Source organism: Helianthus annuus, chromosome 14 (genome assembly GCF_002127325.2).
Source record: "Helianthus annuus cultivar XRQ/B chromosome 14, HanXRQr2.0-SUNRISE, whole genome shotgun sequence".
Lineage (NCBI taxonomy): Eukaryota > Viridiplantae > Streptophyta > Magnoliopsida > Asterales > Asteraceae > Helianthus > Helianthus annuus.
The window spans coordinates 76,399,602-76,471,690 of NC_035446.2; the positions used below are offsets into that span (position 1 = coordinate 76,399,602).

General features: G+C 37.8%; 1 protein-coding gene and 1 long non-coding RNA gene across 2 annotated transcripts; both read right to left on the minus strand.

The window, feature by feature from the left end:
* Nucleotides 1-32,339: 32,339 nt before the first annotated feature.
* LOC110908497 (3-isopropylmalate dehydratase large subunit, chloroplastic) lies at nucleotides 32,340-37,985 on the minus strand. The gene is made up of 14 exons (XM_022153447.2): nucleotides 37,801-37,985; nucleotides 37,443-37,613; nucleotides 36,661-36,813; nucleotides 36,510-36,578; nucleotides 35,740-35,856; nucleotides 35,567-35,641; nucleotides 34,907-34,984; nucleotides 34,697-34,792; nucleotides 34,568-34,617; nucleotides 34,039-34,093; nucleotides 33,824-33,955; nucleotides 32,971-33,018; nucleotides 32,721-32,879; nucleotides 32,340-32,639 (listed from the first exon to the last, which is right to left on the minus strand). Exons 1-14 carry the CDS (start codon nucleotides 37,945-37,947, stop codon nucleotides 32,499-32,501), a joined length of 1,491 nt encoding a protein of 496 aa, XP_022009139.1. The 5' UTR covers nucleotides 37,948-37,985; the 3' UTR covers nucleotides 32,340-32,498.
* A 4,690-nt stretch (nucleotides 37,986-42,675) lies between these two features.
* Nucleotides 42,676-42,913, minus strand: LOC110905501. Its single transcript, XR_002573178.1, has 2 exons — nucleotides 42,853-42,913; nucleotides 42,676-42,744 (listed from the first exon to the last, which is right to left on the minus strand). It is a non-coding gene; the product is annotated as an uncharacterized LOC110905501 (long non-coding RNA).
* Between the last annotated feature and the right edge of the window lie 29,176 nt (nucleotides 42,914-72,089).

Consider the following 72,089-nt stretch of genomic DNA (forward strand, 5'->3'; position numbering starts at 1 on the left):
TCAGCAGCGGATGGAGCAGATGTTGCAGCAGTGGGTGTAGCCTTTTGAGCTTGTAACAACTGTTGCAGCATAGTTTTGATTTCTGCAACAGATGTGTCAAGTTTATCAACCCTCTCCGTCAATTCTTTGTATTTTAAACCATCACCCAAGTTAATGGGATCATCTGATTTCCCACCAGTGGTGATTGTATCAGTGGTTGACTTAGGAAAAGTTTCTCAAAAATCATCCACTGATACCCCTTGTTCTCGGTACTAGGGACTTCTTTCTTCAGCAGAGCTTACCATTTTAAGGTCACCAGTGTATAATGGAAACACACCAGTGGACACTATGGTTCCCAAAGAAGAAATTACCTTCAAGGGAGTCTCACTAATGAAACTACTGTCCAGGTGTAAACCAGTGGGTTCAACACCTCTAGTAGCTGCTCCACTTGAACTACTGACAGGAATTACTTGTAATTCCTGCAGTGTAGCCTCCTCAACTGTTGGTGGGTTAGCAGAGATAGAGACACCAGACTCAGTCACTTGTTGTGGTATATTCTCATTGACAGGTGATTGAGAAGAACTGATTTTTATCTAGGCTATATCAAGTGCATCCAACAGAGGTATCATTGATAGTGGGAGTTGTGCAGTGAAGATAGGGGTAGAAAGAGAATTTGCTCCGAGAGCTGGGCTGTTGTCACACCCCGACCACGAAGAACATACAAAACGTGGCGGAAACGTCGGGGAGTGTTGTAACCGCATTAATGGTTTCAAATCCATGGCAATTGAAGTTTCGTTTTATTAATCAAACATGAAAGTTTACATTGTTTTAAACAAGAACCAAAGAGTACATAGCATAATTTAACTAGTTCTTGTCCCGTTTTAAGTCACTAAGGCACAGGTCCGCCTAAGTATGTCTTGATAAGTCCTATGCATCATCTCCTGAAAACACATGTGAAAATAGGTACGTCAGCATAAAAATGCCTGTGAGATACATAGGTTTTGTGAAAACAGAATTCATGACTTATGTTTGAGAAAATGTTTAGTCATGAACCTTGTAATTTGCTTTGTCTTGTAAATCATTTGAAAAACGATAAGATCAGATGATATGTTTAGATAAGAGAATAATGTATGGTTAAATGAATAACCATGAAAAAATGAGTTTGTATAAGATAAGTTGTTTGTAAATCAATGTCTTGTGAAAAGTGTGCTATTTGTTTATATGTCTCAAATTGAAATGATTCAAATAACGCTCCGATATGTAATACCATACAAACACTTATATATAGGAAGTACCAGCGGCATATCCACCATGCTTGTATCATATTACACACGCCTCGTTACTTAAATCACTTACTCAAACCAAACCATCAAGATGTAATGTTTAACAATTGTAGAAATGTTTATGTATTATCAATGTCTATTGTCAAATGTAAATCATGTCAACAGATACAACTGGTTCACACAGTTCAATGGTTACGAACGGTTCATTTAATCAAAGGGTTAAGACGGTTCACATAGTCAAATGGTTACAACGGTTCAAAATGTAGTATAATGTGTTCATATGCTGGATGAGCATATGCAACAGAATTGCAATGTAAAACAATGTACTAAGTATGCACACAATGGGCGTACGTAACATGAAATGTATTGTAAAGTGATGTACTAAGTATGCACACAATGGGCGTACGTAGCATGAAATGTATTGTAAATTGATTGTACTAAGTATGCACACAATGGGCGTACGTTGCATGAAATGTATTGTAAAGTGATGTACTAAGTATGCACACAATGGGCGTACGTAGCATGAAATGTATTGTAAATCGATTGTACTAAGTATGCACACAATGGACATACATAGCATAAAAACAATGAAATCATGTACTATATATGTACTAACGAACATAATAAGCATATGGTATGAAAACATTGAAAGCATAAAAGTAACAAGTAGGCACATGTGTCCACCCCAAAACAGTTTGGAAAACAGTAAAAGAGGGGTCTATGTACTCACCTGAGATTGCTTTGAAATCCTTGTATAACAACCAAAAATGCTAGAGATCACGGAATATCAAACGGCACCTAATAGGTAGCTATATTAATATACCGGACCTAAATCGGAGGATCGGATAGTATGCGGGTTCGTAAACCAAACGAGTATGGAGACTCGTGTAATATGGTTTAACAAAGCCTACATACTAAAATGAAACCTAGCCTAAGTGCTTACGACCCACTACGACCCGTTTAGGTAGCTTATGCTACCTTAACGCGTCGTTCGCGTAGAACGCGTTTGGAATGCCTAACATCGTAACCATAAGGTATAACCTCGGGAGGTTACAGCTATGGTCACCTAATGTGTTTTGGTCGGATCCTAATGATCGACCAAATGGGTCGGGTTCGAAAGTATAAGCGATTGTTTAGATCGCTTACCTTACGACCCTATATAAGCACTAAACTAAAAGTGACGAGCTAAGCATGTTAGAACATGCTTAACTAAGTTTAGAAAACAGGTTTGGTATCAAAACAAACGGTTTTGATACTTACGAGTAGTTTGGTTACAAAATACGCAAGAATGCGCATTTTGGCCGAAACTACGACTCGTCACTGAGCCTAGATAACGTGGTAATCAGTAGGTACAGTCACTACGGACTATAACCATCGTGATCACGCTCACGTTATGAAGTTCCAACGAACTTCGTGTTGACCATAAGCTGGTCAACGCAGAAAGTCAAACAAAGTTTGACTTTAGCACTAAAAAGCGATTAAAAGAACGAAAGAACACTTACGAAGGGTCCCCGAAAGCTAATCTCGATCCAGCAGCTCAGGTATGAAGCAAAGGCCTCAACTTAGAGCTTTAGATCAGATTTTTGTGGGTTTTAACACAAATGGGGGGGGGTATTTATAGGAAAAGCAAGACCGTTAGGATCGTTTCTTGAATATCGTGCCACGATCTAATCCGAACACTTGTCGCAAAGTTGTGGTGGCTTATTTTGCCCCCACCATAGGGTTTTGACAAGTGGCATTGGCCTTTGGAGAGTTGAAGGGCTGTTACAAGCTGTTTAAACATTGAATCTGGTCCAGAAGGGGCCTCGCGTGACGCCTAGACCCGTCGCGTCACACCTAGCCCTTATTTCTGCAGAATTTGCAGAAATGGTCCCTACACATGTTTCATTGCGTAACGGCACTTCTAACACCCGTCAAACCCAATTTCAAGCTCCACAATGATGTTAAGACATAGGGAACATGAAATATGCTTGGAAATATCCCGGCTGTCGGTTCATTTGGCCGTACGGTTGCGATGTTCGCTTAATTACGACGGAATGCGCATAAGCGCGAAAAAACGATCCAAATGGCGCAACGAATGGATTTTTCTCATGCCAAACACTAAGGCATATTATTAGGATGCTTACAAAAATTTTTGGATGTCCGGATGTATTCAGAACGTAAGTTATGCGTGAAAGTGCAAACTTGTGCACTTTTTGACACTTTTAGTCCCTGAATGATCCAAAAGTTTATTTTAGCACACCGAACACCTCAAAGCCTATTTCTAAGCTATGGAGAGGATATTTATGGCATGTTTAACTTATGGGCATGTTCCGGAATGTCTGTTTTAGTACGAATCGGCATACTTTCGCAGTTTGTCAAGTTTAGTCCCTGTAAGCGAATTAACTTGTTTTTGCCATACCAAAGCCTTCAAAACTTATTTCTAAGTTATGTAAAGGTTATTTAAGGTATGTTAAGTATATGTTGATGTTCCGGAGTATTTGTCGCATTTAAACTGAGTACGTTTATGCACCAGTTTGCGTATAATTCTCTAGAAAACGATATAAAGTTTGAATTTGAACAAGAATTAATATGTGCAAAAGATACACATATTTATACAAGATCCCAAGTATGAAATACAATATTTCATCGGCTTGGTATTTGTTTGATCGTCGCGGTGACACAGGTGTCACAGCTGTCAAAGATAGATTCAAGTGAATCCATTCCTTCATATTGTGGTGTCCCTGTTGATACAACCTGATCCTTTTGAGAGGATGCAGGAGGAGTTTTTGGCTCAGGTTGAGATCTTTCTTCCATCTGCTGTGAGAAAGTAGCAGCAGTGGTTTCAGGTGACTTTTGTGTTGTCATAGGTGTTACCTCTAGGATCTCATCTTCCAAGGTCACCTTTTTGGTGGGTTTGGGGGGCTTTTGGATAGTTTTCTTTTTGGTCTTTTTGTTGATTTTTGGTGTGGGTTTCACAGCAGGGGTTGTGCTTCTGTGATCAACAGGAGCAGTGGGTTCAACAGCAGGGGCCTGAGGAGCAGTTGTTGCTGCTAAATTCTGCTCAGGTACCTCTGTTTGTGTTTTTGAAGGTTTTGACAGCCTTGTGAATGTTTCAGAAGTTAGACTGTTTATTTGAATAGGATTTCCTTGGATAAGCACATGTGCATTATCCTTTGAAAATTTCTTTTGAAGATAAAAACTTAAAAACCTTGGAAACAATAAAAATGATTTTTATTAACATGCTTAACCATATCATTGAAAATCTCCTGAGAGTAGTTAAAATTTTCTTCAGCCATGATAGCATAGCCTAGGTATTGGATTCTCAATGGTATTTCATTAAAAGCTGTCGTTTTATTTGACACACACATAAGGAGGGTATGGAATAAAAACCTCGAGCAGGTGGAAAACTGCCTTTTTGTAAAGTATCCTTTTTCATTTCTTGTTCATACCCTCTCTCAATGAAATCAGTTTGGTACTCTGTTTTTGGGAAAGAGCTTTTACCTATAAGATCATTGAATTCAAAAACCTCTGAAATGGTTTGAGGTGTGATGACCACTGGAATTCCCCTTATTGATGAAGTAAGAGCTAAGGTCTTTTTGTCCTTAGTTTCAAGCTTTGCATTTTTCCAGAACTCTCGTTGGGTATCCAGGTAGATGGTTTCATTGCAGGTCAACAAAGTTTTGTACTTTGAAGATGAAAGTGCATCAATCACGGAATGAAAACTTGTGTTTTGACTTATTTTTGCAAGTGTACACACGTAGTTATGACGGGTTTTGAATGGAAGATCCATGATAAATCAAAGTTAGTTAAGAACGAAGGAAGAAGATGAGTGATTTGAGAGAATTTGGTGAAAACTGCTTTTGAGAGGAATTTTGAATTTGACTCGACAGTCAAAACCCTGTTTGGGGTTTTGATCAGGGTTTTATAGGTGGAAAAAGTGAATGCTGACGTGGCAGCGGTTATAAAAGATCTGACGGCTAAGTATTGTCCATGTGACAACCTCTGATGAATAATGGATGACAGTTGTTAGGAAACCACTGATGAATCAACATCAGTAGTTTACAGTGCTGAAAATGAAAACAGTAGCTGACTATAACTATCAGTGGATTAAAACACTGAGCTTTAACAACAGTCATTATATAAACAGTGGTTCAAGCATGTTCCTTCTAAAAAGAAACTATATTTTAACCCAACAGTCGTTTCAATCCCCTTCAACCTCCGGAAAACACTATTTTAACCCAATAGTGGTTTTAAACCACTATTTTAACCAAACAGCGGTTTCAACCACAGTTTTCTTAACAGTAGTTCCAAACATCTGTTTTCATCCATCTGTTGACCAAAGTCAGCAGATGTATCAACCACTTTTTTATTTTCAAACATTTGTTCCCAATAACAGAGCTTTGATCATTTAAACATACCTTTGCCAATATTACAAGCTTTTACACTCTCAAACCTAAATATTTATTTACTTAATTTAAATAACAAACATAGTTAATAATTTTAACACAACTAATTATATAAAAACTACAAGTGTCAAACAGAGGTAACTATATAATAAACAAAGTTCAAAACAACAAACAGCAATCAATAGAATACAGCATACCAACAGTGGTTCAAGCATGTTCCTTCTCAAAAAAAAAACTATATTTTAACCCAACAGTCGTTTCAATCCCCTTCAACCTCCACAAAACACTTTTTTAACCCAACAGTGGTTTTAAACCACCATTCTAACCAAACAACAGTTTCAACCACAGTTTTCTTAACTGTAGTTCCAAACATCTGTTTTCATCCATCTGTTGACCAAAGTCAACAGATGTATCAACCACTATTTTATTTTTAAACATCTGTTCCCAATAACAGAGCTTTGATCATTTAAACATACATTTGCCAATATTAGAAGCTTTTACACTCTCAAACCTTAATATTTATTTACTTAATTTAAATAACAAACATGGTTAATAATTTTAACACAACTAATTATATAAAAACTACAAGTGTCAAACAGAGGTAACTATATAATAAACAAAGTTCAAAACAGCAAACAACAATCAATAGAATACAACATACTAATTCCAAATCAATGGGCGAAATAGTATACAAAGTTCACCCATCTATTGACCCAAGTCAACAGATGTATCAACCAGTGTTTTATTTTTCAAACATCTGTTCCCAATATCAGAACTTTGATCATTTAAACAGACCTTTGCCAATATTACAAGCTTTTACACTCTCAAACATAAATATTCATTTACTTAATTTAGATAACAAACATGGTTAATAATTTTAACACAACTAATTATATAAAAACTACAATTGTCAAAACAGCAAACAACATTCAATAAAATACAGCATACTAATTCCTAATCAATTGGTGAAACAGTAGTCTCGATAAGTAAAGCTCCTTTCGGACCATTGTAGTTGTCAACATGTTAGAGGTATTTCAGAAGTTCGTTGCTCAGATCAACTTCAATCATATCCCCCCAGATGCTTGTTATCAGCCACTTGTTGTCTTCAATTATATTAGTACTTCGGCGCCTATCTACATAATCAACTACATGAGGATTATTGAAAACAAACACCTTCATCCAGCCTTCTTCTTCATATCTGAGCAAATCAGCAATTAGCTCAGCAGACTTTCCAATAACAATCAAATGCAGCCTCTTTGCGATGGTCAAAAAATGCCCTTGGCAAGGATTGACTACAATACTCTCTGGAAAACGAAGCATTCTGAAAGTCTCACTCAGAACATCAAAAGCAACGATGTTCCTCTCACCTAGTGGATACCAATAATTTGAAACCATAAAATATATGGTTTTATCAGCATAAACTCCTGTAGACCATGAATAACCACTTGAACCATAATTGTTTACGCTACCGAAATTTATTGTTCTCCATGACTCACGACGTCGTGAGTAAACACGAGCAGCAGTTACATTACGGTAACATCTGATGTTCAGCACTTTCAGATCATTGAACTGATCAAAATAAATTCCACCAGTATCAGAGTTTCGATCATGATTGTAATTGAAGTAGTCATCAGACAAAACCTTATAACACCTTATAGCGCCTGGTAGTTGGATTCCAAAGAATCAGCTCACAGCAAATCCCTTCATTGCAAACTAACAACAAACCATTAAATGACGATAGAATACGTAAGAAGCTAGGGTGGATATTGTTAGGAAAACATAAGGTTTTGCTTCTAACAACATCCAAATTACCAGCAACTACGTTGTCAACGACAATTGATGTGTCTTTAAAGGAGAGTAGTTTCTTTTGTACTGAATCTCCACTTCGGAGAGCATGCATCATCCGAAATCCATGACTTGACAATTCCTTATAAAAATTCTTGGAAAGACATTTGAGATGGCCAATATCTTCTGCAAAGAGCCTTGTGAAAATCTCGCAAACAATCACTTAAAACCCAAATTTTTCCATTTTGCAGTGAACCAATACATCTTTGAAAGTAAAAGAAATTGTAATGATATTGATCTTCAAAAAACTTTTGAAGATGATTGAGTAGATGGATGAAAACGGTAATGATCAAAACCTCTGCCCAATGTATTTTTTATACCCAATGAAGGCGGTTATGACTAAATACATCGTCAGACGAAAGAATATGATGCGACAGTCGTTAGGCTTTTAATACATTTCCATGGGAAAAATATAAAATTAAACACATTATTATAATTACAATTAACCTCTTCATTTACCTATAAGACGCCTTTACCATAAGACAGAACTGATTGAGTGACATGCATTAATTGCAAAGTACATATCCCCAGGCATTTTGAATTTGAAATTACCGGCAATTTCAAAACCACTGCTATGGTATATGTTTGCCAAAGGAAACATCTGCTAAATTATACTTTCTTGGCTATGGGCAGTAGTTTGCACTCTTGAATGTGGGCCAGACCTTTGACATTTAAATATAGAGCAGTAGTTTGAAATTAAATGTATTTTAACTCAGATAAAAAATTGACACATCAGCAATCATCATTTAGTCATAACTCAGTTAAAAAATCTATTCATTTGGAATACAAAGATATTGCGAACATCTGTTAAAGCCTCTCCTGTTCGCAACAGTAGCAAGTCAAACAGATGTTGGCAACAACAAATGTTTGGCAATTGAGATGAGGAAATTCTTCAAAAAGCTCTATTAGGCAACAACAGGTGTTGGCAACAGTAGCAAGTCAAACAACCGTTAGATTAGCAGGTGATGATTTAGAGCAGATGTTCTCTTTTGGCAAACTTTAACTTTGACAGATCTATACACTAACAGAAATTGATACAACATCAACATAATCTAATTAAACTCAGAGACTATTTCACTTCTACATCAAAAGTACTGATCTGCAATAATCAGATGATATTAAAAATTACATAATAATACTTATTCAGCTTAAAATTACAACGAAACTTTAAAATCTAACAACAACACCAAGAAATTTACGAACCTAACAGTTCAAATTTAGTGCTTTTAGCTTAAAATTTAGTGCATTTAGCTTTAAACTCCCTCAATGTATATCTTCGACAATCGCCATGAACTCCACGGAAGTACTCAATGCATCAACATCAGGTTTCTAGAAACCTGATCTCTCGTGAACAGACCAAGATGCAGTACATGAAAACACTTCTTCAGCTGTTGAAGAGTAGCCCTATCCTCATATACTTAATCCTTAACTTTGTTCATAAAGAGCTGCTTTAAACCAAACTTTATGCTTCTTTTAATACAAAAAGGCAGGAAAGACCATTACTCTAGTAAGATAAAATCTTATCTTACAGCAGTAGCAGATCCTTTCTTGCGTTTAGTAGGAACTACTGCGGGTTCTACATCATCATCATCTACCCAAAGTCATATATAATCATCATTTAGTCATAAGCAAAAATTATTTTAAATGTACATTTAACAATCTTTCTTTGTGTTTAATTTAACTTTATGTTTCTTTTAATACAAACCTATAATAAACCGCAGCAGATTGTATGAATTTCAAAGAACTGTGATTAGACTGAAATATAAAGCGAGAATTAGAATATATCACTTCAAAATTAAAAATTCAAAATTTCAAAATTGGAGTAGCAAAAAACACATACTTTAAACGATGTTGGAACAATGATACTGGAAACAACCGTAGAACAATCATCATCATCATCTGCAGCAGATCATTCACAATCATCATTTAGTCATAACTCAGATAACAAAACTTATATAACAAAACACGTTTATATAAGAAGATTGTGACAACTCGAATTTCCAAGATTCTATTTCGCATTTATTGCACGTTCTTGTATTATTTAGTTGTTACTCGCACAATTGATTGCCATGGAATCTTATATGTTTTAATTGTGTGATTGTGCATGATTGTTTGTTAATGGTGAAATTGGTAAATATATGAACATGGTGGTGGAATTGTGAATTGTTAGGGGATGGTGTACTTGTGTAAAATATAGAAATTGAGGGTGTATAGTGTAGTTAGTGAAAATTAAACCATACTTAACTCTAATCTCTTTTACTAATCATTCACTAATCATCACAAGAATCAAAAACACGTACCCACATTCCCTAATCCCCTCTACAACCATCTTCTTATCATTCTTGGAATCACAAGCCTTTTGCATCAAGGTTGATTGCAAATTCATCTAGAATCGAATCAAGGTAATTGTTTAATCATTGTGTGATGTTAAATTGTTGATTGATTGATTGGTGTCAAAACCCTAGTTTCTCATATGATAATCTCTGCATGATTGATTGTTTCTGATTCATGAAAATGATTTGAGTGTTGTGGAATCATTGCTTGATGATGTAGAAGCAAGATAGGTTGAATGATAGATTGATGATTGTTCATTGCACTGTACAAACGTATGAATTTAGGGTTTTCATGTTCGTGTGATAAGCAAAACGTAACTGTTCTGATCATATTGATTCTGTGCAAATTGAAGTTCACGCATGTAACTGTCTGAGTTTAATGTTATATCATATGTCTGAGTTTAATGTTATATCATATGTCTGAGTTTAATGTTACATCATATGTCTGAGTTTAATGTTATATCATATGGACCGAATATAATGAATTGATTTGGACCGAGTTTATTATTGTTAAAGGTCCGAGTATAAAGAATGGATTTGGACCGAGTTTATTATTGTTAAAGGTCCGAGTATAAAGAATGGATTTGGACCGAGTTTATTATTGTTAAAGGCCCGAGTTTAAATGATTGATTGGACCGAGTTTATTAAGCTCACATTGGTCCGAGTTTCTCATCCTTTCCCTTGTCCGACTTTAAAACTGTTATGTGGTCCGAGTTTAATCATGCTTCAAGTGGTCCGAGTTTAATCGTGCTTTAAGTGGTCCGAGCTTAATCATGCTTCAAGTGGTCCGAGTTTCTTGGTCTTGTGATGGGCCGAGTTTAATACAAGAACACTAGGGTCCGAATTTAAATGATTGTGCAATGTCCGACTTATTTTGAAACAAGTATAGGCTATCCGAGTTTGTAAGGGGGTAGCCCATTATCCGAGTTTCATATACTTGTTGATTGCTTGTGATGAACTTAGTGAATGTGTTGACTTGCAATATGGGCCTGATTCCTTGAAATACATGCACAAGTCTGAAATCCTTCATAATGGTACTTAATATGACTTTCGTTGAGTTTATGATAGACTAAGTTACATATATGGTGTTTGCAATACCAAATTCAAAACCCTATATGGCACGATGTGGCATTGCTTGTCACCGTATGCTTACTATATGATTCTTCATGCTACTGTTTATGTCTGTATACGAATCCGTATGATGTTGTGTGCTGCTATACGTGAACAAACCATCTTATGTCATCCTGTACACCATAATCACACTGAACACAATTACTTGAATATCAATGACTTGCAAGCCCTAACTGGATGCAAACACTTACATCGTATCATGTGCAACACATCCTAGGTCGTGTGTAACGGACTTAGACGATTAGCAAACCCTAGAAGCAATAACATACCGAGCAAACCAAGGTGAGTTCACACTCTTACCAAGGCATGGGATTCCCAGGGTGTTGGGAATGGGATTGAAAGGATAAGGTTGAATAGATACACTACTGACACTATGACTAGACTACCATATTACTATCCTCGGATGTGAAGGATACTTATACTGATCACTATCCTCGGTTGTGAAGGATACTTATACTGATCACTATCCTCGGTTGTGAAGGATACTTATACTGATCACTATCCTCGGATGTGAAGGATACTTATACTGATAACTATCCTTGGATGTGCAGGATACTTATACTGATCACTATCCTCGGTTGTGAAGGATACTTATAGTTACGAGTAGTCTAGTGGTTATACAACGTGGGAAGCCCCCACCAATAGAACGTACTAACGGCCCAGTAGAGCCACCTGTTACAAACGAACTTACTATTACGCATTTACTTTCTGTGAACTCGCTCAACTAGTTGTTGACCCTCTGTTACATGCCTTGCAGGACGATAGGTATATGGAGCTTGCACACGGAGGAGCTGGTCGTTGTGGGGCTTGGATCGTGATCATCATGTTAAACTCTTTTGATATTTGATACTTATTACTATGGGTTTTGCAATAATACGCTTCCGCTAAACGATGTTAACTATATTATGGTTTTGGAACACCTTTCGTATGGAAATGATTTGGATTATATTGCAATTACTTTTACTTTATACAATGTTCTATATGATTGGTGGCTTGATCCTGGTCAGTCACGCTCCCAAGCGGTGATACACCGCAGGTGGATTTTGGGGGTGTGACAGATTGGTATCAGAGCCATTGGTTATAGAGAACTTGGTTTTAATATGGGGAAAACGTTTTTATTAAAACCAGACTATAACCAGAACAGTGCTCTCAACGATCCACAACGACGCTTCGCTCCACGTGCAAGACTCAACATCCTAGGTAATAAGGTTTATGTTTATTACCTACATGCTAGAATTTGCATAGAACTTTGCTCGTAGTATGCTTACATTACTTTGCTCACAACTTGTTATTGCTTGAGAACACATACGTGCTTACACTCTTCTGTCATCGCACTATTCGCGAACCTTTTCTCACTTATGTTGCCTTTGATGTGAAGATCAATGGCCGGACGAATCAACATGACTCAAGCCCAGCTAGAGGCTCTTGTTCAGGCTCAAGTTGCTGCGGCACTTGCAGCTGCTCAAGCAGGTAGTATATCCTGCAGTATAGACACACACTAGGATCTTTAGATCCTACATAAATTCTCTTATTTAACTCTGTCCTATTCGTACCCAATAGGTCAACACGCGCAGCAGCCTGTCTGCACTTTCAAGAATTTCATGGATTGTCGCCCTAACACGTTCAGTAGCACTGAAGGAGCGGTTGGACTCCTCCACTGGTTTGAAAAGCTCGAGTCTGTGTTCGAGATGTGTGAATGCCCTGAGGCACGCAGGGTTAAGTTCGCCACTGGTACTTTGGAAGGGATCGCGTTGACTTGGTGGAACGCGCAGGTGCAGATTCTAGGGTTGGCAGCTGCTAACGCCACCCCTTGGAATGACTTCAAGGAATTGATTAAGCGTGAATACTGCACTCGGGAAGACATCCACAAGCTGGAGGATGAGTTTTATCATCTGAAGATGACTGGGTCAGAAATCGAGGCTTACACTAAGAGGTCGAACGAGTTGGCTGTGCTGTGTCCAACCATGGTGGACCCTCCATATAAGCGTATTGAGTTGTATCTCAAGGGTTTGGTGCCAGAAATCCAGAGCCACGTAACATCGGCTAATCTCGACAACATTCAGGCTATTCAGCGCCTCGCCCACCGCATCACAGATCAGGCAGTGGATCAGAACAGACTGCCAAAGCGTATCAGCGCTACTGCCACCGCTACTGCTTCTACTACACTTGCTACTCCCAGTGAAAGTAAGAGAAAATGGGATGGGGATTCTAGCAAGGGATCAGCTTCAGTGCAGTCACAAGCTCAGCAGCGAAAGACGGACAGTTACCAGAGTCCCAGTCAGCACTCCTCAGGCAGCCACAGACAGGGAGGATATCGAGGGAACCTCCCGAAGTGTAACACCTGTAACAAGCACCACAGTGGCCAGTGTAATAAGGGTCGCTGTCAAAGATGCCTCAAGATGGGTCACGAGGCCAAAGATTGTAGAAGCCGTCGACCTGCGAACCAGAATCAGCAGCAGCCTCAAGCACAGCAGAATCAGCAGCAAGGCAACAAAGGGTGTTTTCATTGCGGTGCCGAGGGTCATTTCAAACGGCACTGCCCTCAGCTGAACAGGAACCAGAACAACAACAACAACAACAACCATAACAACAATCAGGGCAATGGCAACAACAACAACAATGGTGGGAACAACAATGGCAATGATGCAAGGGGCCGTGTGTTTGTGTTGGGGCAGGGGGATGCCAGAAATGATCCCAACGTCGTCATGGGTAAGTTTCTTCTCGATGATATTTATGTTACTGTTCTATTTGATTCGGGTGCGGATACAAGTTATATGTCTTTGAAAATGAGCAAATTGTTAAAACGTGCACCAACACCCTTAAGCACCAAACATGTCGTTGAACTAGCAAATGGTAAAAGTGTAGAGGCCACACAGGTAGTTAAGGGTTGTAGCATTGTCTTAGCTGGTCAGACCTTCTCCATCGACCTTATTCCTATAGTTCTGGGTAGTTTCGACATCGTTATCGGCATGGATTGGTTATCCAAGCAGCAGGCAGAGATTCTATGTAAGGAGAAGATCATTCGTATTCCTCGTTCGGGAAAGGAACCTCTCGAAGTTCAAGGCGACAAGAGTGGTGCTGTGGTTGGCATCATCTCTTTCCTAAAGGCTCAGAAATGTTTGCGAAAGGGTCATACTGCTATCTTGGCACTTGTTACTGATGCAGCTTCGAAAGAGAAAAGAATTGAGGATATTCCTGTTGTACGCGAATTTCCTCAAGTGTTTCCAGAAGATTTACCTGGCCTACCGCCTCATCGTCAGGTCGAATTTCAAGTCGAACTAGCTCCAGGAGCCGCACCTATAGCTCGCGCACCATATCGTTTAGCTCCAACGGAATTGGAAGAACTGTCAAAGCAACTACAAGAGCTCTTGGATAAGGGTTTCATTCGTCCAAGCTCTTCGCCTTGGGGAGCTCCAGTACTATTCGTGAAGAAGAAGGATGGCACTTTCAGAATGTGCATTGATTATCACGAGCTGAACAAGGTCACAGTGAAGAATCGTTATCCTCTTCCTCGTATTGACGACTTATTCGACCAGTTGCAAGGGTCGAGTTACTATTCCAAGATTGATCTAAGGTCAGGTTATCATCAACTGAGAGTCCGGGATGAGGACGTCTCCAAAACAGCATTCAGAACTCGCTACGGCCATTACGAGTTTCTGGTCATGCCATTCGGGCTTACGAACGCGCCTGCAGTCTTCATGGATCTTATGAACAGGGTGTGCAAACCGTATCTTGACAAGTTCGTCATCGTCTTCATCGACGACATTTTGATTTACTCCAAGAGTCAGGAGGAACACGAGCAGCACTTACGTCTCATCTTGGAACTTCTTCGAAAGGAGCAACTGTACGCAAAGTTTTCTAAATGCGACTTCTGGCTTCGTGAAGTCCACTTCTTAGGCCATGTGGTGAACAAGGATGGGATTCATGTCGATCCATCCAAGGTAGATTCGATCAGGAATTGGCCAGCACCGCGTACACCAACAGAAATACGCCAATTCTTGGGTTTGGCGGGATACTACAGGCGGTTTATCAAAGACTTCTCCAAGATCGCGCAGCCGCTTACTATGCTAACACAGAAATGTGTCGTTTACAGATGGGGTAATACGCAGGAAACTGCTTTTCAGTACTTGAAGGATAGATTATGCAGCGCACCTATCCTCTCATTGCCCGAGGGCACGGACGACTTCGTGGTTTATTGTGACGCATCGATACAGGGGCTTGGTTGTGTATTGATGCAGCGGGATAAAGTTATTGCCTACGCCTCTCGTCAACTCAAGGTTCATGAACGGAACTACACGACGCACGATTTAGAGCTGGGAGCTGTGGTTTTTGCACTTAAGATATGGCGACACTACCTGTACGGTACCAAGTGCACAATTTACACCGATCACAGGAGTCTCGAGCATATCTTCAAGCAGAAGGAATTGAATATGCGTCAACGACGATGGGTCGAGCTGCTTAATGACTACGAATGCGCTATCAAGTATCATCCAGGCAAGGCCAATGTTGTGGCTGACGCCCTCAGTCGGAAAGACACCCTACCTAAGCGCGTGCGAGCGCTACAGCTTACTATACAGTCTAGTCTTCCTTCTCAGATACGAGCTGCTCAGATGGAAGCTCTGAAACCCGAGAACGTCACAGCTGAAGCCTTACGCGGTTCAAGGCAACAAATGGAACAAAAGGAAGACGGCGCCTACTATGTAACGGGGCGTATTTGGGTCCCACTTTATGGCGGTCTACGAGAGCTTGTGATGGACGAAGCGCACAAGTCTCGCTACTCGGTACATCCAGGTGCGGATAAAATGTACCACGATATCAAAACAACATACTGGTGGCCAAGTATGAAAGCCCACATCGCCACCTATGTTGGCAAGTGCTTGACCTGTGCGAGAGTCAAGGTTGAATATCAGAAACCAGCAGGTCTACTGCAACAACCCAAGATACCACAGTGGAAATGGGAAGAAATTTCCATGGATTTCGTTACGGGCTTACCTAGATCCCAGCGTGGGAATGACACTATCTGGGTGATCATTGATCGACTCACAAAGTCTGCTCACTTCTTGGCTATCAAAGAAACGGATAAGTTTTCTACCTTAGCAGACATATACTTGAAAGAAGTTGTTTCGAGGCACGGAGTGCCAACCTCTATCATTTCGGATCGGGATGCACGATTCACGTCCGAGCTATGGCAAGCGATGCACAAAGCGTTTGGCTCTCGTTTAGACATGAGCACAGCATATCATCCTCAGACGGATGGGCAGTCTGAGCGAACTATTCAAACTCTAGAAGACATGCTTCGAGCGTGTGTTATCGATTTCGGCAACGGCTGGGAAAAGCACCTCCCTTTAGTGGAGTTTTCATACAATAACAGCTATCATACCAGCATTCAAGCCGCTCCATTCGAGGCATTGTACGGACGTAAATGCCGGTCACCTCTCTGTTGGGCAGAGGTGGGGGATAGTCAGATTACGGGTCCAGAGATTGTAGTGGACGCCACAGAAAAGATTGCACAGATACGACAACGCATGGCGGCAGCACGCGACCGTCAGAAAGCCTACGCGGATAAGCGTAAGAGACCATTGGAATTTCAGGTCGGGGACCGGGTTTTACTGAAAGTCTCACCCTGGAAGGGTGTGGTTCGTTTTGGCAAGCGGGGCAAATTAAATCCGCGGTATGTCGGACCGTTCGAGATCATTGAGAAAATTGGCAAAGTAGCCTACAGATTAAACCTACCAGCTGAACTCGGTGCAGTTCACAATGTATTTCACGTGTCGAATCTGAAGAAATGCCTATCAGATGAGACCCTCATAGTTCCTTTTAAGGAACTCACTATCGATGAGCGGTTGCAGTTCGTCGAGGAACCAGTTGAAATCACGGACCGGGATGTTAAGGTCCTCAAACACAAGAGAATCCCTCTTGTTCGAGTTCGTTGGAACTCCCAGCGTGGTCCAGAGTATACCTGGGAACGCGAAGACCAGATGAAAGAAAAGTACCCCCAGTTATTCGAAACCAATGCATCCACTACTGAGGCTGAAGCTACTACTACTGAATTTCGGGACGAAATTCCAAATCAACGAGGGGATGATGTGACACCCCAGGAAAACCAGTGAACGATGTAACTTACCTAGCTTCCTCAGTGAGTGCGTACCAAATTTCGGGACGAAATTTCTTTTAAGTTGGGGATAATGTGACAACTCGAATTTCCAAGATTCTATTTCGCATTTATTGCACGTTCTTGTATTATTTAGTTGTTACTCGCACAATTGATTGCCATGGAATCTTATATGTTTTAATTGTGTGATTGTGCATGATTGTTTGTTAATGGTGAAATTGGTAAATATATGAACATGGTGGTGGAATTGTGAATTGTTAGGGGATGGTGTACTTGTGTAAAATATAGAAATTGAGGGTGTATAGTGTAGTTAGTGAAAATTAAACCATACTTAACTCTAATCTCTTTTACTAATCATTCACTAATCATCACAAGAATCAAAAACACGTACCCACATTCCCTAATCCCCTCTACAACCATCTTCTTATCATTCTTGGAATCACAAGCCTTTTGCATCAAGGTTGATTGCAAATTCATCTAGAATCGAATCAAGGTAATTGTTTAATCATTGTGTGATGTTAAATTGTTGATTGATTGATTGGTGTCAAAACCCTAGTTTCTCATATGATAATCTCTGCATGATTGATTGTTTCTGATTCATGAAAATGATTTGAGTGTTGTGGAATCATTGCTTGATGATGTAGAAGCAAGATAGGTTGAATGATAGATTGATGATTGTTCATTGCACTGTACAAACGTATGAATTTAGGGTTTTCATGTTCGTGTGATAAGCAAAACGTAACTGTTCTGATCATATTGATTCTGTGCAAATTGAAGTTCACGCATGTAACTGTCTGAGTTTAATGTTATATCATATGTCTGAGTTTAATGTTATATCATATGTCTGAGTTTAATGTTACATCATATGTCTGAGTTTAATGTTATATCATATGGACCGAATATAATGAATTGATTTGGACCGAGTTTATTATTGTTAAAGGTCCGAGTATAAAGAATGGATTTGGACCGAGTTTATTATTGTTAAAGGTCCGAGTATAAAGAATGGATTTGGACCGAGTTTATTATTGTTAAAGGCCCGAGTTTAAATGATTGATTGGACCGAGTTTATTAAGCTCACATTGGTCCGAGTTTCTCATCCTTTCCCTTGTCCGACTTTAAAACTGTTATGTGGTCCGAGTTTAATCATGCTTCAAGTGGTCCGAGTTTAATCGTGCTTTAAGTGGTCCGAGCTTAATCATGCTTCAAGTGGTCCGAGTTTCTTGGTCTTGTGATGGGCCGAGTTTAATACAAGAACACTAGGGTCCGAATTTAAATGATTGTGCAATGTCCGACTTATTTTGAAACAAGTATAGGCTATCCGAGTTTGTAAGGGGGTAGCCCATTATCCGAGTTTCATATACTTGTTGATTGCTTGTGATGAACTTAGTGAATGTGTTGACTTGCAATATGGGCCTGATTCCTTGAAATACATGCACAAGTCTGAAATCCTTCATAATGGTACTTAATATGACTTTCGTTGAGTTTATGATAGACTAAGTTACATATATGGTGTTTGCAATACCAAATTCAAAACCCTATATGGCACGATGTGGCATTGCTTGTCACCGTATGCTTACTATATGATTCTTCATGCTACTGTTTATGTCTGTATACGAATCCGTATGATGTTGTGTGCTGCTATACGTGAACAAACCATCTTATGTCATCCTGTACACCATAATCACACTGAACACAATTACTTGAATATCAATGACTTGCAAGCCCTAACTGGATGCAAACACTTACATCGTATCATGTGCAACACATCCTAGGTCGTGTGTAACGGACTTAGACGATTAGCAAACCCTAGAAGCAATAACATACCGAGCAAACCAAGGTGAGTTCACACTCTTACCAAGGCATGGGATTCCCGGGGTGTTGGGAATGGGATTGAAAGGATAAGGTTGAATAGATACACTACTGACACTATGACTAGACTACCATATTACTATCCTCGGATGTGAAGGATACTTATACTGATCACTATCCTCGGTTGTGAAGGATACTTATACTGATCACTATCCTCGGTTGTGAAGGATACTTATACTGATCACTATCCTCGGATGTGAAGGATACTTATACTGATCACTATCCTCGGATGTGCAGGATACTTATACTGATCACTATCCTCGGTTGTGAAGGATACTTATAGTTACGAATAGTCTAGTGGTTATACAACGTGGGAAACCCCCACCAATAGAACGTACTAACGGCCCAGTAGAGCCACCTGTTACAAACGAACTTACTATTACGCATTTACTTTCTGTGAACTCGCTCAACTAGTTGTTGACCCTCTGTTACATGCCTTGCAGGACGATAGGTATATGGAGCTTGCACACGGAGGAGCTGGTCGTTGTGGGGCTTGGATCGTGATCATCATGTTAAACTCTTTTGATATTTGATACTTATTACTATGGGTTTTGCAATAATACGCTTCCGCTAAACGATGTTAACTATATTATGGTTTTGGAACACCTTTCGTATGGAAATGATTTGGATTATATTGCAATTACTTTTACTTTATACAATGTTCTATATGATTGGTGGCTTGATCCTGGTCAGTCACGCTCCCAAGCGGTGATACACCGCAGGTGGATTTTGGGGGTGTGACAAAGATGATTGACAGAAGTGAGTGAGTGACATGCATTAATTGAAAATTACATATCCCCATGCATTTTGAATTTCAAATTACCCGCAATTTCAAAATATCTGCTGCTAGGTATACATTTGCCAAAGGAACCATCTGCTACTTTCTTATAGATGGGCAGTGGTTTGCCCTTTGAATGTGGGCCAGACCTTTAACATTTGAATACACAAGGCAGTGGTTTGAAATTAAATTAAATATATTTTAAAGTGATTTATATATTAGGCTTTATGATGTAATAATGACATAAGAAAAACATTGTTGGGCAGCCTCTCCTGCTGACACATCATCTTTTCTTATGTCTTTGAGATTTCTCCTTTTATAGAAAGTATAGATAGATAAATATAACTAGATTTATTATGGTAAAGTTTGTTATTTTAGTTTTTTACTTATATAGCTTGTTTCGAACTTTTGGTTACTAGCAGGTTAAAAAAACTATTTAATATTTTACTTTATCTAATTTCGTTTAAAATATTGGTTTATATTTTTTTCTAGTTTTATTAATTTTATTATCCTATGGTTAGATTTTAAAAAATAAAAATATGTAGAGTGCAATTGTAGATATATTGTACTTCCATAATGTAATTCTAATGAAGATTGAGGAAACTTTATTATTTATTTAAAATTTAATTTGGTTTTATCTTTTAGTCTGTGACCTGGCTCGACCTAACCCGACTCGAAACGAACCGATTTTTTTTTAAATATTTAATGATAGACAAACGAACCTAAAAAGTTCCGCCCCACAAAAGTAATTTCCTAGGTTTGCCACTGACAATAACATGTTGGAAATTTAGATGGTGTGAATGGATATTAATTTAGTGAGATTATAATTTAATTAAATTATAATTATTTACTAGACTATTCATATTGAACATAAACTCTTAAGTAGAGTTTTTATGTCAATTTATTAGTGTTTATTAGAGTTATGTTTCTAATAAATCTCTAATTAAGTACTAGACTCTTCATATGTAACATAAACTCTTAAGTAGGGTTTTTATGTCAATTTATTAGTGTTTATTAGAGTTTATGTCTCTAATAAATCTCTAATTAAGTACTAGACTCTTCATATGTAACATAAACTCTTAAGGCTATAAGGTGTGGGGATCATAGTTGGGACATGATTTGCCACCTAGGAACATGAATGGAAGGCTACGCCACCCCCTTGATTGATCCACCATGGTTTACATGGATTAAACCATGGAAACCATGGTCCTCCTTTCCATTTTTCAACAAATCATTTCCTTTTTGTTTAGACAAAGATAATAAATAAGGGGCTAATGGTTTGGGTCATGACCATACCCTTAGGGTAGTGGTTTTGGATGATAGATTAAAGATTAATTACATGGCACTAACATGGAGGGTCATAGTGGTCATGGGGGTCATGACCACACCCTATAGCCTAAGTAGAGTTTTTATCTCAACTTATTAGTTTTTATTAGAGTTTATGTCTCTAATAAATATCTAATTAAGTGAGACTTGTCTCTACCCATGTCTTTTGTATTAATAGTAGGCTATGTGCCTAACTTGATGAGTTTGATAGATAAAACTATAAGAGTAAGAATACAAGAAGGAGGCATAAATATATGCATGAAGAGTCTTTAGAGAAGTAGTACTTGATGACCCATATGTTGGGAACATATAGAGATAAGTTTCTCTATATGATTCAACTACTTTTCTATTTTTAGTTTCCAAAAGGTCTAACACTATGTTTTATCCGATGTAACCTCGGGCGCGTGGCCTTCTCCAGCAGTACAAACTGCTTCGGCTGTTGTACCCTGGGAGATAGACGCGTCGTCTTTAGTAGAGTCGCGAAATCTGTTTTAAGGGAAGCGTGTTGAACACGTGCCTCAGCCACAACCGTCAACATTTGTTTGTTATTTTTGTAGGAAATTATTGTACAAGAAGACGTGGTTCAAGACCTCATTGAAGCGTACACAACGAATTGAAAACGCAACGAACCATACAAGTAGACTCGGTTGAAGATCAAGTTGAAGACTTTATCTTTTGAAGATATTGGTTTGAATCAATTGTTTTATAAAATATGTTGTAGGTCATATTTCTTTTCGTTTTAATTTGTATACGGTTCATGTACTACAATTTCCCAAATGTTTAAAGAGAGTATCTTTATTTTTTTATTTGTTTTATTAATAAAATTGTGACCCATTTCCTACAAACTTAAAACAGATTTCGTGAGATTGTTGCTACAATTTTAAAACCTTATTTATAAGGATTTTGGGTTCACGAAAAGATTTATAATAAAAAAAATATTTTTAGAGATTATGATCTTATAAATATTTTTTTTGGGGAAATATGTATGTAGTACAACTTGTTGTGTTTGGATTTCTTGAGATTGAGATACAATCTTAAATCCTATACCGTGGTACAAAACAAATAGTTTTAGTTCAAACGTTTGGTTTTGAAACGATTTTTGGAATCGTTAATTTTTCTAACTTTTGTGTTAGATCGGGTTTATTAGTGTAAACCATACGTTTTTTGTAAACGTTAAATCCTCTAACATGTGTGTTAGACCGGAATTTTTAGTGTAAACCATACGTTTTTTTGTAAACGTTAAATTCTCTTAAGTAGAGTTTTTTCTGTCTTTAAATAAGAGTTTTATGTTACTTAATTAGAGTTTAACGTCTCTAATTAAGTCTCTATTTAAAGTAGACTCTTCATCCACCCATGGATTGATATGAACAAATAAGTCTTATAATGATTTTTGTAATCATTTGTCTTCTAACATGCGTGTTAGAAACGTTCATGAAAAGCGTTAGTTTGGAAGCAATTCTTTAATTGTTTAGTTTCTAACGTGTGTATTAGAAATGACTTACTTATTTGAAACATATATGTGTTTTTAGCAAGTCGAATTAACATTTTGTGGAAATGTTAAAACGTGCGCGTTAGAATTTCTTTCATTTTAACATGATTGTTAAAAATGATTAAAATACAAATGCTTTGAAATGTTTTATGTAAACATTTTATATAAGTAACTTGTTGTAGCATTGATTTTAATGCTTTGTATGGTTTAGAAATAAAAGGTTATATTTTGAAGTTGATGTTTGATTGTCTTCAAGAATTGAATCACCATAAAATGATGGTGTAGTTGTGTGAGATTTATCACCAACTTTAATTTGTGATTTTTAAATCCATTTGAGTGAAATTATAATTACTAGTTAAACTCTTCATATGGTGAAACTCTTGAGTAGGGTTTTAATGATGACATTTGATGTGTTCTATTAGAGTTTAAGTCTATAATTATTGAGACTCTTAACTCTTCATATGGTGAAACTCTTGAGTAGAGTTTTATTGATGACATTTGATGAGTTTTAGTGATGACATTTAATTCTTTAATTTGGTCATGTTTTGTATACATAAAGTGACTTAAATTTTCTAACACGTGTGTTAGAAAATGTGTATCACGAATACAAGGTTAGAGATTGTTCATAATGAATAGAAATGTTTTATGTAAACATTTAATTGCCTATGTGTGCATTAAAAATGATGAGAAATAGTTTATTTTATAAACTATATCTTTGAAAAACGTTTTATGTAAACGTTCGATTCTATAATGTGCTCGTTATAACATTTTTTTTCTAACATGTGTGTTAGAAAATGTTTAGTACATGTGTAGTAAGACTAAACAATATAAAACCATTTGATATTTTGGGTTATGATCTATGTTTTCATAACCCTAATTGATATTATCAATATTTTATATTGCAAAATTGTTTTGAATAATTTTTAAAACAAAGTTTTGCATAACATTGATAATCCAAATGGTTCGCTACTCTTACTAGAAGTAGCATGTGGTGAATAAAAGAGAAACTCTTGAGTATAGCTTCTTGATGACACTTAATTAGTCATTTATTTGGTGAAAAAACAACTTGGTGTTGTTGTGAACAAATTTAATTGTTTAAGTTTACTACTTAAATGTAGACTTTGTAACAACTTGGTGTTGTTTTGAGCATAATTGTCCAAGTTTAAAGTTTCAAGATGAAATGGGGAACTTGTACTTACAAGTGCATGGAGCCTTATTGAGGGAGTACCTCAAGAAATGCCATGGGACGATATCGCTGAGAATATTCGGTCAGATTATAAAGTGTTAAAGATAAAAGCACTTTGATATTTGATTTCTACATATCGTCCATGCTTTCGTTTAAATTTTAAAAGTGTTCGACACTTATGATTTAATTTCCAATGTATGTTATTGTTTTGTGTTCAATATCTCCGGATAACACATGTAATTTTTTACAAAGAAATAAATTACTAATGTTTGTGACGTATAAATTATTTTTGTGGAAATAATTATAACGCCAATTATACATTGTTTAACGGAATATGGTTTTAAACGGATAGCACATGAAAATTCTTGCACATAAACAACTTAAGAGTTGTTGCATTGACTAAATGTCAAAGACGAGACATCAAATGTGTAGCCACATCATGAGAGAATAATGAAAGAACTACTGAGTGTATTGAGATGAAAAACACAAATGAGATTCATGTCGACATACTTCGTTAGAAGTCATTGGAAAATTCACAAGTGTGAATAATAAATCTTGCGAGATTTGTTCCGAGTGATCTACACGTAGATGCGTCTACCACTTGATTATGAATGCCATGTTGTTGAGTGTCAATCTAGTTAACTCTATGTCACACATAATAGTGATTGTAGACGGGGAACATTCATCTTGTTGGTGATGAATGTGTTCAAGTGACTTGGATTAAGACTTGTGTTTAAGTCCTTATGAGTCAATGGTAAAGTGTTGGAGATCAAAGGTAAACAAGTTATGTTCCTTAAATGAATGATAAAATTTAGCTATGTGCTATATACAGTAATTTGTGAGACCTTCCTAAATATTGATGCTTTGGGATTATGAATAAGTCTCATTATTTTGTCTTAACAAGGGATGAATGTTGCAATGTGATATTATGATATCCTTAGAGCTGTGAAGAATCAGAATGATGTATCTTCTGTTCACAAGCTAAAGTATTATACTCTAAAGCATGCTAGACTAGTACTTGGTTAATTATAGGTCTTGACGGAGACTAATTAACTATAAACATTCAAATGTGTATGAACACAAAAATAATTTGTGTATAGACAAAGTTGAGAGAGAATTTTTATTCATTATAAGGAAAAGATATGTAACTTTTTAAGAGTTTGTTCGGAAAGCTAATGAGGAGAACTCGTTGTCTAAGCTTATTCTAGATGTTAAATTAGAATTATTCTAAGTTGGTGACAAACTTATGACAATGGCATGTGTTGCTTTGGTCAGCTCAGAAGCTTATGTAAGCTAATGCAATATGAGTTGAATTCACTGATACAATAAGATTGATCTTGTTCAATCATATGTGTATAAATGTCGCCATAAGTGGTGTTACAGAAATGTTGATCAAATGGCAAGAAATGTGGGGGATGATCCATTTAAGAAACAACCCTAGAAGGGTATGTAGAAATGGTTCTCATTAACCCATCTAGATGTTATCCAATAACACTTAAATGTGGGGGTGTCTTGCATTTGTTTTTGGCAATAAGGATTATGTAATCCAATCTAACATTGCAAATAGACGACTAAATGGAGGACACAAATGTCGTAGTGCATAATGGAGACGTGTTTACCTTAAAAAATAAATATATCATTCTAAGGCAATGTTAACTTTCGAGTTACGAACACGCTATGGCAATTGATCTCAACTGCAAATTATCTTTAGTGACTTGTCAAAGACAAAGATAATGTTATGGATCCAACAACCTGAGGGTTTATTAGAGATCAAGTTATGGAATGAGATTAAAGCCCATGGAAAAATGGTGTGTGAAGGAAACCTAACTTAGTTGACTGGAGATCCCAAGATCTAAGTTCAATAGGACAACGAATTCATATGCCTAAGGGTGGTCACTGTGGGGGCATAGCTGATATGCATAAGCTAGTATATATGGTTATATATACTCCCTAAACGATAAAAGGATGTTTAAATACGCCCTAGTTCATTCCTATGAAATTCAGTGACAAATTGTGAGGCTAAGCATATTATGTGGTAAATGATTTTGCGTAATCATGATAACCACGATGCTTTTAATGATTTAAGGAGAATCACCTATGTTAGAGAGAAGTGGGGTCGCTTCGAATGGAATTGGGGGCACAATTCCTAGAGCTCTCGCAGAACCAGGAAAGTGTTCCACGACCATTATTGGACACGACTATGAGGGGATGACCCGGCTAAGGAGAGTATTGTGTGAAGTGTATTGCCGTCTACACAAATGGGGGTTTGTTCAAGGACATCGTGTCTACAAACCGCTAGAAGGCTAAGTATGCTTCACAACGGAAAGTTCAAAGGGACACCTACTTATCCGACAATACTCAAGTGTCGAGGTTTCATTGGAAATTTTATGTGTTTAGAACGATCTCCATTCATGTGGGGGATTGTTGGAAATTTAGATGGTGTGAATGAGTATTAATTTAGTGAGATTATAATTTAATGAAATTATAATTATTTACTAGACTATTCATATTGAACATAAACTCTTAAGTAGAGTTTTTATGTCAATTTATTAGTGTTTATTAGAGTTTATGTTTCTAATAAATCTCTAATTAAGTACTAGACTCTTCATATGTAACATAAACTCTTAAGTAGAGTTTTTATGTCAATTTATTAGTGTTTACTAGAGTTTATGTCTCTAATAAATCTCTAATTAAGTACTAGACTCTTCATATGTAACATAAACTCGTAGAGTTTTTATGTCAACTTATTAGTTTTTATTAGAGTTTATGTCTCTAATAAATATCTAATTAAGTGAGACTTGTCTCTACCCATGTCTTTTGTATTAATAGTAGGCTATGTGCCTAGCTTGATGAGTTTGATAGATAAAACTATAAGATTAAGAATACAAGAAGGAGACATAAATATATGCATGAAGAGTTTTAGAGAAGTAGTACTTGATAACCCATATGTTGGGAACATATAGAGATAAGTTTCTCTATATGATTCAACTACTTTTCTATTTTTGGTTTCCAAAAGGTCTAACACTATGTTTTTATCCGGTGTAACCTCGGGCGTGTGGCCTTCTCCGGCAGTACAAACTGCTTCGGCTGTTGTACCCTGGGAGACAGACGCGTCGTCTTTAGTAGAGTCGCGAAATCTGTTTTAAGGGAAACGTGTTGAACACGTGCCTCAGCCACAACCGTCAACATTTGTTTGTTATTTTTGTAGGAAATTATTGTACAAGAAGACGTGGTTCAAGACCTCGTTTACACAACGGATTGAAAACGCAACGAACCATACAAGTAGACTCGGTTAAAGATCAAGTTGAAGACTTTATCTTTTGAAGATATTGGTTTGAATCAATTGTTTTATAAAATATGTTGTAGGTCATATTTCTTTTCGTTTGAATTTGTACACGGTTCATGTACTACAATTTCCCAAATGTTTAAAGAGAGTATCTTTATTTTTTTATTAGTTTTATTAATAAAATTGTGACCCATTTCCTATAAACTTAAAACAGATTTCGTGAGATTGTTGCTACAATTTTATAACCTTATTTATAAGGATTTTGGGTTCACGAAAAGATTTATAATAAAAAATATTTTTAGAAATTATGATCTTATAAATATTTTTTTTTGGGAAATATGTATGTAGTACAACTTGTTGTGTTTGGATTTCTTGAGATTGAGATACAATCTTAAATCCTATACCGTGGTACAAAACGAATAGTTTTGGTTCAAACGTTTGGCTTTGAAACGATTTTTGGAATCGTTAATTTTTCTAACTTTTGTGTTAGATCGGGTTTATTAGTGTAAACCATACGTTTTTTGTAAACGTTAAATTCTCTAACATGTGTGTTAGACCGGAATTTTTGGTGTAAACCATACGTTTTTTGTAAACGTTAAATTCTCTTAAGTAGAGTTTTTTCTGTCTTTAAATAAGAGTTTTATGTTACTTAATTAGAGTTTAATGTCTCTAATTAAGTCTCTATTTAAAGTAGACTCTTCATCCACCCATGGATTGATATGAACAAATAAGTCTTATAATGATTTTTGTAATCATTTGTCTTCTAACATGCGTGTTAGAAACGTTCATGAAAAGCGTTAGTTTGGAAGCAATTCTTTAATTGTTTAGTTTCTAACGTGTGTATTAGAAATAACTTATTTATTTGAAACATATATGTGTTTTTAGCAAGTCGAATTAACATTTTGTGGAAATGTTAAAACGTGCGTGTTAGAATTTCTTTCATTTTAACATGATTGTTAAAAATGATTAAAATACAAATGCTTTGAAATGTTTTATGTAAACATTTTATATAAGTAACTTGTTGTAGCATTGATTTTAATGCTTTGTATGGTTTAGAAATAAAAAGTTATATTTTGAAGTTGATGTTTGATTGGCTTCAAGAATTGAATCACCATAAATTGATGGTGTAGCTGTGTGAGATTTATCACCAACTTTAATTTGTGATTTTTAAAAAATATAAGTGAAATTATAATTACTAATTAAACTCTTCATATGGTGAAACTCTTGAGTAGGGTTTTAATGATGACATTTGATGTGTTCTATTAGAGTTTAAGTCTATAATTATTGAGACTCTTAACTCTTCATATGGTGAAACTCTTGAGTAGAGTTTTATTGATGACATTTGATGAGTTTTAGTGATGACATTTAATTCTTTAATTTGGTCATGTTTTGTATACTTAAAATGACTTAATTTTCTAACACGTGTGTTAGAAAATGTGTATCACGAATACAAGGTTAGAGATTGTTCATAATGAATAGAAATGTTTTATGTAAACATTTAATTGCCTATGTATGCATTAAAAATGATGAGAAATAGTTTATTTTATAAATTATATCTTTGAAAAACGTTTTATGTAAACGTTCGATTCTATAATGTGCTCGTTATAACATTTTTTTTCTAACATGTGTGTTAGAAAATGTTTAGTACATGTGTAGTAAGACTAAACAATATAAAACCATTTGATATTTTGGGTTTTGATCTATGTTTTCATAACCCTAATTGATATTATTAACATTTTATATTGCAAAATTGTTTTGAATAATTTTTAAAACAAAGTTTTGCATAACATTGATAATTCAAACGTTCACAATTGATTGCAAAGCCAATGATCATAAGAGCAACAGTTCATATTTGTATTTGGGTACATGTGTTTTACATGTACAACATTAATTCACATCAAGCCAACATGTCATCATACTTCCCCTGTTATAGTTGGTTTTTGGTCAGGAACCAAATACTTCCCTTCTAGGATTTTGGTTGTGCGGTATATATAATATTGATCCACCACTAACACAATGCTGGGAACTCTAAAAGGGTTGAGAATATATGTTGGGTAAAAAATAATTGTCTACGATTAAAGTTTACTTGTAGTAATGTTTATTGATATATATTGTGGTATTCGAAATGCGTTAAAGAATGGTCATTTAATAGACCTATCACGAACGGGTAAATGAACTAGAATGGAATCTTTAATATAGTCATACAGTTGATCCGGTACGAACAGGTCAACATACTAGAATGAAATATTTAATATGGTCATACAGTTGATTCGGTACGAACGGGTCAACGAACTAGAATGAAATCTTTAATATGGTCATACAGTTGATCCGGTACGAACGGGTCAACAAACTATAATGAAATATTTAATATGGTCATACAGTTGATTCGGTACGAACGGGTAAATGAACTAGGATGAAATCTTTAATATGGTCATACAGTTGATCCGGTACGAATGGGTCAACAAACTAGAATGAAATATTTAGTATGGTCATACAGTTGATTTGGTACGAACGGGTCAACGAACTAGACTGAAATCTTTAATATGGTCATACAGTTGATCCGGTACGAACGGGTCAACGAACTAGAATGAAATCTTTAATATGGTCATACAGTTGATCCGGTACGAACGGGTCAACGAACTAGAATGAAATGCTTAATATGGTCATACAGTTGATCCGGTACGAACGGGTCAACGGACTAGAATGAAATGTTTAATATGGTCGTACAGTTGATCCGGTACGAACGGGTCAACGGACTAGAATGAAATGTTTAATATGGTCATACGGTTGATTTGGTACGAACGGGTCAACGAACAAGAATTTTATGTTTAGAATGAATATGTAGACGATCCGGTATGAACAAGTCAAAGAATAAGAATGTTATGTTTAGAATGAATATATATAGACGATCCGGTACGAACGGGTCGAAGAATAAGAATGTTATGTTTGGAATGATCATTTAGACGAATCCGGTACAAGCGGGTCAACGAGCTAGAATATAATGTTTGAAATAGTCATGTATTTATTCCGTTGTGAGCGGGTTAAATGTTTATAAATTGATTATTATTCGAACGGATTAAAGTGATGTAATCGAGTAGATGAGTAAGCCAAATCTAATGTAATGGAAGGAATGTAAACATGAAGTTTATGGGAATAATGAAAATGGTGGAATGTCATGTTCAATGAAAGTTAGGACTTTACCCTTTTCTTACTTAAATAAATATTTGTTTATGTTGTAGGTAAAATCGCACTATAAGCGGACTCGCAAGCTTGGAACGAACAGACGCACAATTCTTTTTCGCCATCAACGCGCTTCCGAACTAGTTTATGCAATGGGTCAAAACTTTTGGTGGTTTATGTAGTTAAAGTCTAGTTGTTAGACATGCTTCAAAAACATGTGATTATAACTTTTGTTAAATGGTTGTTGACTGTGTCTAGTTTTTAAAATGTTAAATTTGTATAATTTAGCCGAATTTCAAGTGATATATGAAAGTTTAAATTTGGTCGTAAAATTTCGTTGTTTAACATTTGGTTTTGACTCCTTGAAAGAATGGGCATAATATTTCCTTTATATAGGACCTTTTGTATTGAGTCTATAATTCACTTTTCATAATACAAGAATTCTGTGATTCAATTTAAACCACACCACATGGCCTTATGTTTCATGGATGATACGTGTATTCAAAGGTTAAAGAAACCGTATTTACCTTGCAAAAGAAGCAACTTTATAGACAATCCCAAAGGGAGGATGAACCCTAAAGATATATATACACACACATATATCTTGTATGCACTACGGACAAGTGTGTATGCGGTTCTCTAATTAAAATTGGTCTCTTAATGACTACACCCCTATGGTATGTGACGTACAAAACAAACCACGTGTTTATGTTACAATAACCAGGGGCGGACCCATTGCCATCCTAGGGGTGGTGGGCGCCCACTTAAGGAAAAAAAACACTGTTAAGATCCCGAGCGCTTAAAATTTTGACACCGTCCTCCGTAAAAACTGAAATGAAAAAAACAAGTGTTTTCAGCATTTATATTTAGGTTTAAGTTGGGTTTTGGGCCCATTTGAATAAGCCCAACATATAGCTTTTATTTTTTTCATTTCTGTTTGATTGTTTTTAACCTTCCGTTTCCATGGAACAAAATAGTCAAAGTAGACTACTAAACCTTCCATTTCTCTTAGAGGTTCAATCATATGTAATTCGTAACCTTTCTAATTTGGTATATTCAAATAATAACTAGAGATATACTACCCGCTGTTGCGGTGTGGTGTTAAGCTTTGTTTGGCTCGGTTTCAATGACATGTACACCAATATTTAACTAACGAAAAAATTAACGTCAAACGACACATTCAAAATTTTATAAAACATCATATTTCTAAAGTTGTAATAGAAAACCGTAAAAACTAATAAAGAAATGAAACCTTAAAGCAAAGTCAACGGCTTGTAAGTCCATGCTTCGATAACTTGTATGTTATTAGAAAAAAATTGGTTTGAAGTTAAATTGACATCGGATGTATCTAAAAAGGCAAATCGCACTGAAATATTTCGCTTTTTATAAAATACTATATTTCAACAAAGTTAAATTAAAACTAAAATGTCCCTAAAACTAATTATAAACATCAAAGTAAGAAAAAAAAAATCAAAGCAGCTAATGAATCTAATTGAAATAAATAATAATAAAAAATTAATAAATAAACTCGACGCGCACATGAATCCAATAAAAACAAAACACAGTTGAATTGATAAAAAAAGATTAGAGCAGCTGCCATGTCAATGGATATCATCTTATTACACAAAACCTACGGTATATTTTCTTATTACAACCTAACATTGACAAAATAAATGAAAAATAACTTACGCTCATGGCCCAATACCATTCACATAAGTTGCTAAATGTTATATAGTAAATAAATAAATATAACTAGATTTATTATGGTAAAGTTTGTTATTTTAGTTTTTTACTTATATAGTTTGTTTTTGTTTCGAACTTTTGGTTACTAGTAGGTTAAAAAAATTATTTAATATTTTACTTTATCTAATTTCGTTTAAAATATTGGTTTATATTTTTTTCTAGTTTTATTAATTTTATTATCCTATGGTTAGATTTTAAAAAATAAAAATATGTAGAGTGCAATTGTAGATATATTGTACTTCCATTATGTAATTCTAATGAAGATTGAGGAAACTTTATTATTTATTTAAAATTTAATTTGCTTTTATCTTTTTAGTCTGTGTCCCGGCTCGACCCAACCCGACCCGAAATGAACCGACTTTTTTTTAAATATTTAATGATAGACAAACGAACCTAAAAAGTTCCGCCCCACAAAAATAATTTCCTGGGTTCGCCACTGACAATAACAATAATGTTCTAATACGAAACATAGCTCAGTTGACGCGTAATCCTTTTGGTTTTGACTAGCGACCTTATTTTAGCACCTAAATATCATTTTTTTAAAACTCACAAGGTTGCATCACTGAAAGCTCAATGCAGAAAGTCTCTTGGATCAGTAACAAAACCGGTCAAAGCCGAAGCTGCAGCAGTATAAGGAGAAGCCAGATATATTTGACCTTCTTTGTGTCCCATTCGACCCGGAAAGTTTCGGTTAGTAGTTGACAAACAAACCTGCCATCATCAATCATCAGATCAGTTGCAAGATTTGTACTTTTGAATTTAACCTTGAACTTTCCACATCAAAAGACTTGCCTGAGGTTCATTCATGCGTGCATAAGTATCGAGTGGACCACCCATACAAGCGCCACAACTAGGACTATTAGGTGAATTACACCCCGCTTGTTCAAATATTTGCCAACACGTTTTGCCACCAGATCCTGGCACTGGTAGTGTATACAAGTCCATCCACACCTACCAAATAGTTTTCGGTTATAACCATCGGTCAACTAGTCATGCATCAAGCATAAGTCAGCAAGAAAATAGTGAAAACATCAAAGCAGACCTTTTGTGTAGCTGGAACAATGTATGTGGGAACTTTGACCTTATCCCCCTGCACATTATATCAACGGTTTACGTAAACGTAATATTATCCACACATGGTTCTACAGACAGTGACAGAACTTGAACGAAAAACCAGTGGGGGCCAGACTCTCAAAATCCATATAGTGGGGGCCAGGCTCTTAAAAATCCAATAGAGTAAACTGCCATTTTGGTCCCTGTGGTTTGGTCAATTTTGCCACTTTAGTCCAAAACTCAAACTTTTTGCATCTGGGTCCCTGTGGTTTCATTTTTATTGCCATTTTGGTCCAAAAATGAAATCAGGTCATATTTGTCTTATAAAATCCTGTTATTTTGTCATTTTCCGCAGGGGCAAAATGATCATTTCTTTTTTATAAATAAATACCATATTTTATAAGACAAATATGACCTGATTTGCCCCTGAGGAAAATGACAAAATTGCAGGATTTTATAAGACAAGTATGACCTGATTTCATTTTTGGACCAAAATGGCAATAAAACTGAAACCACAGGGACTCAGATGCAAAAAAAATTGAGTTTTGGACTAAAGTGACAAAAGTAACCAAACCTCAGGGACCAAAATGGCAGTTTACACAATCCAATATTTTACACTAAAAAAAATTCAGAATTTTTTGGTAAAATTAATACTATGAGCGAAAAATCAATGGGGAGCGGGGCACCCCCGGGCCACAAGAAAGCTACGCCCTTGTCTACAAAATACGTATGAGGAGCATTTCGGGGTGTTTGGATGTCGAAACTAATTATGTGATTTTAAATTAAAAAAAAAAATCTAATAAACGGGTTATATAGCAGAACTTGGTTTACAAAAAGCTTACAGAAGCTAGCAAAAGTTTAGCAGCAGCTAGAAAATCCTCAGTTTTGCCTCCAGTGCACGATCCGATATATACTCTGTCTAGTTTAATATCTTTGCATTCCCTTGCTAAACCACGATTATCCGGAGAATGAGGCTGTAAGTTAACACAAGAGCATATTTACTTGAATCTGCTCATGCTGATGCTGCATTTTATTAAACAAAGGGCGATATATTAACCTTTGCCACAAGTGGTTCCAGTTTCGTGACATCAATTCGATACTCGGCCACATATCTGTATATAAAGTTGAATAAGGTAGTATGAATTTCTGACACGACATGAACCTAACACGAAATTTGCGGGTTTGGATTTAGTCTAGACAGTTTTGGGGCGACCCCGCATACACATTTAGCTAAACGGGTCGGATTTGGGTTGAGCAGGTGGGTGGGCTCGTGGGTTGACTCATTTAACTTGTTTATTCTTAATATCTTTCTAAAAAATTGTATGTTATGTCATGACTTAAGTTGATCTACCAAAATTTTAAAAGATAAAACAGAAAATCAAGTTTTAGAGTTTAAATATAAATGTTTTATACTTGTGTGCCTATATATAAGCCTATGACACTATGAGTTACCCCCCTTGATTTCCAAATGGTTTTAGAGTAGAACACCATTAACGGGCTAAGAAAACGGTCCATTTGATACAACATAAGTAGATCAACACATAAGCAGAAATGTCATCTGATCATAAGATTAACGATTGAGTTACCCTGCTTGAGCATCGCTGTAGACCGGTTCATATGACACAGAAGTTTTGTCCTGAAATGAAAGTTTCTTATTGCATGATTTCCAGTAAAGCCTCATCAGTCATCCACTGACGTAAAATTACGAAACTAACCTCGAGGTATTTAAACGTAGTAGCGTCGGCTGGAACAATACCATTCTTACCCCCGGCTTCAATAACCATATTGCATAATGTCATTCTTTCTTCCATCTGTATATAGCATATCAGAAGATATATAAAACATTTTGCGAATTAGTTGTATGCTTAGATTAATCATCAAAAAAAAAAAAAAAAAAAAAAAAAAAAAAAAAAAAAACAACTTACAGATAGAGTTTCAATAGTTGTACCAACAAACTCCATTGCTTTATAAGTTGCACCAGATACTGATATTTCACCGATTATCTACAAATGCAAGGTTAGTGAACCAAGAGTAGGGGTGTAAATGAGCCAATTGGAGCACCTTTGATAAACGAGCCCAAGCTTGACTAGACTCGTAAGCATAAGCAAGCCCATTATTAATATATAGGATGATTTTTATTTAATATTTCGAATATATATTACATAAAAGAATACTGTTACATATAAAAATAGAGTCAAGTACACGGATGGTCCTTGTGGTTTACAAAAATTTTGGATCTAGTCCATAGCTTTCCTAAAGTACACGGATGGTCCCTGCGATTTGCACTTTGTAACACATTTAGTCCGTAGCCAACAAATGTAATGGTTTCAGCAGGTCCAAGTTAAAGACTAAATGTGTTACAAAGTGCAAACCACAATGACCATCCATGTACTTTTGGAAAAAGTTGGTGACTAAATGCGTTACAAAATGCAAACCACATGGACTATTCATGTACTTTTAGAAAGTTAGGGACCAAATCCAAAATTTTGGTAAACAACAGGGACCATCTGTGTACTTTGCTCTAAATAATATGATAAAGTGTGAGCTGGATGAATAGATATTGTACCAAGGTAATTCAAACTTACATGTAGAATCAAATCCTTTGCAAGGAGATAATCTGGCATTTCTCCATCCAGCACAAATCTTAAAGTTGGAGGCACCTATTAAAGATGGTCATGAAGAAAAAAATATATATAAGTTTTAACTGACTTCGTATCTTTAGTTTAAAAGAATGCAGAATACCAATGCATTTACAAACCTTGAGCAAAATTTTTCCGGTCCCTAACACAAAACCAGCATCTGTATTTCCGATACCTGTAGCAAACTGGCCGAATGCTCCAGCTGTACACGTGTGAGAATCGGTACCAACTAAGATCTGAAGCAAGAGTATACGAGAGTCAGTGGATCATGTAATAGTGTAACTTAGCATATAAAACAGGCCAAAATGCATAGATAACCAATTTTCTGTCTGGTTTCGTTTCAAAGAATCTACTTTGTTAATTGTGTGAAACCAAAACTTTAATAACTTGGGTCACCCATACAAAAAGTTTGATCCTTTTCAAGTGACCCGTACAAAAAGCTTAATCCTTTTGGGTGACCTGTACGAAAAGTTTGATCCTTTTCAAGTGATCCGCACAAAAAAAAGTTTGATCTTTTTGGGTGACGAGTACGAAAACTTTGATCCCTTTTGGGTGACCCATATGAAAAGGTGGATCTTTTTTGGGTGACCCATACGCAAATTATTTTTTGGGTGACCCGCACAAAAAGTTTGACCCCTTTTGGGTGACCCGTACGAAAAGTTTGACCCTTCTTAAGTGATCTGTACAAAGAACTTGATCCCTTTAAAAAGTCTAATCTTTCTTGGGTGACCCATATGAAAAGTTTGATCCTAACGGGTGACCTGAAAATACGTTTGATCCTTTATGGGTGTCACTTATGTAGGTTACACAGACTGAAATCAGACAGTAATTGGATACATGCATTTTGCCTATTAAAATATACTGGATCACACTAAATGGTTTGAGGAACCTCTCCAGGTCTGCAATGGCCTTCTTGTGCAAGAGCAATATGGCATACACCTTTATAATCAGGATTAGCCTGTCAAATTAACAGTATAATTTATAATTTTTTTAAACCACCAATGTACATAAAACTAACCGAATTTTAAAAACAATTTTACCTTGAAATCACCACGATCGGTTATATCATAGAAGTACTTGATGTTTTGCTCGTTGGAGAAGTCCCTTATGATATCAACATTTCGGTTTGCTCTTTCATCACTTGTGAATATATAATGGTCGGGTATGATGACAACCTTTTCACGGTCCCATACCTTTATATATTTCAATTAATTTGGTTTAATTCAAGAGAAAATCAAGAAAGTTACACTTGAAAATTTTCACATTTATAGCCATGAGATACGCATAGTCGCATACCTATCTTTACTCATGTATCGCTTTTTTGTCCACAAATGGTACATAAACCTAGTTTGCATATCTTTTTATGGGAGACAAAGGACATATTTTAATGGATAGGCGAGTATAAAAATCAGATACTCGAATCTGACTACGTGGCATTTATTTCTGCTATGTTTTCTTTGTATTTTGATAAGACGTAAAGCTAGTGCGCGAGTAAAAGTAGATACGCGATCAAAGATGGGTGCATCTAATAACATGACGATAGACATAAAGGCTAGTACACAAGTGAAGTACATGCGCGATCAAAGATTGGCGTAATCAATGGCTATATGCGTAAAATTGTTCAAGATAACCATGTAAAAGCTAGTTGCAAATAAAAGTAGCCATATACTTGAAATTGTTCTAACATAACCATAGACATAAAGATCGGTACGCAAGTAAAGACTACATTCAAAATTTTCTCTTCTTCAAAGTAGCCATTCGAGCATCCGATCCCAATCAAAACATGACCAAACTAACAAACTAAAAAACCGAATTTGGTTACCTTTGCATCATCTCCAAACTCTCTCTTGAATACCCCTATGACACCCGGGCCACAAATATCATGGGTCATAAAAACGTCAACATTGACCCAAACATTCTCACCAGGGCTCAACTGGGTTCGCTCAGAAGCTCGAGCAAAGATCTTCTCTGTCATTGTCATCCCTGTTTTCACCTAACCAAATCAAATCAAACCATTTATTCACCAACCCACAATCAAGTTGTAAACTTGATGACAACATAGCAAATCTAACCCAAAACCCATGATCATATAACAATCTTTAACCACATCAAGCTGAAGTTTACTACACAATTCTAATAAAATAAAAAAACATATATGATGAAAAAGAAAAGAACCCAACTGAACCAGTGGTTGATGGTTTGCGGTCAGATGTTTGTGGTGTCATAACGGCCATGATCTTTGTTGAAAGTTTGTTTTTCTTGGAGATTGGGGTGTGAATGGAGGGTCCTGAAGAGAGACGTGTAGAGATGAAAGATGAAGTCGCCATTGATGAGTGATTTGTGTTGAACTGTTGCAGGTTTTTTTGTTATGTGATCAAATTTTAAGAAAAGTTGGTTGTTAGGGGGGGCAGCTAGCCTTGTAATAGATTGTTTGAAATTTGTGAAAGTAGTAGAGAATTCACATTCAACTTCCCATCCTCATTCATTTGATTTAACTAATTAGGGGACGAGGGGTGGTTCACTACTTATAGATTTCTATCGCTTCCATTATCCAATCAAATCATGCCATGTCATCACCCAATATTCTATCACTAGTGATAGAAATGTAGTGGGGATGGTCACTAGTGATAAAACTAGGGGAGTGAGGGTGTTTTTGGGATAAAACTATAAGTGTAGAGGTGACAAGTATAATACAAAGATGCTGCATTGTCCAAATTTGTTGAAGTTCAACGCGTGAACTTTTTCACGAGTTATAAGTTTAACGCGTGAAACTTAATGGCAGCGACGGTGTTCCGATGCTCATCACTCGTGATGGAACCTCCATAACGGACCACCCCGTGTGGCCTTACCTACATATACATTTCCAAGTTAAAAGGAATAGTGCCAGGTAAAACATATACATTTCCAAGTTAAAAGGAATAGTGTCAGGCAGCTTGTCTGGCACTTTCCTATTGAACCAACCAATTTTTAATTTAATTTTATTCGCAGTTTAAAATTACGCTTTCATCTTTTGTTTAAAACTACGGTTTTGCCCCCAGCTAAAAAATAAAATTATAATTTTGCCCCTAGCTAAAATTACGTTTTCGCCCCCAGTTCAAAATAAAATTATAATTTTGCCCTTAGCTCAAAATTACGCTTTTGCCCTCGATTCAAAAACTCATTTTTTATTTTGTTTTCAGTTTAAAATTATGGTTTCGCCCTCCGTTTAAAATTACGTTTTTGCCCCCAGTTCAAAATAAAATGTTGTTTTTCCCTCTAGCTCAAAATTACGATTCTGCCCTCGGCTCAAAGTTACGTTTTTGCCTCCAGTTCAAAATAAAATTATGTTTCTCCTAGCTCAAAATTATTAGCTGCCTGTCACTTTCCTATTGGACCAACTCATTTTTTTTATTTTATTCCCAGTTTAAAATTACGCTTTCGTCCTTCGTTTAAAATTACGTTTTTGCCCCCAGCTCAAAATAAAATTATAATTTTGCCCTAGCTCAAAATACGCTTTTGCCCTCGGTTCAAAAACTCTTTTTTAATTTTGTTCTCAGTTTAAAATTACGTTTTTCCCCCAGTTAAAAATAAAATGTTGTTTTTTCCTCTAGCTCAAAATTACGATTCTGCCCTCAGCTCAAAATTACGTTTTTTTTCTCACAGTTCAAAATAAAATTATGTTCCCCCCCCCCAGCTCAAAATTATGATTTTGCTCTCAGTTTAAAATCATGATTTCGCCTCCTGTTCAAAATATAATTCCGGACCGAAAAACCGAACCGTAATAAAAACCGACGGTTCGTTTTTTGGATTTTTAATAACCGAAAATTTCGGTTCGGTTTTCGGATAATCATTTTCAATAACCAAAAATTACCGAACCGGACCGATAAGTTTTAATAGTATACCAAATCTATATATTTTTATGTTTAAGTGTTTACCCATGCTACTAAGAATTATTAATTTTATTCTTGTTTGTTAAATATTTATAATAAGAACATTACCATGTTTATTTATCACTAAAATTATCCATTGTTTACAAGAACTAACAAAGTTTAATATAAAATTAAATGGTTTTCAAAATATTATAAAAGAAAACATCTTAACAAAAATTTTTGAGAAACATTAAAATAGATTAGAAGGTTAGGTTTAAGTGAATAATATTAATTTAAAAGACTAAATATATTAACTTAAATATAAACATTTAAGAAAGATTCTTAAACTTTGAATTATGCTTTAAAGTTTTGAATCTTACATAATTTGTTTAAAAAACCGAAAAAACCAAAAAACCAAACCGAACCGTTGCTAAAACCGAAATAACCGAAACCGAACGGTTTTTAAAAACAAAAAACCGAACCGAACCATGCACACCCTATGAATAACTAATAATTATAGTTTTGTTAACTTGTTTATTATTTGGTTATTATTAAATTGAATTTTATCCAACAAAGTTAGGAGTGAGAAATAAGTTTATTTTAATAAATATTTTTTTTACTTTAAAATGGAGACACTCTTTAGACAAGCATGGTTACAAATCAATAATAATAAAAGTAAATTACAAGTTTTGTCTTCTATGTTTGTATCAAATTGTAGGCGGTGTTCTTTACCTTTAAATTTAATGAGTTTTGTCCTTAACGTTTCAAAATCCTGCACATTATCCTTTAACCCTAACTCAGTCAGATTTTTTGTTAAATATGGTCATTTTACTCTCTCCAGAGACTATTGAGTAAATAACTTATATCAAAGGACTAAATATGTAAAAAAGATTAAAGAATAAGATATTAATTAAAAACCCACATTCTCTCCTTTCTCTCCTATATCTCTTATCTGCACTCTCTCTCTCTCTCCACCATTGGCGCCACCACCTCCATAATTAGAGCTTCAACAGTTGGTGTTTTCATCGGTGGTGGCACCAATGGTGGAGAGAGAGTGTGTGCAGATGAGAGATGTAGAAGAGAGAGTAGAGATGATGAAGAAGAGAGAGTGTGGGTTTTAACTAATATCTTATTCTTTAATCTTTTTACACATTTAGTCCCTTGATATAAGTTATTTACTCAATAATCACTGGAGAGGTAAAATGACAAAAGTACCCTCATGTATGTGCAAGGCACATGACCATATTTAACAAAAAAAATCTGACTGAGTTAAGGCTAAAGGACATAACATGCAGAATTTTAAAACATTAAAGACAAAACTTGTCAATTTACTCTAATAATAATAATAATAATAATAATAATAATAATAATAATAATAATAATAATAATAATAATAATAATAATAATAATAATAATAATAATAATAATAATAATAATAATAATAATAATAATAATAAAATCAAAATTACTTTAACTCTTGCTTGTTTTTAGTATAGATACAAGACTACTACCTATTTTGATATATGTGATGGTTATTAAGAATTGCAGGATGGATCTTACTATTATAAATTATCTAATTTTAATTTGACATAGTCTTTTTAAAACATATAAAGAAAGCATCAACCAAAGGTTATTACCTAAAAGCACTCAAGCACTATACATGAAAGTAACATTTATATTATATTAGGTTTTTACCCGGGATTGCTTTCCGGGCCCAGGAAACTTAGTTATATTAATTACTATTTGTTATTAATACGACCACATTACATCAACCATCTCATTCGATTCAACAACAATGTCTGTTTTGTATTAATTACTAGTTATATTAATTACTATTTGTTATTAATTACTATTTGTTATTAATGAATCCATATTAGAAGTCAAACAAAAGGACAACATGACCACATGAATAATATCATTTCCACTTTTACTTCAATGCACTTACATGATAGGGTGATTTGGGATTTTGTAAAAATGTTTGTTTTTGTACTTCTTTACAAAATAAGATGTTGACCAAAATTCAAACAGATGTTGACCAAAAGTCAATCAGATGTTGACCAATAGTCAAACAGATGTTGACCTTAAACAGATGTTTGGTTTAAGGCCAAACATCTGTTTAAGGTCAAACATTTGTTTAAGTCCAAATATCTTATATAGAAGGCGAAACATCTGTTTAAGGTCAAACATCTGTTTAAGTCCAAACCTCTGATATAAAAGGCCAAACATCTGTTTAAGCCTGAACAGATGTTTAACTTAATAAGATCTAGTGTCTTCTCACACTGTTTTCCTCTTCAAAACACTGTTCAACCTAACATGAGTTTCCATTAACTATTGACCAAAAGGCAAACAGATGTTCAAACCACTGTTTGTTATTGTACTTCTTTACAAAATTACATAGAATTCAAGAAAATGAAACAATGACTTAAAGAACTATTATTTAACACATAATCTAATCGGGCAAAGCAATCTATTATCTGACAATTCCCTGGTTTTTACAACATGAAACACAACATCATCATGCCAAATACAGTCATATATATCCATCCATTATTCTGAATTCATAAACCCATAAATGCAGAAGAATGTCAAATTTGCAATTAATAAACCAAGTTTCTACTAATTGAAGTTACTATTAGCAAAAACAAACATCATATCATCTATATATAAAACATAAAGTGCTAATAACAGTGTTTTATCATGTTAGCCATATATAGCAACAAACCATCAAGTTAATAATTTAAAAAAAACATACAACATCACCATAAAAAATTCATAGTTATAGTATCTGATATCAGAACATACTTAAATGTCTTTGTTAAACGGACGTAACTTGATTTAATACGATCTTCTGTTGCGAAGACACGTATGTGAAGTGTAACATATCACCAAACCTCAAGTTATTGTCAGTCATAAACTTTCGCCAACCGTCCAACGCATAACGTGGGTTCAATTCATTTAACTCCGACTTAACAACATAAACCTCCATAACTCCAACCATGTTTTGAACTTTCAAAGGATGAAGATCAAGAGAAAGACCTGCTCGTCTGGCAACTTCAGCAGGAAGACGCTACATGTATTGTGTGGAAAAAATAATAGTCAGACAAATAAACATAAATCATTAGTTTGTTATAAAAAATGGTATATCAGCCTATAGTCTCCTTTGCGATCAAAATGAAAGAACTCAGGGTCGAGAAGATGTCCAGAATGTTTTTTTGCAGTCTTTGCAATCTTATTTCTACGGTTAAGCTTTTTCTGAACGTTGGCGGCTCTCTTCCCCTTGATGAAAAAGTAAACATATACATGTGAATTAAAGGAATGTTGAATATATGCAACAAAAAAAATAGTTTATATAACATATACTAATTAACTGGCAAGTATAGATACCTTAACTTTATGAGCAGATGAAGAACATCCAATATGAACACTTGTGTCGACAGGTAAGGCAACATTTCCCTTAGTCCTATTCTTGACCATCTCCTTTCTCTCAGAAGTGACATTACCTTTCTTCTTAACCTGTTGTCATAGAGTAACTTTAATAACAGTAGTAATATAACAATCTTTAAGGTGGTAAACTTACATCTTGGGTTTTATTCAATCGTGAAGACATGCGTCTCTTCGACGTGCATTCGACATTGGTTGGTAACTTCTTCTAAATAATACATTATTGGATAAATATAACATCAGTAAACAGCATTACTAATAGTTGTAAAAACATTAAATTCTTATATGTGTTAAATTAAAAATAAATAATTCTAATAATTTAGTAAGTACCTGAGTAACGGTTCTACCTTCACCTACAGACACAACTTCTTCATCCTCATAGATGCCCTGGTCAACATTAATGAAATAATTAATATAATGCTAAAAAAATTAAAACTTTTACTGCTAATGCTAAATACTTACGTACCTTGAATGCATTTTCAACATAATCAGCCTTCGATATCTCAAGTACACTATCATCGTCAGATTCAGGTTTCTTCAAAAAGCAAATCTCAGTCTCATCTCTATAAACTACTACCTCAAAAACAACATCATCAATTCTGCTAAACATAAGCAAATCATCCTCCAGTATCCCAACATCGTTGCACATTTCCGGCCATCCTCTAGCAAATACAAAGTTGGTATCAACCTTAGACGCCTCAACATTCCAATAGGAACCCTTATAACAGATTTGAAATTTGCCAATTAGTGGGTTGTTTACGTAAAATTGTTTAATGAAGCAGTCTTCGATTACCTGCATAAAATTAAAAATAACGAATACTATACGTGAAATATGTAACTTATGAGAATAAGTGTTGACACGTTAAAGATGCAAAAGAATTCAAGTTAAGATCAATACTCATACCGTAAAACCAAATCTTGCATAACGATTAAACGTGAAATAAGATTCACCACACATGCCATCAACAAAACATGAAAGTTCAAGCCCAAAATCACCTAATGGTTTGAAAACCAACAAAGTATCCCTCGGAAGATTGAGATCTTTAACAACATTGTCCCAACCGTCAGTTATTATTGGTGTTGAATTTTCTGTTCTAACCCTCACAACCCATTTTTTACCAGACTCATGATAGATTCGCAACTTATTTTTTTGCCAACAATCTCCCCACTTTTGATTAGCAAAGGCTATAGGTACATCCTCTATATAATTTTTAAGTAGTGTAAGAAAATATAAACCATAAGAACTGTTAAATATATATCTCAATAAAAATAAATTATGTATGTAAAAACATGTCATACCAGTTTCAAAGATTCTGGGTTATCAAGAAACTTGAAAAATGCAGTATACATCATAAAACCTGAATCAGTAAAGATGTTAAAAGATTGTAATTAAAAAGTTGGCTTCGAAGATGAACATTAACATTTTATATTAACAGAGTATCTACTGAAATTAATCATAGAAACAGAGTATGAGTTAAAATTTTTCTGCAAATAATAACTATTTTAACATGTTCTCAACAAATGATTCAAACACCTAATGTCACACCCCAACCGATGGCGGAATCATCGGGGCGCGGCACTGAGCGAAACAGATTGTTCAAAGAAATTCCATAACAGCTATTATTACCGAATAGTTTAAATATCACGTCCCATACCGTGACCCATAAGATAAATTTAGTTATTACAGACATAGGTATCCTTCAAACAGAACATGTTCCGACAACTCAGATTTAAATACATAAATATAAATTGTCTTGGTTTCTAGACTCTTTCCTAGCCTCGATTTCACAGCAGATAGAGCAAGTAAGCATCCTAAACACCTGTCACATACGTCAAAAATAAAGTCAATACATATAATGTAAAGGTGAGCATACAAGTTTGATAGTAGCATATAGAGTTCGAATAGTTTACGCATAACCAGCACGTACACAGAGGGAAATGATGCACGTTAATTATCAACATGGACCCATCAATACCAACGACTGTGGGTTGACTGTCCGAGACAGTTCGCAATACATGATCACCACCGTAAATCATGCAAGTAATTGTCCTTAACAACCTCCGTGTGAACGGGCGCTGAGTCCAAACTATAGTACTACGTTGCTAAGGCAGGTAGACAACATTCCACGTGTAAACATAACAACAAACATTCATTTAATCACGTAATACATGCAATCGGTTAGCGTTCAAATAGTTTGAATAGTGTGTTCGACTGTGATTTTGATAGGTAACGTATGTAACACCCAAAAGTGCTAAAGCAAAAAGGGTTCGAGTATACTCACAGTGATTGATTATGGATTGAAGGGAGCGCTGAGAGTAATGTTATCCTGAATAGTTCGATAGCACTTCAATGAGTAACGTGGAAAATAAGACAAGTGTGAATGGATCGAATAGGCTGGTCGATCGAACGGCAGGTTCGATCGAACGGGCTGTTCGGTCGGCTGGTATATCCGATTGGACAGTCCTGTTCGATCGGCCGGTAGGCTCGATCGGCTGGACCATTCGAGTGGATTGTTTCTTCCTCTGGTGTGTTTCTGTTTGAGGATTTGAACTTTTGAAGTTTTCGTTGTAGTATATGAGAACACCAAAATGTCCCTACCTTTCAGGTCGATCGATCGAACGGTCCGTTCGATCGATCAGCCGGCCTAACCGATCGGCTGGGAACTTTAGAAGTGGTTCTCAACAGAATGTCACTTGATCGAACAGACTGTTCGATCGGCTGGCATTCCCTACTACGAATGACTTGTAAAACGATTAAGTGTTGAAGCATAGTATCTCATGATCCGAACAGTAATGTTTACCAATCGAGTAGCGTATTCGATCGAACATCACTTCGTCAATAGCATACTTCATAAAAATTGAAAAGTGTGGAACCATGTGCTAGCCGATCGGCTGGCCCGGCCGATCAGCTGGCCCGGCCGATCGGCTGAACCGTTCGATCGATCGACCTGAAAGGTAGGGACATTTTGGTGTTCTCATATACTACAACGAAAACTTCAAAAGTTCAAATCCTCAAACACAAACACACCAGAGGAAAAAGCAATCCACTCGAATGGTCCAGCCGATCGAGCCTACCGGCCGATCGAACAGGACTGTCCAATCGGATATACCAGCCGACCGAACAGCCCGTTCGATCGAACCTGCCGTTCGATCGACCAGCCTATTCGATCCATTCACACTTGTCTTATTTTCCACGTTACTCATTGTTGTGCTATCGAACTATTCAGGCTAACCTTACTCTCAGCGCTCCCTTCAATCCATAATCAATCACTGTGAGTATACTCGAACCCTTTTTGCTTTAGCACATACGTTACCTATCAAAATCACAATCGAACACACTATTCAAACTATTTGAACGCTATCCGATTGCATGTATTACGTGATTAAATGAATGCTTGTTGTTATGTTTACATGTGGAATGATGTCTACCTGCCTTAGCAACGTAGTACTATAGTTAGGACTCAGCGCCCGTTCACACGGGGGTTGTTAAGGACAATTACTTGCATGATTTACGGTGGTGATCATGTATTGCGAACTGTCTCGGACAGTCAACCCGCAGTCGTTGGTATTGATGGGTCCATGTCGATAATTAACGTGCATCATTTCCCTCTGTGTACGTGCTGGTTATGCGTAAACTATTCGAACTCTATATGCTACTATCAAACTTGTATGCTCACCTTTACATTATATGTATTGACTTTATTTTAACGTATGTGACAGGTGTTTAGGATGCTTACTTGCTCTATTTGCTGTGAAATCGAGGCTAGGAAAGAGTCTAGAAACCAAGACAATTTATATTTATGTATTTAAATCTGAGTTGTCGGAACATGTTCTGTTTGAAGGATACCTACGTCTGTAATAACTAAATTTATCTTATGGGTCACGGTATGGGACGTGATATTTAAACTATTCGGTAATAATAGTTGTTATGGAATTTCTTTGAACAATCTGTTTCGCTCAGTGCCGCGCCCCGATGATTCCGCCATCGGTTGGGGTGTGACAAATTGGTATCAGAGCCATAACTATAGGGAATTAGGTTAGACACGACCTAGTCCGGGTCGCTGTCTTAGAGACCTAGGCTATAGTTAGGAACCAACAGACCTAGTTTATGTGCCTTATTCTGCAATTCTTCACTATCACTGCACTCGAATTTTCAATAAAAGTCAGGCGATTCAGTCAGGAATAGGTGTGAAAACCGCAAACTCCCGACTAAATTGACTGGCTTATGGGGATTTTACTCCTTCAATTTCGCCTATAAACGAGGAGAATTATACCAAATCAGGTGTGAAACCCCCATTTTGACGAGATTTCTCCTTGAATTTTCTTAAAACAAGGAAGAGATTGCTAAGCCAAGGGGTGAAACCCTAACCTTGGCAGTTTGTTCTGGACTTTACTTATCTCACCAAGGCCTCGACGGACTCCAACGACCTGAACTCACAAGTATGACCTAGGGAACGCGTGTGGAATGCCCGAGAATCGAGGCAGAAACACGACCTCTAGAGTCGAAAGTGATGACAAGTCTACTGTGAATAGTCGAGTTGCCTAGGGTAGTCGATGTCTAGTAGCCGCAGACAATCTATCTCTCGATTTTATGTGTTTCGATTCTGAGAACCGCAACCGTGTACTCTGATGACTCGTTGATTTTATGTGTTCCTGTGTGCTTTACCTGTTTTGTGTTTATATTTTGGGCATGCTATTCGATTTTACTGCCATTTCGATCGACACACACGACTCGTACTGTTATTCTATCCCTAATCGATCTCCGGATGCTGCAATCTAGACGATATTACGATGTGATATGCCATGCGACTAAGTTAGGCTATACTATACTTCCGTAAACTTAGAAGCAGTCAGGAAACTGAATGTGCTACTGTATACCGATAGGAGAATTACGTGACAATAACTGCTTCTGTGATTAAATGCCTAGGTACTTATGTGCTTCTGTGTTTTGTGCTCTACGTACTTATGTGCTTCTGTGACCTGTGTGCTCTATGTGCTTCTGTGCTCCATGATTAGGTGTATCTGTGAATCTGTGTTTATATGCTACGTGATTCTAAGCTTTAGATAGTAGTAGACGTGTGAGGTGAGATTCGATTTCGTTTTGTTGAGTCTTGTGACGATGTCTAATGCAGACCATGTCGTCGTCCGGACACCGAACCCCACTTACTCGCCAAGAAAAGAGAGATAGGCGTCTCCCTGCTATCATCTCCAAATCCGTGGCGAAAGCTGTGAGTGAAGTGTATGAAAACGCTAGCAAGTCGTCTGAAGGATCTCATGCTGATACCCCTAAAGATTCCAGCAAGACTGCTTTCAGCTTCAAGCAGTTCAAAGCATGCGGACCCAAAGAGTTCACCGGAGAAGATGGCCCTACCGCCATGTTTCACTGGTTCGACTCAGTCGAAGTCACCCTGCGACAAAGCGGATGCCCCGAAAATCTCCGCACTCTCAATGCTACTGGCGTCTTCCAGTCCCGTGCTCTAGACTGGTGGACTGCTGAACGAAACAAGCGTGGGAATGATGCAGCTTACGAGCTGACATGGGAGGAACTGAAGGCAATTATGATCGATGAATTCTACCCTCCTCATGAATGCCAAAAGCTGGAGGATGAATTTTGGGCCATCAAACAGAAAGACGGAGACAATGCTGCTCTCACTGCTCGCTTCAAGCAGCTAAGCATCATCTGTCCCGATCAGGTCAAGACCCCAGATCAAACCATCAAGAAGTATATTCGAGCCCTGCCCGACTGTGTAGCCGACTTTGTTCACGCCGCCAAGCCAGCAACGATCAAGGAAACCTACCTTCTAGCCACTGAGATTAACGACAAGCGGGTAAAGGCCGGTTTCTGGGACAAGTAAACCAAGTCTCTGCACCAAGCTACAACAGCATCCACCGACAACACCACTGCTCAACCCTCCAAGTCTTCAAGAAGAAGGAAGAAGAACAACAGCTCCAGCAACAAGAGCTGTGCTACCGCAACCACTGCTGTTCCTCTACAAGCTATACCAGCTCAACAGCAGCAGCATCCTCGCTCAGCTCCAGTGATCAATGCATCGCCAGCAAAGCGTGCATACACAGGCCCTCACCCACTCTGCCCGACGTGTTCGTATCATCACCCGGTGGGTCTAGCCTGTCGTTTTTGCGCTCACTGCAACCTTTACGGTCATTTCACTGCGAACTGTCGCTATGGTCCCCGTCAAGCCCCAGTTCAAGCTACTGTCAACCAAGCTCTACTCCCCGCCCCTCAAGGCCAACAAGCAGCTCAAGTTCCTACAGTCAATGCTCGAGTCTGCTTTGCATGTGGTGACCCTAACCACTTTGCAAACAGGTGCCCGAACAGGGTGGTTAAGCAAGAGCCCCAGCAGCAACAGCAACAACAGCAGCCTCAGCAACAGCAGCAAGCAGCCCATGCCTGAACCTTCAACATCAATGCCCGTCAGGCTCAGGCGGATAACAACGTGGTTTATGGTACGTTCCTTGTGAATGGTATTTATGCATCATGTTTGTTTGATACTGGAGCCGATAACTGCTTTGTGTCGTTTGAATTCGAGAAGCTCCTTAGTCATAAGCGCTCTTATCTGTCCTCGTCATTCGAAGTCGAAGTTGCTACGGGAAGAACTATTGCCGTTAATTCAGTACTCCGTGATTGTACTCTCGAACTCAACAATCACATCTTTCCAGTTGACCTTATTCCAATGCAACTCGGAAGCTTTGATGTCATAATAGGCATGGACTTTCTTCGCGAAAACCATGCTGAAGTTGTATGCTTCAAAAAGATGATTCGATTCTCGCTCGCGAATGGTGATTTATTGTGTGTGTACGGTGAAACAGCGTCGAAAGGTCTCAAGCTCATGTCTTGTATTCAAGCCAGCAAGTATCTCCGCAAGGAATACCGAGCTTTCTTGGCCAACATCGTAGTAGCGGAGAAGGGAAAGAAAAAGAAGGTTGAAGTCAAAGATGTTCCAGTGGTTCGTGAATTTCCTCAGGTGTTCCCTGATGAGCTTCCCGGGCTACCACCAAGTCGTGATATCGATTTCCGCATCGACCTCATTCCTGGAGCTAACCCCGTTGCCAAAGCCCCTTATCGACTCGCTCCATCCGAAATGCGGGAACTCTCGAACCAACTCCAGGAATTACTCGAAAAAGGCTTTATTCGCCCAAGCACCTCTCCTTGGGGCGCGCCAGTCCTTTTCGTCAAAAAGAAGGACGGGTCATTCCGGATGTGCATCGACTATCGAGAATTGAATAAGCTAACCATCAAGAACCGATACCCCTTGCCCCGAATCGACGATTTGTTTGATCAGCTACAAGGTGCATCATGTTTCTCGAAGATCGATCTGCGTTTAGGATATCATCAGCTACGGATTCAAGAGGAAGACATTCCTAAAACCGCTTTTCGAACCCCTTATGGCCATTACGAATTTGTTGTTATGCCCTTTGGTCTAACCAATGCACCCGCGGTTTTTATGGATCTGATGAATCGCGTGTGTAAGCCTTATCTTGACCGTTTCGTCATCGTGTTCATCAACGATGTCTTGATTTATTCCAAAACGAAAACCGAACACGCGCAACATCTACGTTTGGTTCTCGAGTTACTCCAGGGGAACCAACTCTATGCCAAGTTCTCCAAGTGCGAATTCTGGTTGGAGGAGGTTCAGTTTCTGGGTCACATCGTGAATAGTCAGGGAATCCATGTCGATCCTGCGAAGATTGAAGCTGTCAAAAGCTAGATTACACCTAAGAACCCGTCAGAAGTTCGTTCTTTTCTCGGACTAGCAGGCTATTATCGACGATTCATTGAAGGATACCTATGTCTGTAATAACTAAATTTATCTTATGGGTCACGGTATAAGACGTGATATTTAAACTATTCGGTAATAATAGTTGTTATGGAATTTCTTTGAACAATCTGTTTCGCTCAGTGCCGCGCCCCGATGATTCCGCCATCGGTTGGGGTGTGACACCTAACTAAACCCTTCTTGAATGTATAGCAATAAACGTTTAAAATCGTATTTGTAGCAAAATAGGATTTGAATTAAGATCGGTTAAACAATATAAAGTTCATTACAATATAAATGTACATACCAGTTGCTGAAGAAAAAACAATAAAACCTCAGGTGATTGAAGTGTAGAAGACGGAGATTTAGAAAGTTGAAACCCTAGAAAATGACTGGAAAGAAGAGATTTTTGAAAGAAGAGATGATAGATGTTTGATGTGTAATGATGTTGAAGAAATAATGACGGTTGTGTTTTTGTCTTCCCATATTTTCAACTGATGAAAAATATTTACACATGCACCCCTTATTGAATTTGTTATTTACATTTACATTAAGATACAAGAGTAAAATGGATGATTAGTTGAATTGATTTGGTATTCAAATTAACAAAGAAAAATAATTTTTCTTACAGCAAAGCCATTAACATATGATATTTTTTCTATGCTTTAAATCATGTATTAATCATAATTAGCTTTTAACATAAGTAAGTTTCATGAGCTCGGGAAGCAATGCCGGGTGAAAATCTACTTTTATCTATTATAATTAGCTTTTAACATAAGTAGTTTGACTTTGGTCAAACAGCGTTTTAACATTACTCAAACAGTGTTTTATCTATTATAATTAGCTTTTAACATAAGTAGTTTGACTTTGGTCAAACAGACTTTGGTCAAACAACGTTTTAACATTGCTCAAACAGTGTTTTAACTTTGGTAAATCAGACTTTCGAACCACTAAGAATCATATTTTTGCAAACAGTTGTTTGACATTGGTCAAACAATGGTTTGACTTTGGTCGAACAGTGGTTTGACTTTCGTGAAATAGTTTTTTGGCTGGTGTAGGTTTGAAACTGATCAGTTCGTAGCCTCTTATGCAGTCCAAATCCGGTATAATTTTCTTCCATATTAATAGTGAACACGGGGATCTTCAGAATTGTTTGCGTTGTAAATTACTTATGAATAAATTTATCACACATTGTCTGAGATGCAAAACACAATAGAGTTTATAAAGTTTAAACCAAATAACATTTAAACAAAATAGTAATTAAGAAAATATATATATATATAACTATACTTAGAACGGTGGAAATTAAAACTCAGAAAAAACAATGATTACAAGCTAGTAAAAACTTCTTTGTAAACAACATTAGAAGTTTTATTTGTTGGTTTTCCATCAGCGTCGAATATTAGTATTTAACGCCTTCTCTGGTCTTGACCCTTGATAATGCAACGTACAACTGACCATGAGTGAAGACAGGATCTTTCAAATAAAGACCAACCTTTGATAAGGATTGTCCTTGACTCTTGTTAATTGTCATGGCAAAACAAACTGATAAAGGAAATTGTCTTCGTTGAAATTGAAAAGGTATTTTTTTGTCAGACGGGATCATATTAATCCTTGGAATAAAAACTCTCGTGCCAATTTACCACCAGATATTACTTCAGCTTCTATAACTCGTTTACCAAGAAAAGTAATTTGAAGCCTTGTACCGTTACATAACCCTTTCTGTTGATCAATGTTTCGAAGAAGCATTACAGGAACACCAACTTTAAGAACTAACCTGTGATTAGGCAAGCCAGAAATCTTAAGAGCATTCAGATTTTCTGTTAAGTATAAGCTTTCTTGAAAAGAATCAAGAATTTGTTCAGTTTGACATATACTATCAGAACTCAGATACTCTTTCGCATCACCAGGAAATAACGAAAGCAATCAATCATTAATTTCTTGAACTACCTCATTTTTGGGTGCTAGAATTGCTCGCTCCGAAAAAAGTCCAGGAATCCTAAATTGTTCAATAATTGAAGGATATACAAAGTCAATTAAACTTTGTATCGGGTCACAAATATCGGTGATTAGTAGATCATCTTGTATCTCTATAATGGCGTCACCATCATTATCATCTCCAACGTTTCCTTCACCAATATCAATAAGCCATTTTGAAAATTCTCTGATAGACTCCATATTTGAACTTTCAGCTCCAATAGTTAGACGCATGTTTTTAGTCAACCGTAACAGTCTGCATTTTGACCATATGTATAAGAGCTTAAAGATGCACTAAAAATTTCTTGTCTAGTACCATTAGGAATAACATGTAGGATTTGTCTAAAGTCACCACTAAATACAATAACTTTACCTCCAAAAGTAATGTCCGAACGAATACTCCTACCTTCCGAAAATACATCGGTCATCGTCCTATCTAAAGCTTCAAAGGCATGTTTGTGTACCATCGGTGCTTCGTACCATATGATTAATTGGGTTTCCTTTGATAATCTGGAAATATCACTGTTTTGGTCAAAAATTACCTAAGTAATTAAGTGATCAAATTAGTTAAGTGAGGTAGTGTGCTAGAAGTTTTCGTGGAAAATATGCTTGTTAAGTTGTTTACAAAAACAGTTTCAGGATATAGCTCAGGATACCGAGCTGTATCAACAATCAAACAATGAGCAGAAATGTAAAGGTTGACACAAGATATACGAGGAAAGCCCTTGATCAATCTAGATCTCCGGCATAAAACCTCAGGAGTTGACAATCGTCGGCTGCATTGTTCTTCTTATTGCTTGAATAACCAGGATACAGTGCAGGATATGGCTCAGATCAATGCTAAGTGGTACAACGATTACAAGTGTTGAGTGTTTGTGCGTAATAGAAAGAAAAAAGAAGTGTGAGTTCGAGAGTAGAGAGTGAAGTGTGTGTTCCTATTGATCTGGCCTTCTATTTATAGTTACAAATAACAAACTAACTCTCCTATTATTCTTGGATGCTGGGAATATTCCATTCTGAACGTTGGGGGCTGCTTCTACTTGTTTTCCACGTGCTTATTGACTATAAAACCGGGTCTTCAGCTCATATAACCGTTACAATGTCAATAAAATTGACCAACATCCGATATTCTCGCGGAATATGCCTTTCTTCTATTCTGACCGTTACAAGACCCATTCTTCGACCATCAACGTCCATTTTTCAACCACCTTGAGCGAATCTTCAGGTAGACCAAGTCTTTTAACGTTGGTACCTTGCAACCAACGTTTTACAAGCCAATCGTTAGTAATAGTCAGGATACTGCCTCAGGATATTACCAATATCCTGGCCCGATATCCTGATACGTTATCCTGATACGATATCCTGATCCGATATCCTGATCATATACAACTAATAAAAAATCAAGATACAAAGTCAGGATATGGGCTCAGAATTTCACCCATAACAATTGTCCCAAAAAATATAACTGTTGGATATCCTGATTCCAACGGATATATTTTTTTTTTAGTCATCCCAACATGTCTGGTAAGGATATCTGTTAAATATTCCTGCATAGGTTTGGTTACTTCAGAATACTATCATGTAATGAAATTAGAATTACTCCCTTTTACGCAGATTCCATCAAGGACCCTGCTACTTTTGATCTAGAGCAGCTTGGCAGCTTTTCTAAGCCTGCCTTGGTGAAAAAGGAGCCATATCTGCTGCTGCTGCCAAAGGTTTCTCTTATGGTGAGCTTGGCTTCATGGAATCCATCGAGCCCATGATCTCTTTCCCTAATAAGGTAAGCATCCAGATCCTGTATCCCGTACACATATACTGAACCTGTATTTTGTCTTTAATGATACCTGTATTTTCTAGGGTCTAAATCATCTGGTCGTCCAGAAACACTTAGGCAATAATTTCCAACCTTAACCTTTGAATCCTTTGCAATGTCCCTGGCATGGATGTCCCCTGTCTGTGCAGGATATTGCATCAGTGCATGACATACTTGAGTACTTCTTCACTTAGTGATTAAACTTCGTAGCTTCTTATCCACAAAGAACGTGTGTAATCACAGCTTGTCATATCTTTGCAATCTTGTTAAAAACTTTAGTTTTACTGGGGATAAACCCTTATTGTACTGGGAATAAACCCTTAGTATCCTGGGGAAAATCCCAAATTTTCGTGCGCTACAGGCGGGGAAGTGGAAACCCCAAAACTTAGAAAGATGAAAACCTTTAAACCTTAGAAGAGTGTGAAAACACTCTTGTTTTCGTGCGCTACAGGCGGGAGTGTATAAACTCCAAGACTTAGAAAGGTGAAAACCTTTAAACCTTAGAGAGTATGAAAATACCCTTTCGCGAGAGAGGGTGATCAATCCTCATATACCTTAAGGATCCAGGGTATAGCCAACAGTAACGAAATTGTCAGCCACTTTTACATGAACTGGTCCTGCCACCTTGAACTATCCCTGGATAACTTGCGCTCCAGGCGGGGTGTTTAAACCCAATTCGTGAGAAAGGTGAATACCTTTAAACCTGTGAAGGGATCAGGATCCCTTAAACGTGAGAGAGGGGGCCAATCCTCTAATCTTCCGAAGTATCCTACGTGTGTATCCTGGAGCTACATCCCGAATCATATTCTGCAAAAAAACCTTAAACTAAGGTGGGTGTTAGCCTGGCTAACACCCCTCCGATGCTTAAGTTAGTATTGAGTTCAAATAAAATAAATTATATTTAAAAGAGACAGAATTCATACCATTTTGAGTTAGAAATTAAGTTCTAAACTCACTTGAAATAGGCTTTGAGATGTATACCATTCCAGGATCTTGGTAGTATATCCCCCTCCATATTCTTAAGTCGGTATGCTCCTTTCCCTGATTCTGATTCAATCTCATAGGGTCCTTCCCATTTTGGAGCTAACTTTCCATCGGCAGGATTGGTAGTATTCTGAAAAGCTTTTCTCAACACCCAATCTCCAACTTGAAACCTTCTAGTTCTTATATTTTTGTTGTATGCTCTGGATATCCTCTATTGATATGCTACCATCCTTAGCCTTGCTGCATCTCTTGTCTCATCAATAGTATCCAATTCCTGGCATAGGGTTTTAGGATTCTGCTCAGGATCTTGGAGGATAGATCTTGCGGTAGGTATCGCCATTTCCGTTGGAATCATTGCTTCTGCTCCAAATACCAAGGAAAACGGGGTTTGGCCTGTCGCATTCTTTACCGTTGTCCTATCAGCCCACAAAAGAAAGGGTAATTCTTCTGTTTTGGTCGAAAATTAGACAAGGATAATGCAACCAAACTCTCTGTTACGGAGTATGATGCTTGAATTGGTAAACAACAATGAGGATCACTCAGAAATGTATTGCACAAGTGACACAATGATTTATACGAGGAAAAAGCCCTTGATCAATGAATGATCTCCGGCATAAAAAACCTCGGGTGACGGAAACTACCGATCACCAACTCAAATTAAACAATAATTCTTTACAACTTTGGATGATAGCGAGCTAGGTACAAGGATCACTATAGTGTATCGTGTAGAAAAGTGTGAAAATTGCTAAGTGTTTTGCCGTAAGCTGTTGAGTGCAGTTGTACGAGTGTGTGTAGCCAAAATTAGCCAAGTGTTCTAAAAACTAGCTCGCTACCCCTTTAAAAATAGAAGTTAACTATGCTAACTAACATCCCGCAATTCACGCAAGCCTTCCCACGACTCCATAACGTCCATTTCCAGTCAAGCACGTGGGGAATAACTGTGGAATATTCTTCAGGGACGTTGCCAAGACTAAGTCCAAGCTGTTACTCCTGCAAAACAATACCGAATTCAAAGTGAACAATCGTTAGTATAAGGATCCTTAGGATGATCCATGATCCTGATCCTGAAGCACTTCTGAGGATCACTATCTGTCACAGAAGTAAGGATCACTAGACAGGATAACACATGAGGATCACAGGTCATTAGGAAATCCTCCCCTAACAATTGCCCCCAAAATATAAGGAGTAATTATGTAAAATAAATGAGTTATATTTTGTTGATCTTATCCGCAACTAACTAACGGATATATAGCCGTTTAAATCGAACTATCCGTTGCAATCCTGACGTCACAGAAGTGACTACTCTGCAAGATCATGATTATAAATAGGAGTTAGAGATAGGATCAATTTGCATTTAAATCTTAGAGAAACTCCCTTTATAATCTCATCCGAAGATCAATCAGGTATTCTCTCTTCATCTTCTTCCTTCTCTTACTCTGTTTTACTTCTTTTACCATCACCTCGTACAAAATGATGCTCCGGAACTTTCCCGCTAAGGATCACCAGAAGAACAACCCTCTAAAAAGTCAAGGAATCATCAAAGATTCCGCAAAGGAATGCTGTTGTTTCACAGATCCACAGATCGATAGAATCCGCTATTGCTTCCCAGCGAACACCGTATTTAAATCCTTTGATCCTACTGCCCTGAGTGATTATGTTTCTGAAAATTGGGTTGCCTTTCCTGTTACACCGTTCACCATAGGCTATACCTATCCTTTTCCGGCCTTCACCCAATCCTTCTTCTCTCTTACTGGAATTTCTTATATCCAAGCTATGCCAATGATCTGGAGGGTTTTGCATACCCTTGAGAGGATCATTAAGTAGGAGGGGATTGACCTAGGAATGTCAGAGCTGGCCGAGATGTATGATCTCACTACCTTTGGATCCCACCGATACTTGTTCAAACGTAAGCCTGGTGAAGAACACCCAATCTTTAAAGCCATGAAGAATGATACCAACTGGAAACGGCGTTTCTTCTTCGTTAAAAGAGATTCTAACCCCAATGGAAAGGATCTACCAAGAAAATGGGCCACCCATGGTAGGATAGAGGATCCTGAGAAGGATCACCAAACAGTCTTCTATTTGTATAAGGATCACTGATACCTTTTTGTTCTTTGTTATGCAGCTGTTACCGTCTCACATCTCATAGCATCTCCTGTCACTGAGGAACGACTCGCTGCTGTTAGAAGACTTGGTCCTGAAACCAGATCATTCAAGACAATCACCCAGGATTCACAAGAGGTATCCTCAGGCTCAGTCACCATGTCAAGTAAGTATCCTGTTTAAAAATTTAAATAATTAGTTAAATAGAAATAGGATAAGGATACTTATCTTGCTTTGATTGTGCAGGTGCTGGAAAAGCTTCCAAATCTGCTTCTAAGTTCAGTGTGACCAATCTGGATAACGTCCGATCCTCCAAGAAAAAGCTTCCTGCCAGCCCAACTGCTTCAATCCCCAAGGCACCCTCCAAAGGAAGGGGAGGCAAGAAAAGAAAAGCCTCTGAAGCTGAGGATCTGCAAGGCCTGTCTCTGATCCGCCACCAATTCCTCGAGTACTTCAACGATGTAAGGATCACTGTCCCTGCTTGTATATCCTGCTTGTTTGAGGATCACCTGGTCCTGAACTGTTCTTTATCCTCTTTGCAGAAATTTGCTGAGATTGAAGATTACGTGGGGAACGTTGAGGAGCAGGATAGGAAGATTGCTGACCTCCAACAGGTTGCACTGCTCAAGGATCTCAAGATTGCCGACCTCCAAAAAGACCTCCAGAATGCCAAAAATGAGATGGCCAAGGTGCTAATTAATGCTGACTACGAGAAGCATGAGATCACCCAGGATGCCAAAGTCTCTGCTGCCATAGCGATGTATAAGACCAAACTGCAGATGGCCTTGGAAGCTCAGGATCCTGACTTCGACAGGAACAACTGGGATGTGGAAGGCTGGAAGGCAAGGCTGGCTGAGCTGGATGACGAGGAGGAGGCTGAAGAGATCCTGACGATCGAGGCTGGAAGCAGTGGCAAGGATCATGGCGGTGAAGCAAGTGGAGCTGGAGGTGGTGACGCAGCGAAGGTGTAGGCTGCATGATTGGGCAATGATGGACACTTCTAGACATAGCCGGAGCCCAATTTTTTAGTTTTGATGGTAGTTTTTGTTGAACAATTGTTGGTTTGTACTTGAACAATAGCTTTAGGGTTAAGGATCCAGGATCCTTTAGACAATAGGTAGGATTACAAATGGTGGAGGGATCCTCTGTTTGGGGGATGAAGCCATTGTGATCCTGCCGCCTTTTATTACCTGCATGCTACGACCGCACAAATAATGGACACCCATTGCCAACCCATGTGGACGGGCCACGTTTTGCTGGTAGAAACGTGGGTTGGCAATTTTGACAACTTTTGATGGTTAATCCTATGTTAATAATATAACTTTAATCCTTTTTGGCTTATCTCTTGTGCCGTCATTCTTTAATTTTCAATTGTACTGATTGTTAGGGCTGGATTTTTATGACCTATGATCCTTACAAGTGATCCTAACAAGTGATCCTTACTTCTTTGGCAGATAGTGATCCTCAGAGGAGCTCCAGGATCAGGATCACGGATCATCCTAAGGATCCTCACACTAACGATTGTCCTCTTTGGATTAAATGTTGTTTTGCAGGAATTACTAGTTGGACTTGGTCTTAGCAACGTAAACAAGGAATCTATCACGCTAATTTTGCACATGCATAATCAAAGATGGACGTTATGAAGAATATGGAAACTCAGCACAATTCAAGGGCGATTATTTAGGCTAAATTTACTTCTATTTCTAAAGGGGTAACGAGCTAGTAGTTAGGTGATTTGCCTAAAATAGAACCACACACACTTGTATAAAAGGCACTCTTGAACATTCGGAAGACACAACACATTTCTCACACGCTTTGACACACGATACTATAGTGATCCTTGTACTCAGCTCGTTACCATCCGAAGTTGTAAAAATATTGTTTGTTATATTGAAGCTTGGTGATCGGTAGTTGTCATCACCCGAGGTTTTTTATGCCGGAGATCATTCATTGATCAAGGGCTTTTTCCTCGTATAAATCCTTATGTCACTCGCGTATTTTACATCAAAGTGATCCTTTACTTTGTTCAACATACCAAGCATCATTCCCCGTTTACATAAGAGATTGGTTGCATTATCCTTGTGTGATTTTTGACCAAAACAGTTTGGCGCCCACCGTGGGGCAATTGGTGCTTCATTCATAAGAAAATTTTTTCTGTTGATGATCATTCCGGAAGTGTTGCATGGCTTCATCGTTGAAGAATACTTCCATAGCAATGTCTGCAGTCAATTCATCTAATGGCATTCCACCTTTGCCTCCACCACCAGCTGGATCTCAGAAAAATGCTGAGAAGAGACCAACTCCTATCTCCTCTAAACCATCATCTTCTGCTCTAACTTCTTCTGTTCCTAGTACTAGTGATATATTTACTTTGATTTTGCAGATGAGGGATCGTATGCAGCAGCAGGATGAAACTAATGACAGGATCCTCAAGGAAATCGGAGATCTCAAAAGGCAAAAGAAAACGGCAGAGGATCATTCCCCACTAATGCCCAAATCTTTGAATTTTGATACTCTGATGATTACTTCTCAGCCATCAGAGGCCCTAGACATTCAACATATGGGTGGATTAAGAGGAGTGCATTTCGGCCCAGCAGCAATGACTCAGGCATCAGGATCATATTTCCAACCGGCAGGATCCTACACTCAGCATATGGGATCCTTCATGAGCTTAGGATCCTCCTTTGTTCCAGGATCATCCCAGGTTCAAGGATCCTCCTTTGTTCCAGGATCATCCCAGGTTCAAGGATCCTCCTTTGTTCCAGGATCATCCCAGGTTCAAGGACCCTCCTTTGTTCCAGGATCATCCCAGGTTCAAGGATCCCCTCAGATACCAGGATCCTTGAAGAATTTGCAAACAGGAAGTCCAGATGTCCATCAAGGAGATTTTATTCCAATGCAAACCATTGCTTCCACTGGTCCCTTCATCATCCCAGAATCCCTGCAACAAGGATTCACATCCAATGTTCCTAATTTGAACCCGATGGGAGGTAACACTTTTAATAATTCTTATACCACTAACCATGGATTCATGCAGGATACAGGTATCAATCATGCTATGGCCAGAGAACTACAAAAACTGAAGGATATGATATCAAGTGTTCCAGGGGTAGTCAAACCTATCCCGGAGATTGCAGATGGAAGCCATAAGGTATCTCGTTTTGCACCACCAATCTGTGATGCTGAGATACCCAAAAGATTCCATATCCCTACCATGAAGCTGTATGATGGTACAACGGATCCTGAGGAACACATAGCACAATACAGGGAGAGGATGGAGATCAATCCTATTCCAGAAAGGTTAAAGGAAGCATGCCTGTGCAAGGGATTTGGATCCACTCTTACTGGATCAGCTCTTAAATGGCTGCTAAGTCTTCCCTCATACTCTATTACTTCATTCGCTAATTTAGTTAACTTATTCAATAATCAGTTTTCTTGTAGTAGAAAATTTGAACGATTGACTAGCGATTTATATAGGATAACTCAGGGTCATAATGAATCATTAAGGGATTATATAACCAAGTTTAGTAAAGAATCCTTGGATATTCCTAACTTGGATGTAGCCACAGCTGTTGAGGCCTTCAAGATGGGTTTACTTAAGGATTCATTGTTCTATGATGATCTTGTTATGACACCATGCAGGAACCTAGACGAAGTAAGAACTCGGGCACTCAGGTTCATCCGGTTAGAGGATGACAAGAGGATCCAGGAGAGACAAGTAGGATCCTCAAAACAAGAAAAGCAAGGATCCTCTTTCAAAAGCAACAGATTCAAATCCTATAACAGAACTGACAACCAGAACGTGCATGTTGTTGACCAAGAAGAGGATGATGAAGATTATCCTCCAATTTCTGAATACTGTTTTTCCGTTGATAACCATGAACTAATCCTTGCAATGCAGAATCTAGGAGAAAAAGCCAGATGGCCTAGAAAAAATGACAAACCAGCCGGAACTAAAGACAAATCGAAGTGGTGTGCATACCACGAGGATTTTGGGCATTTAACCGAAGAATGCATCGCGTTAAGGAAGGAAATTGGATATCTGCTAAGCAAGGGGCATCTAAAAGAGTTGATGGATCCTGAAAGGATCCCTGAGAAAGCTCCAGCTCCTTCGGCAGATGCACAAGTGATCAACTTTATATCTGGAGGATCAGACATCTGTGGTACATCTTTCTCAGCAGCCAAAAGGCATGCAAAGGAAGCTAAAATGGATAACGGAGAAAGACCTATTCGAACATCGAGTGTCTCGGAAGGAAAAATCATAACCTTTGATGAGGATGATAGAATTAACATCCAGGATCCTCATCATGATAGTTTAGTTATTACTCTTTTTATTTCTAACCATTTTGTCCGCAGGATCCTTATTGACGGAGGAAGCTCAGTAAACATTATCCAGCTTGATGTTCTAAAGAAAATGGGTATCTCGGAATCAGATATCACACCAAGATCCTCCGTGCTTGTAGGATTTAGTGGCGAGACCAAGAAAACCCTGGGGGACATCAAACTCCCAATTTACGTGGAAGGATTACATAATTATCAGAAATTTTGTGTTATTGATTGTTTGTCTTGTTGTAATGTTATCCTTGGCAGGCCCTGGATACACGATATGAAGGCAGTCCCATCCACCTACCATCAATGTGTGAAGCTCCCTAGCCCATGGGGAATAATCAAGATCGATAGTGATCAACAGGAGGCTAAGGATTGTTACACCTCATCAATGAAACCAGCCTCGAAACCAAGGGAGCAATAGCAATTAAAGTATCCTCCAAGGGGTGTCCTGGAGGCAAGAGAACAGGATGTGGATGAAATCCTCTTGGATCCTGATGATCCTGAATCCAAAATCTACATCGGATCAGGGATCCTTGGCAAAATGAAGGAAGACATTGTATCCTTCCTCAAAAGAAGAAAATCTACCTTTGCATGGAAACACGAGGATATGACAGGTATATCTAAGGATATTATCACTCATAAACTTGGCATTGACAGGTCGGTTAAACCAATCCATCAAAAAAGGAGGAAGTTTGCACCAGAAAGAAATGCCATTATCCAGGAAGAGGTAGAAAGATTACTACGAGCAGGTATGATTAGAGAAGTAAAGTATCCAAAATGGCTGGCCAATGTGGTTGTTGTTCAAAAGAAAAATGGAAAGTGGAGGGTATGTGTCGATTTCACTGATTTGAATAAGGCATGTCCCAAGGATCCTTTCCCCTTACCCCACATTGACTCCATGGTGGATGCAACGACGGGTCATGAACTGTTAACCTTTATGGATGCATCATCTGGATTCCAAAAAATTCAGATGGAACCATCTGACCAAGAGGATACGGCTTTTATGACCCCAACCGGTTTATATTGTTATATTGCTATGCCTTTTGGATTGAGGAATGTAGGTGCAACATATCAAAGGCTGGTGAATATGATGTTCAAAGATCAAATCGGACAAACTATGGAAGTGTACATAGACGATATGGTGGTGAAATCCAAAAAAGCTGAGGATCACCTAAGGGACTTGGAGGAAGCATTTGATATCCTTGATAATTATAACATGAAGCTTAATCCTTCAAAATGTCACTTTGGTGTTAAAGCAGGTAAATTCTTAGGATATATGGTAACCCAGAGGGGCATTGAAGCAAGCTCGGAACAAATCAAAGCATTGGTGAATATCAAATCCCCTGCCAACGCTAAGGATGTGCAAAGGCTAATAGGCAGGATAGCAGCTCTAAACAGATTCATATCCAAATCCTCAGAAAAGTGTAAAGAATTCTATGATATCCTAAGAAAGAACAAGAAATTCGAATGGACTGAAAAGCATGAGAATGCTTTACAAGCCCTAAAAGAATACATGTCCTCAGCCCCAGCATTGATGAAACCAGAAAAAGGAGATGTGTTATCCTTATACCTTGCGGTATCCTCAAAAGCAGTAAGTGCAGTCCTTGTTAAGGATCATGAAGGTACACAATATCCTGTCTATTATGTAAGTAAGAGTTTACTTGATGCTGAATCCAGGTATTCACACCTTGAAAAACTTATTCTTGCACTAATTATGGCATCTACTAAACTAAGACATTATTTTGAAACCCATGTTATTGTTGTTAGAACTAATTTCCCAATTAAGAATGTCCTTAGGAAACCAGAGATGTCCGGAAGAATGGCTAAGTGGGCAGTAAAGCTTAGTGCCCATGATATAAGATATGAGCCCAGAACAGCCATCAAATCCCAAGCATTAGCAGACTTTGTGGCTGATTTCAGTAGTGATTCACAAAAGGAAGCCGAATTGGAAGTCCAGAAGCTGGATGAAACTAAGGATCCTTGGATACTACATACTGACGGATCCTCAAATGTCAAAGGCACGGGGCTTGGTATACTACTAAAATTGCCACAGGGGGACATAATACCCCATTCCATGGCTTGTGAGTTCCAAGCCACTAATAATGAGGCTGAATATGAAGCCTTAATCGCTGGTTTACAAATCGCTAAACATATGAGGATCAGGTATCTTGAGGTATACGTGGATTCATTGTTAATCACTAATCACTTTAATGGATCCTATGCTGTTAAAGGTGAAAAACTAACCAAATATTTAGAGATAGTCAAAGAATTGGCACTCTCCTTTGTTTCTTTCAGTTTAACACAGGTACCAAGGGAGGAAAATACAGAAGCTGATGCATTGGCCAACCTAGGATCATCTTTGAAGATTCCAGAGGATATAAGTGTTTTGGTCAAAAATCACACAAGGATAATGCAACCAAACTTTATGTAAACAGGGTATGATGCTTGGTTTATTGAAAAAGTAAAGGATCACTTCAGTATGAAATATGCAAAGACACAATGATTTATACGAGGAAAAAGCCCTTGATCAATGTATGATCTCCGGCATAAAAAACCTCGGGTGATGGCAACTACCGATCACCAAACTTCAATATAAGAAAAATGGTTACCACTTTGGATGATAATGAGCTGAGTACAAGGATCGCTATAGTTTCGAGTGTCTAAGCGTGTGAGAATTGTGTTGTGTGTTCTTCCGAGTGGGGAAGAGTGTTATATATACAAGTGTAGGTGACCTATTTTAGGTAAAAAGACTAATAATCAGCTCATTACCCCTTTAGAAATAAAAGCAAATCTAGCCTAAATTAGCGCCCTTAAATCATGCCAAGTTTCCATATCCTTCACAACGTCCATCTCCGATTAAGCACATGCTATAGTTGTAAAGACGCGTCCTTTGATTGTGATGCTTAAGAGCGGATCCTGCTAGATGTCCTGCAAAACAACATTAAATTCAACGAAAGCAACTGTTAGCATGAGGATCCTATGATGGTCCGTGATCCTGATCCTGGAACTCTGCTGAGGATCACTATCTGCCAAAGAAACAAGGATCACTGGTTAGGATCACACGTGAGGATCATGTATTGTAAAAATCCAGCCCTAACAATTGCCCCCAAAATATAAGGAGTGATTTTGTAAATAAATGAGTTATATTTTGCTTTGATCTTATCTGCAACGAACAACTCGGATAACTAGCCGTTAATTTCGAACTAGCCGTTGCAACCTTTACGTCACTGAGGTGACATCCCTGCAAATCATGATTATAAATAGGAGATAGGGTTAGGATCAATCTGCATTTAAATTCAAGATATTCTCCCTTTATAATCTCTACCGAAGATCGATCAGGTATTCTCTTCTCTTTCATCCTTCTTTTGCTCTGTTTTTCTGCTTTTATCCTGCCAAGAGTATGTTGCTCCGAAATTCCCCTCACAAGGATCACAAGAAGAGCAGTCCCCTGAAAAGCCAAGGGATCGTCAAAGACTCTCCTACCGAGAGGTGCTGCTTCACTGATGCTCATGTTGATAGGATCCGTCACTGTTTTCCGGCGGATGCTATCTTCAAGTCATTCACTTCCACCGCTTTAAGCGATTCTGTTTCCGACACCTGGGTGGCCTTTCCTGCAACTCCGTTTACCATAGGATATTCGTATCCTTTTCCAGCCTTCACCCAATCCTTCTTTTCCCTGACCGGAATGTCTTATATCCAAGCCATGCCGATGATCTGGAGGGTTCTGTATACCCTTGAGAGGATCATCGAGCAAGAAGGGATTGACTTAGGGATGACGGAGCTGGCTGAGCTATATGATCTTACCACGTTTGGTTCCTGTCGATACTTGTTGAAACGGAAGGCTGGGGAGGATCACCCTGTTCTTAAGGTCACCAAGAATGATACCAACTGGAAGCGACGATTCTTCTTTGTTAGGAGGGATACCATCCCTAACGGGAAGGATCTGCCCAAGGAGTGGGCTACTCACGGTAGGATAGAGGATCCTGGAAGGATCACCGTCAGACTTGTCTCTTATGATGAGGATCACTAATGTCTTTCTTTGTTTTTTGTTTATTGTGCAGCTATCTCCATTGCTCATCTCAAGTTAACCCCTGCTGCAAGAGAGAGGGTTCTAGCTTTCAAGAAGCTCGATCCTGAAATCAGAAGTTTTCAAATTGCCATTCAGGATTCCCAGGAAGTATCTTCCGCATCTGCCACAATGTCAAGTAAGTATCTTCATTAAAAAGTAGTTCTATGTAGGATTTTTAAATTAGTTAGAGCACTTATCTTGTTTTGATTATGTAGGCGCTGGGAAATCTGTCAAGTCTGCCTCCAAGTTTGGTATTGATGAACTCGCCAATGTCAAGCCTTCAAGGAAGAAGACCCCTGCTGCTAGTCCCTCTGCTTCAGCCCCTAAAGCTCCTATTAGGGGTAAGGGAAAGAAGAGAAAGGCTTCTGAGGATCTTCAAGGATTTCCCCTGATCCGCCAGCAGTTTCTTGATTATTTCAACGAGGTTAGGATCACTGCCCCTGTTGGTTATCCTGGTGGTTTTGAGGATCACCTGTGTCTGACGTCATATCCTGTTTTTCTTGCAGAAATTTACCGAAATAGAGACTTATGTTAATCACGTTGAAGATCAAGACCGCCAAATTGCCGACCTTCAACAGATGGGTGTGCTGAAGGATCTCAAGATAGCTGATCTTGAGAAGGAGCTCCGGGTTACCAAGGATAAAGCTGTCAAAGCACTGATCAGCTTTGACTATGAGAAGCGTGACATCACCCAGGATGCTAAGGTCTCTGCTGCGATAACCATGTACAAGATCCAGCTGCAGATGGCTGCGGAGGCTCAGGATCCTTCCTTTGACAAAGGCACATGGGATGTGGAAGGCTGGAAGGCAAGGCTGGCGGAATTGGAGGACGATGATGAAGCTGAGGATATCCCTATGCTTGAAGATGCTGGCATGGATCAGGGTGGAGAAGCTGGTAGTGATGGAGCAGCGAAGGTTTAAGCTGCTGGATTGGGCGATGATGGATATTTCGAGACTAGGCCGAAGCCCAATTTTTTTTTTTAGGTTTGGTAGTGGTTTGTGGTTGTGATGTTTGAAACAATTTTATGGTTTGTAACTTAAACAATAGCTTTTAGGGTTAAGGATCCTGGATCCTTTGAACAATAGGTAGGATCGCAAACGGTGGAGGGATCCTCTGTTTGGGGGATGAAGCCTTTGTGATCCTGCCGCCTTTAATTTCCTGCACCTGCTAAGACCGCACAGACAATGGACACCCTTTGCCAACCCATGTGGACGGGCCACGTTTTGCTGGTAGAAATGTGGGTTGGCAATTTTGACAACTTTTTTGAAAGGGTTTTAGATCCTTCTGTTAATAATATAACTTTAATCTTTCTGGCTTATCTCGTGTTGTTATCCTTTATTTATCTTCTTATTTTCCAGTTTGTTTTAGAAACATATTTGTTAGAGTAACAAGAGTTGAGCAAACCATGTTTAATAAATTTAGGATATGATCCTAGATCAAATATCCTGACACTGAAAATTTTTGAAGCAATCAATTTCAAGGATCATAGGTTTAGTTGTCAAAGTGTAAGGGTTGTTTAGTATAATCAAAATAGTCAAGGATCATACCTGAGGATCCAAGTTAGGATCCTAACCTTTAATCAAGATAACCATAAGTGAAATTTTAACGGATAATAAGGATTAAGGATCCTTATTTGTTTAACTTCGAGAACCTGAAAAATGGAACATAACTTGGGACTAAGCCAATGTAAAAGATAAGTTAATAGCTGGGGACGTGCCCAAAGGATAACTGGGGACAAGCCCAAAGGATTACTGGGGACATGCCCAAAGGATAACTGGGGACAAGCCCAAAGGATAACTGGGGACAAGCCCAAGGATCACTGGGGACAAGCCCAAAGGATCGTATGTAAACTGGAGTATGGCCCTTACTGGCGACTATCCAAACTTAGTGACATGAAAATGTCAAAACCTTAGCTAACGTGAAAACGTTAGAAACCTTAGGAACGGATGTATGGTACGTCTACCATTATACGTAGGATCCTGGGTATAGCCAGTACGATGAGGTTGTCAGCCCCGGAAGTGGGTACTGGTCCCAAAGACGTGAACTATATCAGGATCATCGTGCGCTGCTGGCGGAAACTGGGGATAATCCCAAGGATAACTGGGGACAAGCCCAAGGATCTGCGTTGCTTTTGAAGATCTTTGACGATATGCTGTAGATACCTGAACTATCATAACTCAAATGGTTCGTGAGAAGAGGATGAAGGATAAGGGATCCTTATCCTTTGGTAAAAAGTAAGGAAATGTAATAGTTTTAAGATAAGGACATTACCAGAGTAAGGATCACTGACATCACCGGAATCCTTCGAGGATACGTCAATGTAAGGATCACATGCTTGAAGGATCATGTTCACATAAAGTACTTTTTTAAGTGAACAGCATTCCAGGCTCTTGGTAACAATTTTCCTTCCATGGTTAGCAATCTGTATGCCCCCTTTCCTGCTTCAGCCTCAATCAAGTAAGGACCTTCCCACTTTGGTGCTAACTTCCCGTCAGCAGGATTGATAGTGTTTTGGAATGCTTTTCTCAACACCATATCTCCGACTTGGAACTTCCTTATCCTAACATTTTTGTTGTAAGCACCAGCCATTCTTTGTTGGTAGCTTGCCATCCTTATCCTAGCCAGATCCCTGATTTCCTCAATAGTATCCAAATCCTGAGCCAGGATTGTAGCATTCTCTTCAGGATCACGAGCACTTGTTCTAGCAGTTGGGATCACCATCTCTGTTGGGATCACTGCTTCTGCCCCAAATACTAAAGAGAAAGGTGTTTGACCAGTGGCATTCTTGGGAGTTGTCCTATCAGCCCATAGCACATAAGGTAACTCCTCTGCCCATTTTCCCTTCTTGGATCCTAGCTTCTTCTTCAGATTGTTGATGATGATCTTGTTGGATGATTCTGCTTGGCCATTGGCTTGTGGGTGAACTGGTGTTGATGTTATCATCTTAATTCCCCAACTGTCACAAAAGTTAGTGGTTCTGCTTCCAATGAATTGGGAACCATTATCACATACAATTTCAGAGGGAATGCCAAATCTAGTTATAATGTTTCTTTTAATAAAGGATATAACTTCCTTTTCTCTGACTTGAGCAAAAGCTTCAGCTTCTATCCACTTGGAGAAGTAGTCGGTCATGGCAAGCATAAATACTTTTCCACCAGGTGCTTTAGGGAGCTTGCCAACTATATCCATCCCCCATCTCATGAATGGCCAAGAGGATGGTATAGGATGTAGCAATTCAGCTGGTTGATGAAGGATATTGCTGTGTCTTTGACAAGGACCACACTTCTTAGCATATTCTACAGCATCCCGTTTCATAGTTGGCCAGTAGTATCCTGTTCTAAGGATCCTTGAGAACAATGCCCTGCCCCCAGTGTGGTTTCCACAATCTCCTTCATGGAAGTCTCTCAACACTTCTTCAATTTCAGGATCCTCGATACATCTTAAATATGGTCCTGCAAGAGATCGCTTATATAATACATTTTTCAAAATTGTGAATTGAGATACCTTAATCTTGAAAGCTCTAGGATTTTCTCCCATCGGAATCTCCCCGTATTGCAAGTATCTCATGATTGGTGAGATCCATGATCCTGAATAAGATTGAGCTTCTTCACTAGGGATCACTGCAGTATCCTCTTCTATTTCCATGGCCACCTGATTTTCAATAGCAGGAGCCAGGATATGGATGATAGGGATACTTATATCTTCTGGAATCTTCAAGGATGATCCTAGGTTGGCCAATGCATCAGCTTCTGTGTTCTCCTCCCTTGGTACCTGTGTTAAGCTGAAAGAGACAAAAGAGAGTGCCAATTCCTTGACTATCTCTAAATATTTGGTTAGTTTTTCACCTTTAACAGCATAGGATCCATTAAAGTGATTGGTGATCAATAATGAGTCTACATATACTTTAAGATACTTCACCCCCATATCCTTAGCAATTTGTAAGCCAGCAATTAAGGCTTCATATTCAGCCTCATTGTTAGTTGCTTGGAACTCACAGGCTATGGAGTGGGGTATTATGTCCCCCTGTGGCGATTTTAGTAGTATCCCGAGCCCTGTGCCCTTGACATTTGAGGATCCATCAGTGTGTAGTATCCAAGGATCCTTGGTCTCATCCAGCTGCTGGACTTCCAATTCTGCTTCCTTTTGTAGATTACTACTGAAATCAGCCACAAAGTCAGCTAGTGCTTGGGATTTGATTGCTGTTCTAGGCTCGTATCTTATATCATGGGCACTAAGCTTTACTGCCCATTTAGCCATTCTTCCTGACATCTCTGGTTTCCTGAGGACATTCTTAATTGGAAAGTTAGTTCTAACAACGATAGTATGGGTTTCAAAATAATGCCTTAACTTAGTTGATGCCATGATTAATGCAAGAATAAGTTTTTCGAGGTGTGAGTACCTGGATTCGGCATCAAGCAAACTCTTACTTACATAGTAGATAGGATATTGTGTACCTTCATGATCCTTAACAAGGACAGCACTTACAGCGGTTGAGGATACCGCCAAATATAAGGATAACACATCTCCTTTTTCGGGCTTTGTTAATGCTGGTGCTGAGGACATATATTCTTTAAGGGCTTGTAAAGCATTCTCATGTTTCTCAGTCCATTCAAACTTCTTGTTCTTCCTTAGGATATCGTAAAATTCTTTACATTTTTCTGAGGATTTTGATATGAACATGTTCAGAGCTGCTATCCTGCCTGTTAGCCTTTGCACATCCTTAGCATTGGCAGGGGATTTGATATTCACCAGTGCTTTAATTTGCTCCGGACTTGCTTCAATGCCCCTCTGAGTTACCATATATCCTAGGAATTTACCTGCCTTAACACCAAAGTGGCATTTTGAAGGATTAATCTTCATGTTATAATTATCAAGGATATCAAATGCTTCTTCCAAATCCCTTAGGTGATCCTCAGCTTTCTTTGATTTGACTACCATATCATCTATGTATACTTCCATAGTTTGTCCAATTTGATCTTTGAACATCATATTCACCAGCCTTTGATATGTTGCACCTGCATTTCTTAATCCAAAAGGCATGGCAATATAACAATACAAACCTGTTGGGGTCATAAAGGCTGTATCCTCTTGGTCAGATGGTTCCATTTGAATTTGTTGGAATCCAGATGATGCATCCATAAAGGTCAATAGTTCATGCCCCGCTGTTGCATCCACCATGGAGTCAATGTGGGGTAATGGGAAAGGATCCTTGGGACATGCCTTATTCAGATCAGTGAAATCGACACATACCCTCCACTTTCCGTTTTTCTTTTAGACAACGACCACATTGGCTAACCATTTTGGATATTTTACCTCTCTGATCATACCTGTTAGGGCTGGATTTTTACAATACATGATCCTCACATGTGATCCTAACCAGTGATCCTTGTTTCTTTGGCAGATAGTGATCCTCAGCAGACTCCCAGGATCAGGATCACGGACCATCATAGGATCCTCATGCTAACAGTTGCTTTCGTTGAATTTAATGTTGTTTTGCAGGAATGACTAGCAGGATCCGCTCTTAGCATCACAATTAAAGGACACGTCTTCACAACTATGGCATGTGCTTAATCGGAGATGGACGTTGTGAAGGATATGGAAACTTGGCATGATTTAAGGGCGATAATTTAGGCTAGATTTACTTTTATTTCTAAAGGGGTAATGAGCTGATTATTAGTCTTTTTACCTAAAATAGGTCACCTACACTTGTATATATAACACTCTTCCTCATTCGGAAGAACACACAACACAACTCTCACACGCTTAGACACTCGAAACTCTAGTGATCCTTGTACTCAGCTCATTATCATCCAAAGTTGTAACCATTTTTCTTATATTGAAGTTTGGTGATCGGTAGTTGTCATCACCCGAGGTTTTTTATGCCGGAGATCATACATTGATCAAGGGCTTTTTCCTCGTATAAATCACCGTGTCTTTGCATATTTCACATTGAAGTGATCCTTTACTTTTTCTACAAACCAAGCATCATACCCCATTTACATAAAGTTTGGTTGCATTATCCTTGTGTGATTTTTGACCAAAACAGTTTGGCGCCCACCATGGGGCAATTGGTGCTTCAATTCTAAGAAATTTTGTTCATTTCATCTATTTCGGTTCATTACCTTCAAAC

What these genes read in the sequence shown, in the direction of transcription:
- LOC110908497 (XM_022153447.2), bottom strand. Translation starts at nt 37,947, where the DNA reads ATGGCGACTTCATCTTTCATCTCTACACGTCTCTCTTCAGGACCCTCC. An exon ending in CAACTATTGAAACTCTATCT is followed by an intron (nt 34,793 to 34,906) that starts GTAAGTTGTTTT and finishes TGCTATATACAG; the next exon opens with ATGGAAGAAAGAATGACATT. An exon ending in CTACGTTTAAATACCTCGAG is followed by an intron (nt 34,618 to 34,696) that starts GTTAGTTTCGTA and finishes CTTTCATTTCAG; the next exon opens with GACAAAACTTCTGTGTCATA.